Here is a 69,362-nt window from a genome sequence, read left to right on the forward strand (position 1 = left end):
AATTCATTGAGTTATACCTCAAGTTAATCCGAATAAGGATTAAATTATCCTAAGCAGTAAAAACTGTCACCCACTTGTTCCTAGTTTTACAAAAACAGTTCTAGAGAGCTTTTGAATATCTACTTGCAACAACCAAAGTTACTTATTAGCTTGCTAACTTGACCTGGTTTTATGCTCTCTCCCCCTTTTTCATGCCCAGCATCTGAACCCTCTTTTTTTTTAACCCTCTTTTTACATGACAAATTTTTCACTAGAAAACAAATGGACATCACCCAGAGATCCCAGACTTGGAAGTGAATGTGATGATCGGAAGCTCTGGGTTATCCTTACATGGGGAAGTCAGCGAGCACTTTTTTTATTTTAAAAGCGATAGCTGTATTATGTTACATAGGAGGTTCTATATACATATTTAAATCAAAGTATAGAAGGTGAAGAAAATGGTGACTTATGGGTTAGGCAGAAGAGAGGGCTATACTGGAAACCTTCTTTGCTGCTGCTTTGCAAATGAATAAAATTCTACGAATGACGAATTCTCTACCTAATTAGCATGAGTGGAAGGTCAAGCCCACCTATCACTACAGACTCCAGGAAATACAAAGGTTAGTACCTCTGATGTCTCAAATGTCCGCACAGCCTGAGTGTCACCAGACCTAGGCACTTGCCTCAGACTTGGAATCAAAAGAAATCAGTGTAGAGATAGATTAATTAAGAAACTTTGGGAATGTTAAGGAATTCTCATAGGCACTGCAGCATAATTCTGGCAATCATTTCTGTCTATAAATCCCTGAACATGATCTTACTGCTTCTTGCCAATCCTTGGACCCACCTAATGTCCTTTCAATAAACTCCTTTTTCCAACTCAGTTGGCTAGCATTGGCTCACAGGCTTCCCAATCAAGAACCCAGGTTGCTACAATTTGTAAAGAGTAATGTGCTATTTATGGATGTGATCCGTTCTGCAGTGAAACTGTCTGGGTGCAGGTTTTGTCAACCAACTGGAAAAATACTGATTTTCCAAGCTAACGTTCTAAAGGCATTGGCAATTTAACCGGTCTTGTCAAGTATGGTAAGACACACAGAACGGATGCACAAATCCAAATGATATTTCGATTCCTTGAGCACAAAATCCAAATGAAATTTAAGAATACAAAGGTGTATCTGAACATAGTATTTCAAAATCTGGATCTCCCCTCTCCTAGCTGAAATCTCTCTAAATATAAAACACATTTATCTTTCCAAGCCTAGAAGTAAGCTGAAACATCAAACCACAGAATCAGGTGGGAAGGGTGCGAAAGCAGTAAAGGCTGATCAGGAGTGTGAGAAGACATGAAACAACTAGAGTTAACATTGCTATTTGTTATGTCTGAAGGTTGCTCAAGAGTAAATCTTAAGGGTTCTCATCAGCAGGGAAAACAAAAAACCCTATGATTGGGGCACCTGGGTGGCTCAGTGGGTTAAAGCCTCTGCCTTCAGCTCAGGTCATGATTCCAGGGTCCTGGGATCAAGCCCCAGCATGGGGCTCTCTGCCTGCCTCTCTGCCTTGTAATGTGTCTGTCAAATAAATAATCTTTTTTAAAAAACCACCCATGATTCTGTATCTCTACGAGTTGATGAATGTTAACTGTGATAATCATTTCACAATATATGTAAATCAAATCATGCTGTATACCCAAAACTTACACAGTGCTGAATGTCAATTATAACCCAGGAACACTGGGGTAAATGAAACATTCGTTCTAGGAGAGTATTTCCTAACACCTGTAATTAAAAACATTTTGGTCACTTTTCATTTATTTCTAATTTTACTGGGGTATGGCGAAAGAAATTTGGCTTGTAAAACCTCTATAAATTCTTCTATGGCCAAGAACAGCTTTAGTTTTGTGAATTTTACAGACAAAAAGTTTTATGTAAGGGACACGGATATATGTGTATATATACACATACATATGCCATATATAGGTCATTAAAATCAAACTACTGATTCTCCTTTTTAACCTTAAATTTTAGGTTCAGAAGTTTAATTATGTATTTTTGGCATGTGACCTAAACTTATTATTGATACAGGAATTTTTGGTGGATTATCTTTAAATTAAAAGAATATTTTTCCTATAAGGGAAATTACTGAGCAAATAATATAAATTCACATTTTTGTTTATCAGTTGACTCTGTCTTTTATCAATATACTTGGCAATCCTTAATCCCCACTCGAAAACTGATATAATACTCACAACTTAGTGCACACAAATGACTCACATATTCAAGCTGGCCAGAAACACACACACATGCACACTTACACACATATTTCAAAAATCTTGCAGTTTAAAAAATTTCACTTTCAATGAAATATTTTCAATGTTTACCGAAGAGATTACTTTGCAATGAATCACTTCCCAAACTTGAAATATTCAGAGCCCTCATCCTTCACCCAGTTGGCTTTATACTCATTTGTACAATCATGGCTTCTTGCTCAAAGTAAGATTCAACATGCCTGATGAGAATCATCCTAGCTTGTACTGGTTTTATCTCTAATTTGGGGGGAAAGGAACCTCTTCAGGTCTGGTTGCTAAATTTGGACTTTTTACCATTTTATGTCTTCCCCAGAAGGGAACACATGCAGAACCCCTGCTGTTCCTCTACCCGCGCATTCATCAACCGACTAAAGAGCTCTCAGGCTGTGTGTGGAGCCAGCTGTCAGCCTCCAACAACTGTTCCTGAGAAATTTAATCACTGCCATGTGTGTTGTACTCTGGTTTAAACCTCAAAGAGGTGGCTCTGCTTAGGGTCATCTCATGGGGACAGAATTTTACAGAGGGCGACCACTATTGGAGGTCACTTTCAATTTCTCATTCTTCCTCCAGAGAATTCATCTCAGTTTTCTGGTCTCCCATTTCAACTCTCAGCTTACTTTTTACTAAACCTCTAGGATCAGAGGTTTCAGGCCCATGATAATCCATAGGATTAAAATATATGATTTAGGCGATGCGAACCACATCTTAGAAACCAACAAAGAGCTACAAAATCTTACCTAAAATCATTCTTGCAAGCTCAATTTAGGCGAGGAGCACTTAGCATGACAGTGCTCTCTCACTCAGAAGACTCAGACATCAGGAAATATATCCCAGAGGAAAAAAACCCCACAAGACTACATGGGGGAAACCCTTAAAAAGAGAGCTCCTTTATACCGCTTTGGAAATATAAAAATAAGCCCTTTACACAACCTGCAAATTCTCAATCCCTCATATAGAACCCCTTCTGATCTAAATTTCCAGTTCCCCCTTGCCAGGGGAATATTTTCAATGAGGAAAATCCCTGGGTATCCAAGTCCTAAGGAGTGACCTGCTCAAGCTAATCCAAATGGAAATCTCAGAACAACGAGAAATCTCTATCTAGCTACCTAGTCTTTCCTAAATGGTCAAAGATGGAAATCTTTGGTTTACTTTTTGTTTCTGACTCCTCATATTACTTACTACAGTAAAACAGCACACACACCAAAAGAGAAGAAAAACCAGGCATAAAGCTAAAAATCAAAATGATACACCTGGAAACCCTTTCGATTCTGATCCATACACAAGTACCACAATGGTTCTGGAAGTTACTGTTCTATACTCTTGGCCTGCATTTTTTCCCACTTCATTATCATAGCCATTTTCCTAATATTTATGAAATCTTCACATATAATAGAAAGTGCTGAATAAAACAGATTACAAAGTAGCTACTGGGGAAATCATGTCATAAAATGGTACTGAAATACTATTTTCCAGCCTAGGTTCCAATACCTATACCAATTTCCCAATCTTCTCAACAACAAGCTCACCAGTGTTTGCATTCTCATTTACTCTTTATTGTTAAAGAGTTCTACCTCACTCACAATCACCCCAAGTATGTTGCCCATTTAATGATAATTTCCTCAGATCAGAGTGCTTTCTTCCAGGAAAAGTGCCAATATTTATTACTTATGTGGCGATGTGTCTTAAAGGCCAAGTTTGATCTTTTTAATATAAAATGTTAAGTAAAATATGTGATTGTTTTTCTTTCTTCACCAAACTTCCAGATCTACAATAACAGAAGGCTGATATTTGAAAGGAAGAAAAGAGAAAAAAAAAAAAAAAAAAAAGAAAGAAAGAAAGAAAGAAGGAAGGAGAAAGAAGAAAAAGGAAAAAAAAAAAAAGAATGCGCTGGCTGAAAGGCTTCCAAACTAGTTACATTCGTAGGGTTTCTCCTCAGTATGAGTTGCCTGATGCCTAATAAGTTTAGAACTATTAATGAAAGCTTTCCCACACTGATTACATGTAAAGGGCTTTTCTCCAGTATGAGTTCTTTGATGTACAATAAGTCGAGCACTCAAGCTGAATGTTTTCCCACACTGATTACATTCATAGGGTTTCTCTCCAGTATGAGTTCTTTGATGTTGAGTAAGGCATGAACTCTGCCTGAAGGACTTCCCACACTGATTGCACTCGTAGGGCTTTTCTCCAGTGTGAGTTCTCTGATGTACAACAAGAACATAACTCTGGCTAAAGGACTTCCCACACTGGTTACATTCATAGGGCTTTTCTCCAGTATGAGTTCTCTGATGCATAACCAGGTGAGAACTGCGGTTGAAAGATTTCCCACACTCATTACATTCATAGGGTTTCTCGCCAGTATGAGTTCTTTGATGGGCAACAAGCTGAGAGCTCCAGCTGAAGGATTTTCCACACTGATTACATTCAAAGGGTTTTTCTCCTGTGTGAGTTCTCTGATGGGCAACGAGTTTGTAACTTTGACTAAAGGACTTCCCACACTGATTGCACTCATAGGGTTTCTCTCCCGTATGAATTCTTTGATGTGCAATAAGCTTATAGCTCTGGATAAATGATTTCCCACACTGGCTGCATTCATAGGGCTTCTCTCCCGTGTGAGTTCTTTGATGGGCAATAAGTTTGTAGCTCTGCCTGAATGACTTCCCACACTGATTGCATTCATAAGGCTTCTCTCCAGTATGAGTTCTCTGGTGCACCACAAGAACATAGCTCTGGCTAAAAGCTTTCCCACACTGATTACATCTGTAAGGTTTCTCTCCAGTATGAGTTCTCTGGTGAGAAACAAGGTGAGAGCTCCGGCTGAAGGACTTCCCACACTCGTTACATTCATAAGGTTTCTCCCCTGTATGAGTTCTCTGATGTGCAACAAGATGAGAGCTCCAGCTGAAGGATTTCCCACAGTGATTACATTCAAAGGGTTTCTCTTCAGAATGGTTTCTCAGGTTTTGAGCAAGGGATGAACTCTGGGAGGTTTTACCACAGTTATACGGACTCTCTTCAACAGCTATTCTATGTTGTTCATTATGGGTTATACTGTGGTTCAAAACTTGCCCACATTCCTTAAAATCTAAGGACCTTCCTCTTGCGTGTATTTTCTGATGTATATTTAGAGGTACATCATGGCTAAAAGATTGAATACTATCCCTAAATCCATAGGATTTATCTCCTGTTTGAGTTCTTGTAAACTGAATAAGGTGAATGTTCTGGTCAGGGTTTCCACATTCATTACTGTCACAGTGTTTCTCACTGTCATTAATCTTCTCATGAGTGTTTACAATAGAATTATAATTCAATTTTTTAACATGTGAGGCATGTTTATGAAAATGGCTTCTTATGGGTATCATCTGAGGTGAAAGAAAACTGGAATTCAGACCACTCTTCTCTTCAAGTTCGCTTTTATAGACCTTCTCATAAGTAATCGCTTTCCTGGAAGTAAATGCTATTTCCTTCAAAGGTCTCTCTTGTCTTTCCTGTTGCTTTTCCAAATGGTCCTTACAATCCTGAACTTCTTCGCACGAAGACAACCAAGGATCATCTCTTGTCAACCTTTCCAACTTCACTCCATGGGATGGTTCTTCATCAAAAATGTTCTGCTTTGAGGTTGATTCCCTTCTTCCAAGTACCATTGCCAAGTCTAGAAGAAAGCAAAATAAAACATCCTAGCCAAGAATGTTAGAGTTGGAATACTGGGGAAAAAGCTGACAAACAAATATATAAAATATATATGGATTTGTTTTCAGCTATGGACCTATAACCTGGATTAAGAAAACAGAAGGCTGGGATGAAGCAAGAGGCAGAGAAGTACCAGAGCCCAACAGTATAATATTAAAATGCAGTTTTTCTGAATAAAAAGACTTTAGATGCCAAATATCTCTACATTCCAAAATAAGATCACCTGTGCAGAATCTACAGAATAACAAAACAATTTTGCAAGTCTTAGCAAAGAAACCAGCCTCCTTTCTACCCTCTTTAGTGCTACATGCGTGCTCAGTGAAATAGAAAACAGTATCTACGTTTCTAGGAATTTCTGGAGGCACAGGTCAGTAAGACAATGGCAAACTACTTTGTGAACCAAGAGAAAGAATGAGGGCACTGGTATCCCAGGTTCCCTAAATGCCTTAGCGGCGATTAAGCCCAATGGATTCCTATGGTTCCAAGTGAGAGAGAATGGAGATTAGCTCAGAAGCAGAAGCCTGTGTGGCTACTAGGTCAAGCACAGAGAGTACACCTGGAAAAAGTGGCAATGTATGCAGTCCATAGGAGTGGGAGATGGAGAAATATGTAGCATGCCCTATGGGGATTCTTGAAATTAACCTTCAATACCTGTAATGATTCCTAAGTGTCTGTTTCTCACCTGGATATGTATGTTGGGAAATGTTTATACTCATCCCCTTGCTCCCACAAGGAGATGGCATCTAGTTTGAAAAGCTGATAGGGACCAATATAGAACTTAGGGTGTCTGGGCTGAGGACAAAAGAAAATCACGGCAGAATTTGGTCCCAGTCTTTGGTTTTTAGGAACTATGAGGACTGAACAAGCTCAAACCAAAGAAGCTGTACCTTTGCTACCCTACAAATTAAAATTAAATCTTCGGGGCACCTGGGTGGCTCACTGGGTTAAGCCTCTGCCTTCAGCTCAGGTCATGATCTCAGGGTCCTGGGATCGAACCTCGCATTGGGCTCTCTGCTCAGCAGGGAGCCTGCTTCTCCCTCTCTGCCTCTCTTTCAAATAAATAAATAAAATCTTTAAAAAAAATTAAATTAAATTAAATCTTCATTGGGGAATAAAAAGCACACACGTAATCTACGTGTGGTCAAAATTGTTCTGACCTCTGAACTGCATAACTCATAATCCACTGGAATCATTTCAATATAAAAACTCATTAATTCTTACCCCAAGAGACCAGGTCCCTGTGGTTCTCTAGGATCATATCTCTGTCCAGGATCCTCTGAGCAGGGTTCAAAGTGCTTTCTTCCTTCTGAGTGAAATCCACAGTCACAATTTTGAAGTTCACTCCTTCCTAAAACAGGACACACATTTCTGCTCAGCTGGGCATCATTTTCTTCCAATGTTCACAAAGAAGGAAAAGTTTGACAAACGAAGAAGGAAAAGTTGACAGCCTGGAAATTGTCCTGACTGTCCAAAGGATTCCAGTCAAGGTGTACAGGTAGCTTTTATGTAAGCCTCTGTGGGTTTTGGATGCTGGACCTGTTTATACCTAGTGATCCTGAACTGTGGTTCATGAATAGGACCAAGTCCCCGAATCCCACGGAACTCCACACAAAATGCGGCTGTGCATTCTATCATTAAGACTCACCACACATTCTGTTCATTTGTATAATGGTCATCTTTGTCACTAGGCTACAATCCATGAGGGCAGGGACAAGGTAGTGACCGTTTGTAACTGTAACTCAGGTGCCTAGCACAGTGTTGGTGTATAGTAGTTATGGAATATATACACTTGGCAAATGATTTCAAGGAGTAAATCCGGACTATCAACAGACTTCATAATACATCCAAATAATCTGATTTTTGGTCCAAATTCTGATGTAAGTCCTCTCTCTTACCTGAATCTCACTGGCTTATCACATACCCATCTGAAAAGTCCTGAAGTGGATACTGTTTTTTTCTCGACCTTTATCTCCACTTACTCTTATCCTTCTTCTCATCTGCCCCAAACTACCCACCCCTCAAAATTCCTTCCCCCTTCAACTGGGTCCTTGGGCCTTCTGCTTCTAAATAACGAAATCCTACAGCTTCAACACCATCACCAAATAGTCCCTGTATATTCCCGTGTTAATGGAAACCTACATTTCCCCCAATGGCCCCCTCCTTTGCAGGCACCATGGGCTCACAGTCACTAAGCATCAGAGTGGGAGGGTGTGTGTCCTTCCAGTGACACTGAAACTCATGCTACTTACCTTACTTCTTGACCTTTGTCCTACCAACCCTTAAACACTAAAACCCCCCTCCACTGGAAACACAGAATACCTCGGATTTGTTTTCTACTTCAAGAACTTGTATTGTCTCGTCTTGCACAGTCTCTAGCATCCATTTGTAGAGTTCTCTGACGGTAACGTAAAACTAACTGACTATTTAATTTCTTTAAAGATTTATTTATTTATCTCAGAGCGGAGGGGCAGAGGGAGAGGGAGACAAAATTTTAAGCAGACTCTGCTGAGTGCAAAATCCAACGCAGTGGCTGATCTCACGACCCTGAGATTGGGACCTAAGCCTAAGCCAAGAGTCAGATTCTTAGCTGACTGGCCCAACCAAGTGCCCCAAAACTAACTGACTTTAATGAGGCACTTTCTGTGTGCTTTCAGGCTGTGAGCTAAGCATGTTGCATGAACTATCATTTATTGAATTCTCACAAGGTCCCTGAGAGAAAATCCTCATAGCAGCACCATTTTTTTCAGATGAAAAGCTGGAAGAACAGAGAAATTAACACGTATGTCCGAAGTCAGGGGCTGGGAGGCAACGTCTACTTTGCCTAACGTGTGTTCTCAGTCACCGACGCCTAGTGCTGCCCAACTTCCAGCCCCTAGAATTGCTCCTCAGCACCCCGCTCTCAGGGTGAGACCCCAGATCTTGAAATCTCCATGAAGTACTCCACCTCCCAAGTCACGCAGACAGAACTCTCTCATTACAACACCCGATCGCTGTCCCTCACTCTTCTCATTCTTTGACAGTGTGGGGCCACCACTCAACTCAAGTATCTACAGTTAACCATCCACTAGTCTACATGCTTTTCCTTCCCATTTAATGACCCTTTTATCTTTTCCATCTTGACTATTCCGACTAGAGTAACTGGGTCATTCATTTTCATCTTTCTATTTGATCTATTCAAAAATCCTCTTTCAAACCGTACCTTGCCCTACGGGGCTTTCATGGAATGTTCCTGGCTACAAGAATGAATCTGAATGTCTGTCTATAGTCTACAAAATGTAGGTTCCAGAATGCTGCTGGGAAAGAAGACTCTTGAGAGGAGCACGACAGAGTACTATGGGTGGTAACTACCTCGGGATGGTCCATTCAGACTGACCGGCAATGCTGTTAACCTCCTGGATCTGCCTCGCTCTCATAATCCAATGGTACTGCTTTCAGCCTTCTCCACTTCCTCGCAGCTCTCACTCTCTTCAATCTTTAGCATGAGAATGGACCAATTTTTTGTAAAAGTTGTCCACTTGTACCCGTTTCCTCCCTTTCTGCTCACCCCCCAGCTCACTTCAACCAGGTCCCTGCCGCTAACTGGCCATGCACATTTCTCAGTGGAGGCTCACTCACCTGGGATGGAAGGGCCAGTGATCCGGCATCTTCTCTCTCGACCTTAACGATAATCTCTTGAGCAAGAGGAGAGTCCTGAGAAAGCAAAACAGATGAGAAAGAGGAAAATAACCAGGAAGCTAAGTCGTGGCTCAAAACTCCCACAGTGAGTAGGCCAGGATGTGAAAAACTACCTGTTTCAACATATCCCACCTACAAGACTTCTGCTCCCTCCCGATGGTACACTCATGCTAGTTCCCACTGGGCAGGAAGCCTGATGCGGGGCTCGATCTGAGGACCCTGCTGGTCACACAGACCCACCCTGGTACCACTTGGATGTGGAGCCCGATGTGGGGCTCGACCCTAGCACCCTGAGAACATGACCTGAGCTAAAGTCAACAGTCAGACCCTTAACAGACTGAGCCACCGTAGGTCCCAAGTATCTAAACATTTTTGTCTCTTTCATCAACGCAGAGATTAATGGTAACAATGTTTAGTTAAACCTGTTTAAGTCCACGAAGTTCACCAGAGACAGTCCAAGTGCTAAATGCCTGATCCAAACTCTGTCCCTTCCTGTTCCGCCGCTCAAAGTCTCATCATTTAGGCCACCTCTCCCAGAAAGCGTTCCCAGACAGCACAGTGTCTCATCTCGTCTTCCCTTAGGATTTCATAGCTGTTTTTATCGGAGCTTTACTGGAACAGTAAAATCACTCTCCTTCTTTTATTGCTTCCATTTCTACACCTCTCCTCTGGGTCATGAGATTGGTGCCGTAAAGAACTGTATATTTTTCACCTTTGTATTCTCAGTACTGAGTAGGAGCGTAATGTGCGTCATCTGAAATTGACGGGTTAGACATACGTGCAGGGCTTGGGGTACAGGAGAGGAATTTAAAGGTTTCATTTTTTCACTACTATTTATTTACTTTACAACTTTACTGGGGTACGCTTGACAAAAATTATCTGGGTGAGTGATGTGATGTTTTTTAACTGTGTGGACACTATGAAATGGGTACCAGTCGGGGTTTTGGTCGCAGCCCCCCAAGGCAGGCAGGGCCTTCCCCGGCCCAGCTACTTCCCGTGTGTAAGTCACTGACACCTCTCAGCTGATGTCCATCAGGCTGCTCACTGGGCTCATGGCCCGCATTTAGCACCAAGACTTGGGCTCCCCTGATTTCTCTTCCTGCTGGGGTTTTAACTGATATCCATCACGCCCAAACAAAGTACTTGTGCATCTTCTGACAATGATTAAAATTTACTAGAGGACATTCAGAGTGGAGAAGTGCACTAGGCAGCCTCCAAGACGGCCCCCAATGGCCCCCACCCTCCAGGAATTCACACCCTATGTAGTCCTTGCCCACACAGTACCAGTGGGTCTGTGTGACCAACAGATTACAGAAAAAGTGATGCTGGGACGCCTGGGGGGCTCAGTCTGTTAAGTGTCTGCCTTCGGCTCAGGTCATGATCTCAGGGTCCTTAGTTCAAGCCCCGCATCAGGCTCAGCAGGGAGCTTGCTTCTCCCTCTGCTCCTCCCCATCCCCACCCCTGCTCATGCGCTCTCTCCCTCATATAAATTAAATCTTAAAAAAAAAAGAAAAAGAAAAAGAAAAAGTGTTGCTGTGCCACTTCTGAGATCAGATGATAAAAGACACTGTGGCCTTCATCTTGGCTGTTTGCCATGAAGCGCTCTCTCTTCTCCCTCCTCTCTCTCAGGTCCTTCGCACGGGGAGAAAGCAGCTGCCGTGCTGTGCGCACCCCTGGGGAGAGGTCTGTGTGGTGTGGAACCGAGACCTCTCATGAACAGCCACGGGAATGAGCAGAAAAGGGGGTTCTCCTACCCATGAGCCTTCTGAAGAGAGCGGCTCAGGCCGACAATTTACCACAACCCTGTCAGAGATGCTGATCACCAGGAACATCCAGAGAAGCCGCTCCCGAGCTCCCAACCCCAAGAAACCACATGCGATCATAAATGCTGGTTGTTCTAAGCTGCTGAGTTTCGGGGTATGGAGCCAAAGATGATGAACACAAGAAGGAAGATGTTTCTGCTTTTCCTACGTAGCCTTGGAATATACAAGAAGTGAATGGATAAAGAACGTGGTCCAGATACACAATGGAATATTCCGGAGCCATCAGAAAGGATGGATACCCACCATTTGCATTGACATGGATGGGACTGGAGGGGATTGTGCTGAGTGAAGTAAGTCAAGCAGAGAAAGTCAATTATCATATAGTTTCACTTACTTGTGGAGCATAAGGGATAGCATGGAGGACATTAGGAGAAGGAAAGGAAAAGTGAAGGGGGGGAGGTCAGAGGGGGAGATGAACCATGAGAGACTGTGGACTCCGGGAATCAAACTGATGGTTTTGGGGGAGCAGGGTGGGGGGATGGGTGAGGCTGGTGGTGGGTATTAAGGAGGGCACGGATTGCAGGGAGCACTGGGTGTGGTGCATAAACAATGAATCATGGAACACTACATCAAAAACTAATGATGGGGCGCCTAGGTGGCTCAGCTGTTAAGCATCTGCCTTTGGCTCAGGTCATGATCCTGGGGTCCTGGGAGCAAGTCCCGCATCGGGCTCCCTGCTCAGCCTGCTTCTCCCTCTCCCACTTTCCCTTCTTATGTTCCCTCTCTTGCTGTGTCTCTCTCTGCCAAGTAAATAAATAAAATCTTAAAAAAAACAAACTAGTGATGAACTATATGGTGACTAACATCACATAATTAAAAAAAAAAAAAGCTGCACATTTCTGTCTGGGAGCACTAGGTCATCTTTCTCCCCAGCACCTCACATGGGGCCTTACACTGGCTAGGCCATCAATGAATACGTGACAAAAGTCAAAATTATAATGAACAGATCGCTAGTTCAGTTGTGTAACAGAGAAAAAATGGCAAATGGACCATGAAGGTTCCCAGAAAATACCTAAAGTCACTAGCTTAAAGCAGAATGCCAATGGTCACAATCAAAGCATGCTTTACTTACAGTTTTGACAAAGTGTGAACGTACTTATGTAAATTTAAATGCATAACTCCCTCTCAAACTCTTGCACACGTGTCCAGCCGACCCTTGAACACCACCAATTTGAATTGCACGGGTCCACTAATATATGGATATTTTTCCCCAATAAATACAGTACAGTAGTGTAAATGTATTTTTTCTTCTTTATGATTTTCCTAGTAACATTTGCTTTCTAGCTTACTTTATCATAAGAAAACAGCAGAAAACACGTGTAAGATACAAAATGTGTGGGGCGCCTGGGTGGCTCAGTCAGTTGGGCATCTGCCTTTGGCTCAGGTCGTGATCCTGGGGTCCTGGGACTGAGCCCCGTGGCGGGCTCTCTGCTCAGCGGGGGAGTCTGCTTCCCCCTCTCCCATTCCCCCACTCATGCTCTCTCCCTCTCTCTCAAATAAATAAAAAAATTTTTAAAACATACAAAATAGGCATTGTTGATGGCTTATGTTATCAGTAAGACTTCCGGTCAAAAGAATGCTCTTAGCAGTTAAGTTTTGGGGGAGTCAAAAGTTACACGTGTGGGGGGAGGGGGGTTGGGAGAAGGGGGCTGGGGTTATGGACATTGGGGAGGGTATGTGCTATGGTGAGTGCTGTGAAGTGTGTAAACCTGGCGATTCACAGACCTGTACCCCTGGGGATAAAAATATATCATCTGCTTATAAAAAATTAAATAAATAAGTAAATAAATAAAATTAAAAGAAAAAAAAGTTACACGTGGATTTTCAATCATACAGGGGGTCGGTTTCCCTAACCCCTGCCTTGTTCAAGGGTCAACTATACAGGGAATCATACACAAAACACTTGCAGTAGTGCTATTTGTGACAGCAAAACATGGAACCCTAAATATCTACTGAGTGTAAGCCCACAGATTCCATGGCCAGAGGTGGAAATATGGGCACCAGGCGCGCATACTGGTATGAGAATGTCACTGCACCCAGGCCCTGACAGTGGACAGAAATAGGATCATACATGTGTATGTCTACACACACAACACACAGCTCTACATATTTCTACACCTACATCTACTGAAAACCACGAGCCACATCGATACCTACAACCGACCACTAAAGTTCATTCCATTGTTCCTTGCCCCATCTGATTGTGAGAACCCTGGCTCCCAGGAGTCTCATGATGTCTACTCAGCTGACCATCGCCCCTGTGGGTCACTCCTCTCTCATCCCCACTGCCACTCCCTCTCCCACACAGATGCTCCTCAGCCCCCCTGGGCTTGGCCAAGAGGCCCTCCTCACCCTCCTCGGGCTCTGACTCTCCAGGCAGGTGGTCTCTTCTCACAGACTCGCTCTCATGCCGTCGGGACTTGGACTCCAGGTGGACGCCCTTGACCTCCGGCCTGGGCTGGGGCTGTCATAGCCCATCCTGGGCTACCCTCCTGCGTTGATAACCTCAACGTGCTTCGGTTGTGATGCACACCAGGAGGGGCCCCCGACCCCGACACAGTGCACATCTCACACCCCATGGGCCGCCCTTTGCACAGACTCACTGCACTTGGGCTGTCCCCTGTGGACGCCCTTCTCACCTGCTCTGGCCCTGTCACCCCAGAGCTGATCCCCCTCCCCCAGACGTCTCTCACCTCACCCCACCTGCGCTCTGACACCCGCTGCCACCTGCCTCACCGTGTTTGGTCACTGATGCCCCCACACAGGGACACCCTCCTCAGCCTACAGGAGGGAGCGCTCCCTCGCCTGCAGACCCCCACACAGCCGAGCCCCACCTAACGGCTTCAGGGTTGAACTATTTAGGAAGGAAGAGGTGAAATGCTAACTGAACATTTTTAAGAAGTTAAACGTCTTCAAAGAATATTTGTTGCAGGAAAGTGCTTTAATTGTTGATTTCTTAATCTTAAAATGTGCTGTACAGAAACAGAAAACGATAGATAAGTAAATGAAAACAAAGTCACTAGGGATGGAACTTGCACACAAGCTTTGTTAACCTCCTTATTTATATTCTTCTAACACATTTTCTTTCACTTTTTAAAAAGATTTTATTTATTTATTTGACATAGAGAGAGAGATCACAAGTAGGCAGGGAAACAGGCGGAAAGAGAGGAGGAGGCAGGCTCCCTGCCAAGCAGAGAGCCCGATGCGGGGCTCAATCCCAGGACCCCAAGATCACGACCCGAGCTGAAGGCAGAGGCTTAACCCACTGAGCCACCCAGGTGCCCCCTAACACATTTTCTATACACACACAAACTACATCCCTTTTAGAAAGAAAAAAAAAAAGATGACTGATCCCAGGGTCTAGCATCGAGTCCCACATTGGGCTCCTTGCTCAGCAGGGAGCCTGCTTCTCCCTCTCCCTCCACCGCTCCCCCTGCTTGTGCTCTCTCTGTCTCTCATTCTGACAAATAAATAAATAAAATCTTAAAAAAAAATTTTTTTTAAAGATGATCATTCCTGTCGGCACCTGGGTGGTGCAGTCAGTTAAGCATCTGACTCTTGGCTTCAGCCTGAGTCACACTTTCATGGTCATAAGATCAAGCCCCACATCAGGCTCCACACTTAGCACAGAGTCTGCTTGGGATTCTCTCTCTCCCTCTACCTCTCCCCCTGCTCACATGTGCTCTCTCTCTCCCTCTCTCTAAATAATCTTTCAAAAAAAAAAAAGGTGATTATTCTTAAACATCATTTACTGAACACAGATCCTACCTATCTTCGTACATCGGGAAATAAGCATTATCGCACCCATCAACGGTCAGAGCATCGCCCATTTCATGGTTTTCCCATGACTCTTTGACCCTCCTCCTGCAAGGCCCATTCTTGAACATTTTTTCCTGTTGCTCATTCCCAAGCGAAACTGGAAGCAGCTGGCCACAGGGCAATCAGAACTCGAAGGGCCTTTGATACAGGGTGCCAAATTCCTCCCCGGAAGAATTATCTGGGTTAAAATGGTGAGGAAATGCAGGGAGCCTCCGAAAATGTAGAGTGTATCAAGTCAGGGGAGACCAAAAGCCCCCAAAACACTGCAAAGAGAGCCAGGTCCGCTCCCAAGCCCAGAGTCGCCAGCTCTAAGCTCTGGGTGTCCTCAAGGAAGGGAAGTTCCACTCACCTGCGCACAGGTCTTCAGGGGCTCTGGGGGCTTCTCATCCTGCTCTTCCATGCTCTTCCAGGCACAGGCAGAGGCCTGAGGGTCCTGAGCTGTAAGGGCAGAAGCCCTGAGAAGAGCATCCTGGCGCCGGTCCACCATGGTGCCCCCCCAGCACCACCCCCCACCCAGGATTAGTCTCTGCTTCCAGGATGCATTCCCCATGGCAAGCGTGCATCTAGAGCTTTCTGCCTGAAAAGCTCTGCATGCACCTAGAGTCCCCCCGTCCCCGTCCCAGGCCAAGACTCTGCACCTGCAACCTAGTACCCCCACTACCATCACAGGGCTCTGGACCCCCTAACTGTAAGTCACGCCCAAACACAGCCTCTGCCCACCACCGAGGTCTGCAGCACATGTCAGTCCCTCCCTGCACCACCGGGTTCTGAGATCCTCACCGAGGACCATCTAGCATGCACTCCTCCCCCGGCCATGACCTGAATCTGCAACCCTAAACCAGCTCCCCTTCCTCGGGCAAGGAGCAGGGCTTCTGGGATGGACCACGCAGAATCACCCTCCCTGATTGAATACATGAAGCTGGTGACACAGCCCCACCCATCCCAGGATCCGACCCCTCCATTCACCTCGCCTGATGCTCTCGCAACCTGTCATGAATGGCCTCCCACTTCCAGCTCAAACAACCAAGCATATGCACGGAGCTGGGTCACACATAGGGGGGGCCTGGTGCCTCCATCATTCTGGGCTCCACTGGCCCCTACCAGAACAGCACCAGCAGGATCTCCAGTCCCAAACCCGCCTGAGCCTCCAACATGTAGCTCAGATCTAGTCCCTCCACCAACCTGGGTACCCTCAGGCATGAATCAGCAACAGAGCCGACATGGGCCTGGAAGCTTCCTGACACACCCCAGCATGTGCCACCCCTTCCTCGGCCCTAGATTTCTGGGTCTGAGACTAGAACAGCCCCTGGCAAATCCCAGCCCACACACCACATTACCAACCCCACTCCATCTCTCCCTCTTATCCACATCCCCTTATTCCCACCAGATTCTCACTCCAACAGTATAGCATGGGTTCACAATGCGGCTGTGTCCTGAACTTGCATACACACCATTTCCTCCACCAACACCCAAAGACCACTACTTGAGCCATACCTGCCCAGATTCCTGCCCAAATGTCCTTCTGGGCACCTGCGGCTTAGGGAGATCCTGTCTTCCCACCACCTTGGGTACCACCAGCATGTGATTAGAGCACCCTCTGCACAAAGACCCCAGCACCCTCTAATTCCCACCTACAGCCTCCTGTTCCCCGTCCAAATACCTGTGTGTGTGTGGACAGGAAGCAGCCCTAATACTCTGCAGCCCCAAATCTCTGGGAGTGGAGGTGCTCTCTCCACTCGCCTGAGCATCTCAGGCAGTACTAGGGGTCCTAGGACCACTCATGTCCCCCCATTCTGCCCCCTCCAGGTCCAAATCTGCGGCCCAGACTCTGTTCCCCTATCAACCCGGGCATTCTCATGCCTGCAAGCAGAGTAGCCCCTGAGCAAAGGCCCTGGGAATGCCTACTTCATGATCATGCTCCCAGCACCCTGCTTCCTTACCAAACAGCTGTTCATGTCAGGCAGCTGCTGCAGCTCCGTCCTTCCCGGACGCCAATTCTGCACCTCCAACCCAAAGTCTCCACCAAACTTGAATGCCCTACGGCTCTGCGTTACCCTACCTGGGTCCCAGGATTACCAGTCCACATCTCTGCTTCCCATTCGAATACTCCCCAGCACGTGCAGGGAGCGCTCTGACTAGAACGCGCCCCCTTGGCCCCGGTCCCTCCTTCAAACTAGGAGTCTGAAGCCCCTCAGCGATTCTCAGAAGGTTCGCTCAAGTAGCTCTGCCTCTTCTGGAACAAGAATCTGCAACTCAAACCTGGTCTCTTCACTACCCAGGGGGCCCGCTGGGTCCCCAAACCAATCACCCAGAATCTCAACTCCCACCTCATGCTTCCTACTCAAGCGTGTGCTCAAAATACAGGGAGAGCGGCAGAGCCCCTCTCCTCCAAATCTGCTATTGAGTACTCCATCCTCCCGGGCTTCAGTCCTCAGATCCTGCACTAAACCGGCCTGGCACTGGAGGAAGGGAAGGCGGGGTTCTCAGGATCTCCCCACATCCCCGCACATGGCCTGTCTTCACCAACCTAGGCATTCTCAGGCCTGGGACAAGGGCACTACCCGATCAAGAACTCGCGCATGCCCTCGGTCCCGAATCTGTAGCTGCACCCAAGTATCTCCACCTACTTCGTGGACCCGAGGTTAAAGCGCCGCCCGCGACAGTCCCACGTCGCCCACCCACACTCCCAACCCATGTTCCCGCCCACACCTTGCGCATGCGCGCACGGGACACCCAGCGCCACCCCGCCCCTCACCGACCTGGGCGTCCACCGGCTCGCGGCCCAAGCCGGGCCTGCCCCAGCTTCGGTGTCCCGCACGGCTCTGCGGCAGAACGAGGTCGGGTTAAGCAACCCCCCTGCGCCGATTCTGCACACGACAGACTCGGCTTAAGTTAGTTCGGCCCCCTCCCCTAGTCGGCATCCACAGAGCGGCTCGGCTGACGTCCGAGCCCAGGTGCGCGGCGACTGCAGCCGCCCGCACTCGGGACAATGGCTGCGTTTCTGGCCGAACCCGGAAGTGCGTTTGGGCTTGGCGATCCCGACTACAATTCCCAGAAGCCTCAGCGGCGCCCGCGGCGATTACGCGGGAGTCCAGCTCCTCCAGGAGGTGAGCGTGGGAATTACCGCCCGACGCGCCGGGTTGGGGTAGCTGCCTGGGCCGAGACAGTTTTTGCGGGGCTCCCAGAGGAGGAACTGGACCGGGAGGCCCAGGCCTAGGCTCCGATGTGGGGGCGGTGGCTGACTTGGAAAGAGCTAGCCTGGCACCGGCTGGACGCCCAGGCAGGAGCAGCCGTGAAAACGGGATCCGATAAACGGCGGGGTCCCCTCCCGGGCTCCCGCTGCTTTGTCAGACGCTTGCGAGCAGTCTCCTTTTTGGTCCTCAAGTCCAAAGACAGTGGCTACAAGCCCGTTACACAGTCCAGGGAGCTCCTGCCAAGTCCTTCAAGAATCTGACATGCTGGTATGTTTTTGTAGTTCATAACAGTGAAATAGCAAGAATCCTTTTTTTTTTTTTTTAAGATTTTATTTATTTATTTGACGGAGATCACAAGTAGGCAGAGAGCCAGGCAGAGAGAGAGAGGAGGAAGCAGGCTCCCTGCTGAGCAGAGAGCCCAATGCGGGGCTCTATCCCAGGACCCTGGGAACATGACCTGAGTTGAAGGCAGAGGCTTTAACCCACTGAGCCACCCAGGCGCCCCTCCTTTTGATTTTTAAACTGAGTTCTTTCTCTGCCTCTAAGACTTTAGGGATATGTTCACCATCCCTCTCCTTCACTTTTTGCCTTATCTCCTGACCATTTTTTCCTCTCTCGGTTCCAGCCACGTTGGCCTTTCCACCTTCCCCAGGAACTCCATGAAGCGCCCACCTCAGGACCTTTGCATGTGCTATTCATGCTGGCTGGCAGGCTCTTTCTTTTAGGATTCGCCTGGATTCTGCCATCTGGTCTTTAGGCAGATGTCACTTTCTTATGAGGCATTCCCCCATCAACTGCTGTAAACTCACTAACAAACCTTTCACTCCCCACTACTCCCTGCCTCCCTCCTCATCTTTATTCTCTAGAGAACTTTTCACTAACATATGTTGTAGGTATTTATTTGGTTTGTTGTTTATCTGCTTTCACCCCCAGATGCCACCATAAGGGAAAGGATTTGTATCTACTTTGATCAGTGCTGTATCCCCAGCATCCTAAGGTAGGGGGCACATAATAGATGCTCGATAAAGGTTTGTTTTGTTTTAAATAAATAAAGGTCCCTGGCCCTTTGTTAAACACATTAACATCTCATTAACTGGCACAATCACCCTCTGAGAAAACAGTGGTGTTTATTTCCAACCCACCAGGGAGGAGCTGGCCACTGGTGCCACTGTATGAAAATATGGCATTTAAATTTTTTTTATTGCTATCAAAGTACTCCTCTAGTTTTCTTCACATAACTTCTAACTTTTAACAAATTATTGCTATTTGAAATGTAATCTCCACCCCCCCAAATTCCTTATGACTGGTTATAGTGGATAATTTTTTTTTAAAGATTTCATTTATTTGGGAGACGGGGAGACAGACAGAGAGAACATGAGCAGGGTTGAGGGGCAGAGGGAGAAACAGATTCTCTGCTGAGCAGGGAGCCTGAAGCAGGGCTCAATCCTGGGACTTAAGGATCATGATCTGAACCAAAGGCAGAAGCTTAACTGACTGAGCCACCGAGGCACCCCTGTGGTTGATTAAAAAAAAAAATTATTTGGGGGGTGCCTTGCTGGCTCAGTTGGTACAGCATGCGACTCTTGATCTCGGGTTTGTGGGTTCGACCCCAAGATCATGACCTGAGCTGAAGGCAGATGCTTAACAGACTGAGCCACCGTCCCTGAAATATTAAGAATTCTTATAGTATTTCCTTTGATACTCTTGACTTTTCTAGTGAGACGTCATCTACAGATAATTATTTGATCTCTTCCTTGCCAGTATTTTTAACCAGATATTTCTTTGCATTTGGATTATGTTGGCTATCGTTTTCACAACAATATCAATACAAGTAACATTCTTGATTGTGTTCTCTTTTTAATGGGCATGCCTCTAACGTTTGAGGGTTAAATAGGTTGTTTTTTAAATGAAAGTAGGTAACTTATTGGTTTTTTTTTAAACTTTTTGTTACATAAATTTCCAGCACAAAAGTAGGGAGACTAGTTAAAGGCCACCCCCTTTGGCCTGTCATGCAAATTAATTTTCCACTGGATCTTTTCTCATCTCTAGTCCCACCTGTGCTTTCCACTGTCCTCCTCCCCCAGTGATTTTGAAGCAAATCCTACACACTGTTTCATTTCATCTGTAAGGGTTTCAGTATATGTTTGAAAGACAGAGACTGACTTTGAAAACAAAACTTCAGTACAAAATAGATACCCATCATGGGGCACCCGGGTGGCTCATTTGGTTGAGCATATGACTCCTGATTTTGGCTCAGGTCTTGATCTCAGGGTCATGGGATCCAGCCTCACGTCAGGCTCCACGCCCAGTGGAGATTCTCTCTCTCCCTCTGCCCCTCCCCACTCACTAGCACGCTGTCTCTCAAAAACAAAACAAAACAGATGCCATAACCACTGGGCACAGAGAATGCAAAATTAATGTGATTGGCAGATATGATTATAAACCTCAAGACCCAAGAGAATGAACTAAAAGAAATGAACATCAAGGAGAGGCTAGAAAGGCACCGAATATGAAACAGATAATGGTAAACATTTATGTACCACTCTGGGCCAGGTACCACTGTAAGGTCCTTATAAATATTTCTCATTTAGTCCTCCCAGGAATTCATACAAGGTTGGATTGTTACTTCCATTTTACAAGAGATGACACTGAGGCCCGAAGTGTTAAGTAACTTAGCCAGGATTGTATTGTGAGGACAGAGTGGGGACTGAGTCCGAGAAGTCTGACCCTAGAGTTCATGCTCTCAGTTCCTACATTATATTGCCCCTTGCCCACCTATCAATATCCTTCTTCTACATAAGCAATACTAAGTTTGCAAACAAGACAGGGAAGTTTGTATTTATTCATCATAGAAGCAAAAAAAAAAAAAAAAAAAAAAGGAAACATAAGAAACCTTCACAACTCCAATGACAGACGTAAAAGACAATCACCATATTACAAGCTGTGCTGTAAAGATGTCAAATCTTGCAGAATGATCTACAGATTCAGTATGTAAATATGACAAAATCATGATGGGATGCTTTGACCATGAACTCATCTTCTTTTTTCTCTATATTTTTTCCCACTTTTTAAAATTTAAGATCTTCAGACATTAAGGCATTAGTAATATATAATTTAAAACTAACTTTGTCATTTGTTTGCTCTTTTTTTCTTCTTGTTTCAAAATGAACAAGATGGTTTAAGTTTTACTTCCAGGAGCACTCGAATCCTGACCTAACCTGAATGTTATAGGGACTTCAGAACAGCTACTACTGAGGAACAGGAACTCATTCTAGGGAGATGCCCATCGAACCCAGAGGTCTCTGTATCAGCTGTTTGGGGATTGGGTAAGACCCGAGTTTCATATTGCGGTTCTGTTGGCCAGGATTTGGGTGAGGGCTCAACACCTCTTGAGAAACAAGGAGATCATGAATCCATCTGCTCTAAATGCTGGAAGATAAAAGCAAGAGTCACTAGAGGGAGAGTATAACCTGTCCCTGGAATACAGGGGGTGGCAGGTTCTTGGCAGTAGGAGGGGAAAAAAAGACAGTCCTTTTCCTTTGCTTAATCCTCTTCTCAAACTATAAACATTGGAGGGACCCAGGGCTTAGTTATCTGCCCCTACTGTTCTCTGTCTTTATCCACTTTTTTGCAATCTGTAGAGGAAAGGGTTAACTCAACAGGCCTGGGGTATCAGACCCAAGAAGGGCCTATTTCCATGACTAGCTCTTGGTCGGCTTCTAGGAACTGAACCCTTTCAATGTTCTGTCTGATAAAGGGTTTGCAGGCCTGAGGCCTTGAGCCACACTGTACCAGCTTGTCCATAGTTTATACAAACAACGTCATCTCTGGTGAACACCAACGTTCCTTCTGTAGGGCCTGGAGTTTCAGTGACAGGTCAGTCCTATGGTACATGCCCATGTGACTGACCTCCTATAAAAACCCCCAACACTTAGGTTCAGCGTGAGCTGCCCGGGTTGGCAACCCCTCCAGGTGTTGTCACACATCATGGCTGGGGGCCTTCCCTGGGGATTCCACTGAGAAAGGAAGCTTGGGTGTGGTGTCCTCCAGACTCCACCCCATGTACCTTTCCCTTTGCTGATTCTACTCTCTCTCTCTTTTTGCTGTAATAAACCATAACCATGAGTATAACAACTTCTAGGTACTGTGAATCCTTCTAGCAAATCCTCGAGTCTGAGGCTGGTCTTGGAGAGCCCAGACACGAGATCTCCTACAGCCCCATCACTTTAAACCCCACTGACAAGTCTCAGATGTGTATCTCTCCCACCGCACTCTCTCTAGACTTCTTAGGAACAACTGCCTGTTTTATCCTCCAGCTAATCTATTTTTGACATGCCTAAAGCAAATTCTTGACTTTCCTTGTCTATTCCAAATGTGCCCCTTCCTCAGTGTTGCCTCAGAAAGTGGCTTGCCAGTCATCCAAGTGCTCCTGGGGAGTCGTCCTTGACTCCTCATTGTTTTCACCAAATCGGACTCTCACCACCTCCACCCCCAGATCCCTTGGGATTCTAAAATCAGTCTTTTGTGTCATTCTGGTTTTTTCTTGTCATCATCTCTTAGTCTCTCCTTGTTTCTCATCTGCTGCCATGATTTTAAAAGGCTGCTCCCTGTGTACATCCCTGCTCTCCTCTGGCCGGCTCACACCCACCCCCCGCACCTGGCTGCCATGTCCACCACCAGTGTTTGCCCGTCCTCGAGGCTTCCCCAGCTTCTGGGTCTTGAACCTTGGCCCGCTAATTCAGGATCACTCTCTCCCTGTTTTTATTGCTTTTAAAGAAACACGAACCAAAAGCCCAAGATTGGGTGGGAGCTGGGTCCAGCGCTTGAAAAACACATTAAGACAGAACGTCACGAGGTCTGCAAAGAGAATGGCTGGGATAGAAGAGACACCCGGTAAATTTCATTGAACATGTGATTGAGCGTGATTCCTTGAGGATTTCTGGAGAAAGGATATCTGCTTCCGTGAGACTCAGGGGATGATCTGGCAGTAAATGCTGTGTTCTGGGCTCACAAGCACCTGTTACACAAAGAGAAAAGGTGAGTTCCGTTTTCTGGGTAGGCCCTCCTGGTCTCCTTGCTCTATTTAGTCCAAGGCCCAGGTGCTCTGGCACCGTCCTCCATCCTTGGACATTCTGAAGATCGTCCCTATCTCACTGCACTTCAGTCATGTGTGCACCTCTCTGTTCCTACAACGGCCCTCATGCGTCCTTACCACTGAGGACACACTCTGAGGTGTCCCCCATAATCCTCACCTCCTGGTATTCATGCCCTAAGGTCATCGCCTTCCCTTGAGGGCAAGACCCGTGACTCGCACCTAACCAGTAGAATATGGCAAGATGGCAGGATGTGCCTGATGGCAGGTACTGATTCTGTTACGTAAGATTGCAGCTTCTGTCTTGGCTTTGAAAAAGCAAGATGCGATGGTGTGAGCTGCCTATGGAGAGGGCTGCATGGCAAAGGACTGAGGGCAGCCTCCAGCTGACAGCCAGTAAGAAACTGACGCCCTTGCTACAGAGCCTGCAAGGAACTGAAGGCTGCCAAGAACCACGTGAACTGGGAAGTGAATGCTTCCCCAGTCAAGCCTCAGATGAGACCGGAGCCTGGGCCAGCATCTCCATTACAGCCTTGCAGAAGGCCCATCTAAGCAGTGCTTGGACTCTGGACAGACACTCTGAGACAATAACATATGCAGCATTAGCTGCTCCATTTGTGATCATTTGTTTTGCAGCCACGGATTGTAATAGACCCACCTCAGAGCCTTTTCACTTAATGCCCCTCGACTTGGAATATTCCACTCCAGATCCTTTGCATGGTTTGCTCCCTCTCGTCCCTGAAGAATGTTGCGGACATCGAGTTTGCTGACCCAGCACTCCTCCCTGTATCTTATCCCTTGTCTATTCCTATTGACAAGACTAGGAAGCCTAACGCCTCACCCTCTCAGCCTTCTTGGCCACAAGGAATACGGTGTGATAGAATTCTAGCCAAGGAGACAGAAGAGGAACTTCCCCGAGTGAGACTTCTAGGAAGAGCTTTGGCTTCACTGAGGGAAGGGAACAAATGTAGCTCTCCTCCTCAGACCCCGACGAAGAGAGGGACCTAAAAGGCTAATGGTACCAGTTCCTAGCAGGCCGAGGAGCTGACAAGCCTAAACACAATCCCGACAGTGGTCTGAGTCCCCTCTGGAGAACCTGGGAATTTGAAATAGTAATAGAGGATGTTCTTATATGAAATCTGAAGTCATAGAGGAAGAGTGACCAGGAAGCATGCATAGGGATTCACTCGGGACTGAGAACAACCGAGCAAACTCATTGCTCAGCAAATAGCAATCACATATGAACGCAAAGCTTCCCGATAACATTCCTGTCCTTGGATGCCACACGTAACTTCTGATACTGAGTTGTCTGAGATTCCCCAATGTTCTCTCAATTACTTTCAGAGGGTTTGTCTTTTTACTAAAGTCCCTAACTATGGGAACGCCTGGAGGGCTTAGCTGGTAGAGCATGCAAGTCTGGATCTTGGGGTCGAGTTCAAGCCTCACATTGGGTGTGCAGCCTACTTAAAAAAAAAAAAAAAGAAAAGAATGTTTAACCCCCCTGACTATAAGACATTCACATCTTTTGAGGATGGTGGACCTGTCAGTTAGACTAAAGCCAGGCCCCCTCCAGTATACCCTCCACAGTAACTGGTCTGCCCTCTGGACGGAGAAGGAACACATTAATCACTCTACTGCAAGGCAGGACTTCAGACACTAAATTGTTGGAGTACTGTATCCCTAAAGTTTCCCTTTTCCAAATCTGTCCTCGCCTCCCTCTTTTGCCTCATAAAAGTCTGATTGGTCACTGACTCCTTCAGAGGATATTCTCTAAAGACCATCCCTGGACGTGGAGTAATCTGGCTAGTCCTGCACATGGGTGTTTCACTTGAGTCCCTCTGAAATAACCACGAATCCTGAGAGCCAGGAAGCCATCTCCTGACTTATGGTAGCTTCCAGGGGGAAGCTCTTTTTCCCATTTACCTGAATGAGCGAATAGCTTTCTTCCCTTTGGGTGATAAAACTGATGATGCTTTTTTTTTTTTTTTTAATTTGGCTACCAGGAAAGTCAAAGACAAATGAGAAATACAGGGACCAGATACTATGTAGGCCCAGCATATTTATTTTCTTATCCATGCCTTGGCTTCCTGCTATTATTAAAAATATTTTCCTAATTGTGGTTCCTATTTGTAATTTAGCACCATTATATAGTGTAGTGTAGAAGCTTGCTGTGAATTGCCTCAAATCCCCCATGGGAGAAATATAGGGACATAAATATGAAAAAATAAAACATTATAAAAGGAAATAAATCAAAAGGGATAGATGGTCGTCAAGGCACTGAAAGGGATGGGAATGGAGAGAAATGAAATGGATGGAAACTTAAAAGTCAGGGAGTGGAATGGAATTAATAGCATGGGTCCAAAAATGTAAATGAAGGAAATGGAATAAATAGAAAAATCGGGGGCTCCTGGGTGGCTCAGTCAGTGAAGCGTCTGCCTTCGACTCAGGTCATGATCCCGGGGTCCTGGGATCGAGCCCCATGTGGGGCTCCCTGCTCGGCGGGGAGTCTGCTTCTCCCTCGCCCTTTGCCTGATGCTCCCCCTCTTCCTCTCATGCTCTCTCTCTTTTTTTTTCTCTCTCTCTCAAATAAATATTTTAAAACATAATAAATGGAAAAATCATAGTGGAAAGGAGTGAAAAGGAAAAGAATGGAGTGAAATAAGTGGCTGTGGAAAGGAGAGGATGACATGGAACATGGGATTAGAGCCGAATGGACAAGAGTGGCAAGAGAAGGCGTCTGAGGAGAGGGAAAGGGTGGAAAGGCAAGTGACAAAAAAGGTAATACGACAAAGGGCAACTGGGAGTTCAGAATGGCCGTCCAGGAACGAAGCTGGGGTGCTGCGGGATCGGGCATGAGGAGACGGAGTAGAATGCAGCTCCTGCAAGGAGGTGGAAGGGAAGGAGACGGCCTGAAAACTGGAAGCTAAAGGGGATAGAAAGTAGCATGGGCTGCTGGAAGGGAGCGGGACGGGCTAGAAGGACAGGAGCGTGGAATGATGGCCGATGGAGGGGAGTGGAGAAGGGACAGAAGAGGAAAGAGTGGATGGGAACGGGAAACGGTGGATAGGACGAGCAGAAGATGGAGGCCCGGGGGGAAGGGCATGGAGGGAGAAGAAGGAAAGAAGTGGAGAAGAAAGGAGGAGAGTGGGGAGGTACTGTGTGCAGGGAGAAGAAAGGGAATGATCTGGAATGAAATGAAAGCCGGCTACGTGGGGCTGTGTAAATAGGGATAACTGAGCAGAAAGGGGTAGGATGGTGGGAGCCAGAATGCACAGGATGGACTAAATATATGAGTGGGGAAGAACAGGGGGGAGAAGGAAAAGAGTAGACATGAGACAGAGGGCTGCGATGGAAGCAGAGTGGACAGGAATGGGAGAGAAGGTCACGGACTTTGGAAGGGATGAACCAAGTGGAGTTTGAGGGAAAAAATAAAAATGAAGAAAATGCAACAGAAATCCGTGGGAAAGAATGGAAGGGACACAAGGAAGAGATGGAAAGGAATGGAATGGGATGACATAAGAAGAAAAGAAGGAATTTTATGGAAAGGAACAAAAGAAATAGAGCGCAGAGGGATGGAGGGGAACGGACATAAACAGCATGACAAGCAAATGGTTGGAATAATGGGGGAAGGAAATGGAGTTAAGTTGGCTGCCTGAGTGGCTCAGTCAGTTGAGCACCCAACTCTTGGTTTTGGCTCAGGTCATGATCTCAGGGTTATGAGATGGAGCCCCCATCATGCCCTGTGCTAGGCAGTGGGGAGGGGGCAGGGGTGTCTGCTGGAGAGTCTCTCCCCCAGCATCTCCCCCTCCTCCTTGCGCTCTCGTGCTCGCTCTCTCCCCCATCCCCCAAAAAAGAAAAGAAAAAAAAGGGAGTAAAGGTAAAATGGATAGAAAGGAAATGAGTGGTGTAGGAGTGCCCACAGTACTGACCCCATCTTATTCATGTCTGTGAGATGACCTTGCTTGGGGCGACCTGCCACCTGCCGGTTAAGGTGCGCCCCCATCGAATATGGGAGGGTGTGTTCTGGTCTTCCCCAAAGCTGTTTAGGTAACTGGTAGAAATGACCTAGTTTCTTCCCCGCCCGCACCCCTTCTGGCGCACAGGTGGCGGCAGGAGGTCTGTTAGGCGTTAGACCCTGTGACTTCACTCTATGAAATCTGCAGACTAAGATCCGGACTCCGTGGAGAATTACTGCTCTGCTGCCTGACCATCCCTCTGATCCCGTCAGGAAGTTACTCTGAAGGAAACTCCACGTAAACAGTATGGAGGCAGCTGCTTTGTCTTCCGGTCTGAGTGCCTTTTCAATTTGGGGGACACACTCCTGCCCCTCCTCCACCTTCTAACAGGTGGGGTGGAAATAAATGTGATAGAAACGCAGAACGGAGTAAATCAAGTGGACTGGAAAGGAACGGAATGAAATGAAGCAGAACGTGGTAGGATAGAATGAATGGGATGGAACCGAAAAATAATAAAGGGGAAATTCTCTTGAGAGTTTATCCTACAGACTTTTCAGCAAGGAGGAAGAGGCAGGATGGTGACCGCTGTCCACCTGTCCGAAGATCCAGGGTGGCATAAAATTACCTCATAGTTTGACTCAATGTTTCCTTTTGGTAGAGTGGGGACCGATGGATCCACAGAAACTTTGGGCAGGGGTTTTCTGGGGCTGTGAGAATAGTTCCTGGGGGGTGCTGATGGTAGATCCTTCTGCAGGGGAATGAAGAGATCAGTTAGGGACCACAGGCACAGACTGCCTTAAAATCACAGTGGCTAGAAAGTGTCAGCGTGCATTCTTCAGTGACCCCAGAGAGGAATAGTTTTCACCAAGTCCTTACAAAGAATCAGAAGTGGATGTAAGTTTATGACCCAGGGCCCTGCCCCTGATCTAGATCTAGATCTGTCTTTTCACCTGGCTCCCTTTGCAACCTCTACTCCCAAACTTCTTCGCACCCCAGCGCCTGCTAGCTAGTGCCACCTTGTCTGCAATCCAATTCAGAGCCCTGGAGGGAAAAGGAATCCAGTAGGAGCCAGAGACCTAGAATCTGGCCCAGCTGCGTCCGAGGCCTCGGGCCACTTTCTCTCCATCCCTGGCCTTGCGGTGCACAGTGAAGATTCTACAGGGTGGTTTCTCAGACTTGTCAAACACAAATTCTCAGATCGTATTTCTGCGGCAGCTTTTTAAAATCAAACTCAGCAGAGCCCACATTACCTCATAAAACTGCTCTGGGGGTTCTGGGGGTAGTACCTGGGGGAAAAGAAAGTAGTGAAGAGGTCAAGGGCTTGGGATGGGGACCAGTCCCAGAAATTCTCAGAAACAGCTTTGGCCTCAGAGGCAGGTATATCCTTCCTGATTCTCAGAGGAGCTCAGGCTAGGCATTGTCATAAGGAAGGGCAAGAAGACAAGAAGAGATGGGAAGCCAGGGAAGACCTTGGGATCCCCAGAGAAGGCAGGGGAGGAGATGCAGAAAGACTTAAGCCAGCCCTAGGTATCAGGAGAACACACCTCACTCCCCAACCCAAGAGGTGGGACTGGAACAGCCCTGCTGGCCTGGGGAAGGATCAGATGGTCAGGGGAGCAGGGAGGGTCCCTCTGGAGCACTGCTCACCTTTTTTACTCCAACCTGTCCTTCAGGTTCAGGTAAATTGGCATACATGGGCCTCGGCCAGTCTAGAGAAAGGGAATGCCAGCCTGGGGCTGGAGATGGGAAGAGATGTGAGGGAAGGGGTTGTTTCTCCAGGGCACTCCTATCCCCAGAAAGGTAGTGGCAGAAACCTTCCTTCCGTCCTTCCCAGGACTCCCCAGCACAGCTCCAGTGAACTTGACCAGGAAATCTAATTCTGGGTTAGATAAGGCTCTTTGATGAGGTGGCCGAGGATGGAAATCTAAGACCTAGCCCTAGTGGGCCTCTGGAGCATGGGTTTATCCTTTCTCCTTCCTGGGCGTGGATCTCCTCTCTGTGAAACTGAGCTGGATTGGACAGTCTCTTCGATTTCAGGGGGGAGGGCATCCTTCCGGAATCCCAGCCCAGAGATGTCAAAGATGTTTCATTTTGCTTTTAGTCAGCCCCCATGCATCAGTAGAGGGCGCGTGAAGCACCGTGCTGAGGTGGGTTATAAGGCTGACTCTGGGTTCAGCAGGGATGAATGTTGTGACTGATTCTCTCTGCCTACAGCAATCAACTGGGAAAGTTTTCTGAAAGTGAAGAAGGAGAGAATATCCTATTTTTTTGCTATGGCTGTTGGAACAGGGGAGAACTCCTCAGGGTTCTTGGCTCCAATCTCATCCGTGATCACTAGTGGCAAAGCTGGGAGCAGAGGCCCAGACTCCTGGTACCAGCCCCTTCCCCAGACCCCGCTGCTGCCCTGGGCATCAATGATGAAGTCACTTACTGGAACAGGACACTGCACAGGGCCCCTCTGCAGAGGTGGGTGTTGCTCCCTCCTGGATGGGGTCCTCCGCTTTTTTGCTTGAGAACCTAAAACCCCAAATCCCTCATTCTTTTGCCTCCAGTCCTTGCCATCTTCACAGGCCCTACCCATATCCCACATCCGTCCTTGAGCAATGTCCCAACCCCCCTGAGTTCCCCAGTTGCTACAGACACAGCTCAGCACCATGGTCAGCAACACTGCGGCCAGCAGGCCGAGTTCCCTAACCCATTCATTCCCAGCATTACCGTCTGGCGTTTCTGTTGCAGAGGAAATAGCCCAGCCCTGTGGATAGGGTAATGAGAGTCAGGATCCCAAGGGTAATGCCAGCAATGACTCTTGCAGACAGGGAAGACCTGGGACCTGGGCAAGGAGCAAGAATCAGGACCCTGGTCTGACACACCCTTTTGCCTGCCCTTGTCTTCATTCCCAAGCTGTGGCTTTGTCTCTACTGTCACTTGATAAACAGGTGTTTTCCAGTCGCTGGGAGGCAGCATTTTGTGGTATTAATAGCATCATTTCTGGAGACAAATGGCCTATTCACATCTCAGCTGTGTGACCTTGACCATGCTACTTAACCTCTCTGTGCTTCACCTGTCTCCTCTGCAGAACAGGGATAATAGTGTCAGTGTTTGGTAAAAAGACTCAACAGAAGAGTATTCATGTTCAAAATATGGAATGTTCAACATGCCCCAGATAGGACAATATTTAGACCCATGAGAAGTGATCAGTAAATGTTGGTGGGATGACAATACTGCTTGGGATAATGGGTCAAATACAGCTTTCAGAGGAAAGGGTTTTGAAAACCAGAAAGCTGGCTTTCCCCCCTCTTCCCCCTCCTTTTTCATACCTGAGTCACCTTTGACTCTCTGGGGCCCTGGGACCACGGGCAAGTGACATCCCCTTCTGAGTCCCGTTTCCTCATCTGCAAAGTGATGAGGCACAGTAATGATGCGAAGATGAAATGAGGTCGTGACTGTGGATGCCGGGCACACCACAGGTGATTGATTAATAAATGGCAGCTGTAATCATTAACGTGGGCCTGTGTTTGCCCATCCAGCTTCTGCCCAAAAGCCTTCCCCAAGGGGTGACATCCAGCCACAGGGATTAGGAAGGCAGCCGTGAGGATCGGGGGGAGAGGAAGGGGCTCTCTGCTTTGGCAGGGCAGGAGGGGGCCTCCAGGGGACATCGGGGGTCTTAGTTTCACTCTCTAAGCCTTTCTTTCTGTGTCAAACAAGCATAGCCATTCATAAACCTCTAGGCTTCTAGGGGATTAAGGGAGCTCCCATGTAGGAGTAAGAGCGCCGCACCTGACACAGTCAGTACTCGGTAAGAGGCTGTGACATGACCTGACGATGGTGAGAGACGCTGTCATCCACCAGGCTCTAGGCTCCAAGAGTCCTTCCTACGTGACCTCGTTCAAATCCTGCAACAGCCCCGTGACCATCAACCATACTCACTGCTTCCTCCTCGGAGCCTCAGTTGCTCCGTTCATCAAAGGGTCTTCACAAGCCCAGAGTGTTGTTTTGAAGATTCAGTAAGGTAGTTTGGGGAAGGTGCACAGGGTCCTCCTCTCGGTGAAAACTGAGAACCTGACTCCTGAGGCGGCCAGCCTGGCTTCAAACCCTAGGATGGGTCTCAGGCTCTCCTACACAATGGAGGTGCCAGCAGGCCTACCTCAGAGCTGGCTGGCAGGGGGCACCCACGAAGGACTTGCTGATACTGTATATGGAAAGCCTTGTTTCAATCATGTGGCTTAGGCTCAATAAAGAATAATTTTACTTGTTTAACAAACACAATATGCCAGGCACTGCCATAAAAACCTTACCAATGTTGGTTAATTTTGAACGACCCTCTGATATAAGCATAGTTGTTATGTTTATTTTACCCACAAGGAATCAGAGGTTCAGAGAGGTTAAGCAGCATGCCCAAGGTCACACTGCCAATAAGCATTAGAGCTGGGATACAAAACTCTGACACTGTGTTGCCCTCTCAAGAACTCAAGATAAAAATACAGGTACTCGCTTCTAGTCACACCCAGCTGTGACTAATACAATTAATTAATACAATTCCTATAATTAGGGGCATGGGGGGCGCTCAGTTGGTTAAGCATCTGCCTTCGGCTGGGATCGAGCCCCACGTCAGGCTCCCTGCTCAGCGGGGAGTCAGCTTCTCCCTCTCCCTTTGCCCCACCCCCTGCTTGCTCATTCTCTCTCTCTCTCTCTCTCTCTCTCCAACAAATAGAATCTTTAAAATATATATTATTTTGGGGGCGCCTGAGTGGCTCAGTCGGTTGAGCCTCTGCCTTCGGCTCAGGTCATGGTCTCAGGGTCCTGGGATCGAGCCCCACATTGGGCTCTCTGCTCGGTGGGGAGCCTGCTTCTCCTCTCTCTCTGCCTGCTCTATGCCTACTTGTGATCTCTCTCTCTGTCAAATAAATAAAGTCTTTTTAAAAAATAAAATATATATAATTCCTATAATATAATTCCTACCAGTTCACTCTTTCACTCATTGGCTATCTCCCTGACTCATTGTCCTTCTAAACAACTCTGGAAGATAACGCATCACAACCCCCATTTCCAGGTAAGAAAACCGAGGCTCAGTGCGGCCTGGAGGGTTTTCCAGGGCCCACAGCTGGGAAGGAGAGGTTCTGGCTCCCGAGCATTAAAGGCTGGGATTTGGCAGCTCCAGATTGGGAACCTGGCCCATGCAGTACACCTGTTGTTGCACTAGAAGATGGCATGGGGGGGAGGGGAGCATGGACGCACTCACCTGCCACTCTGACCAGGACGGAGGCAGAGCGGGCCAGGTGGGTCACCGGGTTGGAGGCCGTGCAGTTGTAGACGCCCTCATATTCCCAGGTCAGGGCCTCGATGATTAGCTGCTCCCCCACATACACAGCGGTGGAGTGCTCAAGGGTCCAGTGAAACTTAGCGCCCGGCTGGGACTCTGCCTGACACTGCAGGGTCAGGCTGGAGTTGAGCTCTGCCTGGATAGTGCCGACTGCCCCAGACGCCGCCCTGCTGGTGATGTCCACTCGATCTGGGCCATCTGTGTGCAGAGCCAAACATCACCCACTGGGGAGTTTTCCCGTTCTGCCCACTCGGCTTCCGCGCTGGAAGCTAGACCCCTGCCCTCGCCCCCGCTTCTTGATTCTAACAATTCTAGGCTGGAGCCTGGAGAACGAAGTCTCTTCTAACTGCCATTGAAAGGAGTCTCAGCAAGATGTTCCCTTTCCCTCCTTAGCCGCCAAGCAGGCAGCCTGTGGTCCACAACATGGAAGGGAGAAACCCAATGCAAAACATCAAAATAAAAAACAAACCCCCCGCTCTTGCGAAAGCGAGCTCTCACCAAGGAGCCTCGCAACACATCCAGGCTTCCCGGATTGTTGCTGTACCCCGTGAGCATAGCCCCACACTTGCAAAAACTTTATCATTCTGGTGGACTTTCTTACTGACGAGCAAATGGCCCTGTTGCAATATTTAAATTTCCATCCTTCTATTCTCCAAAGTAGAGATTCCTGCAGAGTTCCTTCCCGAAGCCGGAAGGAGATCATTGGCACTTGGCTCTCCTCCCATGCACATGAAGGAAACAAATGAAATGGCCGTTGAGTTTCTCATGCAAACTAAGAGTTGAGTCTTTGTCTTACTTAAGTTAACGTGAACTACTGGAAAGAAGGATGTGAAGAGTTTCTAGCTGGGACACTCCGGAAAAGGAGGATAATCCTGTCCTCATCCCCTCCTAGGTATACTTGGATATTCTCCCCATCCGAACCCCATGGCCATCAGGATCCCTCAGGGTCTTCCCATCCTGGTGACAAATCCTCCACACAGCAGCCAGAGGGATCCCTAAGTACAAACTTGACACTGTCCCTTCCCTGCTTAGAACCCTCCATGGCTCCCCAGTGCCCTCAGGACAAAGGCCATGGCTGACCAGCTCATTCACAATCCAGACCCCTCTGGCCCTACCTCTCCCCTCTCCACACCTCTCCCCTCTCAATTCAGAAATAAGATCCTTCTCGGATGTTCCATCTTTATCATATTTCCTCTTAACTTCAGAGCCTTCACAGATTCTCTTCCTTCTCTGGAATGCTCTTCCAGGAGTCTGCTCCACATAGCGACTTACTCGTCCTCTGGATCTCATGGTGGACACCACCTCTCACCATGAGCCTTCCCACATGCCCCAGACCGGTGGGGCCTCCTTGGGTTCCCCAAATCCTGTCGTCCCATGGCAGTCCTCTTGACACTATTTTTCTTGGCCTGATTATCAACCTCCCCACCCAAGGTAGGCTGGGAGCTCCAACAGTCACGGCTGTTACTCAGCAAGCACCCCACATTTGCTCAGCAGAGAGGGAGAACAGAAGAGCAGTTTGGGGCTTCATGACTGAAGTGGGAAGGGGGAAGGGAGCAGCAGTGTATGTAAGCCCCACCTCCACGTGCCCCGGGTACCTAACACGTATACATGCGGAGTATATACATGTAACACGTATACATGCAGACCCTACTTTCTCTCCCTGCAGGTGCCTCTTCTCCGCGTCAGCTCGTGGCCACTATACCGTTTGAGTAGCTCAGGCAAAAAACCTTGCAGTCAGTGCCTTTCTCTTTCACTTGTGTCAACAGCAGCAAATCCTGAGTTCTAGATTCAAAATGCATCCATGGTCCCATGGTCCGACCCCTTCTCATTCCCCTGACGGACGACTGTGGCCACCCTGAGAAGGCGCCTTGCAGACTTCTGACAGCCCGAGTTTCAATAGCCAAGTGCCCAGCCCCTGAAATCCACTGCCGGCCCTCCCACGGGCTGCACCTGACCTGTACGAGCGTGTTGGGGAAACCGAGGAAGGCCCCTTCCTGGGAGATACGGGGCTCCCTGACAGCCTTGATGATGTCAAGACTTAATGACCTCAGACTGCATGGTGTTCTCCATGCTTCCATCCAACCTTCTCTCCCTTCCCGTCCCCTGTTGCTCAGGGTGGACCAAGACCCCCTCCCTACGTTTCTGTATGGGAACATTCCTCCTACTAAAATCCTTGCATGGGTCACCCCTTTAATCCTACCTTGGGGTCTGTCTCTCCAAGGACCCAAACAAACACAACATCTTCTCAACCTCCTCCCTCTCCACTGCTTCCACCCTATAGACAAGGGCCCAGGATACCCTGTGAAAACCTAAGTCTGAACCTCTCCTCCCTCCGCTCACAGCCTCTTGTTGCTTCCAGGCCCTCGCCATGGCTCACGGGGCCCTGCAGGGTCTGCCCCCTCTCCTGTTCTGTCCTCCCCCTAATTCTCCTGTCCGGTTGCCTTGGCCTCCTTGGGTTCCTTCCCCCACTGCGCACTGCCCATCTCGCATGCTGCTCCCTCCCGGGCGCTGTTTTCCCTTAGCTGCCGGCAGGGTTCTGCGTGAGCACCACCTCCTCAGGGATGCCTCCCCTGACTGCCCCACCTGACTAAGACTGCAACACCCTCCCCTCCCAGCTTCCCCTGGCTCTCTTGCTGCCTTGTGGTTCTGCTCACCTGCCTCTCCCTCGCTTAGCTGTTCAGGGCGTGTCTTCCCACTAGAATGTAAGCCCACAAGGACAGGTGCCCCGCCTGTGCCCAGACATAGCTGGCACAGAGCAGGGATTCAATAATTGTGGAAGGAATGGCTAGAAGGAACAACCAAAAGGGAGAGAGGGAGGGAGCGAGGAGGACGAGGTCCAGCCTGGGTGACTCACAGCCGATGGTGAGCGTGAGGGGCTCGCTTCGCGCCTGGCTGCCCCGGCTCCACACCTCGCACTCATAGGGGCCCATGTCGTCTCGCTGGAGGCCGTGGATGACCAGGCTCCGGTTGCCGGCCGACAGCATCAGGTGCTCGCTTGGCCGGAGGGCCTGGCCCCTCAGGAACCACAGGACTGCAGTCACCTTGCGGGAGGTCTGGCAGGTCAGTGTCACAGAGCTGGCATTTTCCACGGGAGTCAGGCTTGAGGACACAATGTGAGGCTTGGGCAGCATTTCTGGAAACACAGAGAGACACAGAGTGGGGGTCAGGGACCCTTCCAGGCACACGCCATAGGGCTTTCCAGGGATGTGTGTGTATGTGTTGTGGGTGGGGTGTGTGTGTATGTGTGTGTTCTTTGCCTATGACTGCATTATACGGGAGGTACGAGTGTGTGCTGTGTGACAACGATGTAAGTATGTTATGGGTTTTGTGTGTATGGTGTGTGGTATATGGACATGTCGTGTGTAAGTTTGTGTCTGTTGTATGTGTGTATTGTGTATGTATGTTTTGTGACTATGAGGTATTGTATATTCACTCTGTGAGTGTGTTGTGTGTGTATATATTTTCTGCATGGGAATGTATGTTGTGTGTGGTATTGTGTGTGTTAACGCATGTGAATTGTATGGTGTTCTATATGCTTTGTGTATGACTATGTTGTGTGTGTCGTATGCATAGACCGGAGTGTGTGTAATGTGTGTCAGTTGTGTACATGTGCTGAGGGCACTGAATGTACAGTATGTGGTGTATTTCCTGCGTTGTATGTGAAGACACTGAGTGACTGTAATGTGTGTGTGTATATTCTATATTGTGTGTATACATGATTCGCATGGGAGCGTGTTGTGTTTGCGGTATTGTTGGTTGTATACGTGTTCCGTGTGAGGTATGGACGTCTGTGTTTTATGTGAGTATATCCTGTGCGTAGCAGATGGGTTGTGTGTATGTGCGAGTTTATTGCTTGTATGTGTTGGGGGTTGGTATGTACAGTGTGAGCATGTGACGCAGGTCTATGCTGTGATATGTACTGTGTGTTACATGTATCTGTTGCATGCATGTTGGGTTTTTTTGTTTGTTTGTTTTTAAAGATTTTATTTATTTATTTGACAGACAGAGATCACAAGTAGGCAGAGAGGCAGGCAGAAGCGGGGGGGGGGTGCGGTGGAGAAGCAGGCTCCCTGCTGAGCAGAGAGCCCGATGTGGAACTCGATCCCAGGATCCTGGGATCATGACCTGAGCCGAAGGCAGTGGTTTAACCCACTGGGCCACCCGGGCGCCCCTGTTGCGTGCATGTTGTATGTGCTTTGCATGTATGTTGTATGTTGGTAGTGTTGTGTGTACTGTGTGTGAATTACATGTGTCTTGTGTGTGTTGTGCATGTATGTGAGTGTGCTGTGCATATGTGGTCATTATTTGTGTGCTGAGATGTATGAATACTGCGTGTTTGTTATGTATAATCAGCCCCCGCAGTGACTTTCAGAGAATTGAAGAATGGACACAACCCACAGACAGCCAACAGGGTCTTGTGGAAGATGGGCCAAGCCCAGAGCCAGGTCTTTCCCCATGGTTAGAGCCCCGTTCTGCCACCAGCCACGCAGGAAATCCCCACTCTTCTGGGTCCTCCCCAACCTCTGGGATATTGGTGTAGCTCTGCTTCTCAGAGGAGCAAAGGAGAGGAACAGGAAAAAGAGACTCACCAAGGACTCGGACTTGAAGAGCACCCAGGCGGAGCAGGTGGGTGGCACTGTTGGACACCAGGCACCTGTACATGCCTTCATGTTCCATGGACACAGCCTGGATGGTGACCGTTCTCTTGGTGGAAGATAGGGTGGAATTATTGTGGAAAAACCAGGAATAGTCAGGAGGTGGGTGAGACTGTGTTTCCACAGAGAAGGTCACAGTGGAGCCCTCTGTCACCTCAACCACTCCCCCGCTGGATACACCAGAATCCACCTTGATCTCGAATGGGTCAGGACCATCTGGAAGGACAAGAACAATCGTAGCAGGAGTGATCTCATCAGCAATGGGTCTCTTAGACCTCAGGAATCAATAAATATTACTATTTCTCTTCTCTCCACCCAAGCTCTGGGTCAGTTACAAAGGAGGTGCCAGAGTCTAATGGAAATGAAATGTCAGCCTGATCCCTGGGTGAAGCAGGATTGTAGGACACATCTAAAGCGTGCCAGCAAATGCTCTTTCCTTGTCCCTACCCAGGCAAGACTTTGTAGCAAACATCTGAAGGGTAAGGAACTTAGTTTTAGATCTCTTAACCTGGATATTCACAGTAGAGTCCAAGCAGAGACATCAGTTAGTTACACGTCTGGAGTTCAAGGGTAGACAAGTCCACATTTGATAGTATCTGGAGCTGTGAGACTGAATGAAATTACCAAGATAGGGGGTGTCCGTGAGGGCTGGGGAGAATGGAAAGGGACTCACAGTTCACAGTCAGGAGGACAGGATCACTGCTCTGGGCCTGGTGGAAACCCCGAGTTGGCATTTGTAAGGCACGGAGTCCTCCCGCTGCACGGGCTGGATGGTGAGGGTCTTGCCATCTGTGGACAGCAGCATGCGCTCATGGAACACAACGGGGAGATCGTTGGAGAACCAGTGGACGGTAAAGTTGGCGTCCCTGGTGTCGCAGTAGAGGGTCACCTCTTCTCTCTGTTCTATGGCAACAGCCTGGCTGATCAAAATGGTGGGCCTGGACAGCAGTTCTGCACAGGGAGAAAGAGAGAGGAGGCAGAGGCAGAGACACAGACAGAGGAGGACCAGACAAAACGTAGCCACAGAGGGACCCAGAGAGACTGGACTGGAATTGCCAAAAGACGAATGAGGTCAAGGCCTAGACTCAGATGCTAGATCTACTGCTCATTTTAAGTGTGATCACGGGTGACTTACTTCCCCTCTCTGAACCTCATTAAAGGGGATTGTACGAATAAAGCAGAAGGATCTGGGATATGACAATGGGTCCATTAGTAGCAGCTGTAAGGAGAACCACGCTTGTAACTGGGATGCCAGCCAGATCCCACTGCCCACTTCTTAGCCAACCTTTCCCACCCACAACCATGCCAGGCACAGTCCACCCCTCCACCCCTGCCCCGAGTACAACGGATCTGACCAGGTATTGCCAGACCATCTGGTTGGCTGGGCCAATCAGATTTGTCCTGTTGGGATTTGGGGCACGGAATACTGATGGGTGCTTTAGGTATGAAGACAGGGATCAGAATGATAGCCTTGTTTTCTCTGCCCACATCTCTGAATCTGCCATTGAGTCTGGGGTGCCCAGGGTGTCCAGGACATAGATGGAACAAGGTCCTTCTCACCTTGGGTGATGGTCAGTGGGTTGGCATTGGTGGTGAACTGGGCTGCAGCTGGCAGACTCCACATGGTCAAAAGCGAGGCTGGTGGGGAAGAGAGAAGAGACATTCAGAGAAGGTGTATTGAGAGTGTCCAGTTATGGTCTTCGTAGAGGAAGGTCTAGGTCATGGACATGGCATTTCACCCCTAGAGGCCTGACTCCTAGCCACTACTGACTGACCATGTGACTTGTGGCATGTTTTTAATCTTCTTGAGTCTCAATTTGTGCAGCTGCAGGATGGACATAACGTCACCTGCAGCCCGGGGTTGTGTGTTGTGGTAATGAACACTGGCATGCTGTAATGGGGCCCCCCGAGGGTCACTGTGCTCCAATGACGCTCACTGTGCAGGAAATCCATGATCCGTCTCTTCATTCCGCAAGAGCGAAAGAGATGCTCAGAGAGGTGGAGTCACTTTCTGAGACCATTACAGTTAAGTGGCAAACTTGAACCTGGTCTGCCAGCACCTAAAGGCTATTCTACCACTGCATCATTCTTCCCATCAGCCCAGGGATGGGCACAGAGCTTATCCAGGATAAACAGGAACTTCTATTATCAGGTGGGGACGGCGGGGGGGGGGGGGGGGGGGGGGGGGGGGGGCAGGGATTAACCTTCTGTACCTCCGCAGACTTGCCCTCAGGGAGAGATATCCCTCCCTCCGGGAGGAAAAGGGAACCAGACAGCAAGAGTTGGTTTTCCAGTTGGCCAATCTACATTCACGCTTGAAGAGTGGGGACCCCCCCACACAACCCCCTCCCGACTGCCTGCCGTGCTCCTGTGCAGCTGACCTTGACCTTGACCCCCACCCCTCCCCTCAGCCCAATTCACGGAGGCCAGTAGCCAGGTTTCTCTCTCCAGCCCTCCCTGGACCCCAGGCTGGCCTGAGGCCTGCCCCATTCCCTGCTCAGTCAGTGGTTAAGGGCATGGGCCCTTAAGATATATGGAAAAAACTACTGGGTCTATGATCATGGGCAAGAGGCTCTCTCTTTGTGAGCCCCAATTTCTTCAACAGCAAAATGGGGAGAATAGAACTTAGTGCATCAGGTTGTTGGGAGGTTTGATGAGCTATCAGATGGACACGCTTGAAACAGTTCAGAGTAAGTGCTCAGTCACTATTATTACAATCATTTCCATGTTTGTATTTTCTGCCTGTAATATTGCTAGAGGTTAAGTCTACAGGCTCAAAGCCTGCCTGCCTGTGAATCCCAGCTTTGTCTTTTTTTTTTTTTTTTTGGCAAGTCATGTCCCCTCTGTGAGTCTGTTTCCCCATCTGTAAAATGGAGTAATAATAGTTTCCGCTTCGTATAACTATTGTAAGGATAAAAGAAATATTATGAGTGAAAGCATGAACAGTGGGTCTTCTCACCCATCTGAGACACACCTCCCTCTGCAGACAGCCAGCCCCTTCCCCCCCAGCTTCCTCCCCACAGGGTCCTGCCTTCTGCCTTCTGTGCACAGGAGGAACCGAACTCCCGGCCCCTCAGGGGACTCCGGAGCCCCCGAAGCCCGCCAGGTCAGCCAGGGGGAAGGGCCCATCTCAGGGCCACACAGGAAAGCAGGGCTGAGTTCTGCACACCACATACTGCAAAATCATTTCTTTGCCTCCAACATGCTTTACTTATCCCTTATCAAAATAGTCTAGTTTCTTCCTTTTGCCTCCAAGAGTCTAAGCATCAGTGTCACATCCACTCCCGTCCTGACTAAGGTATGACCTGGCCACTCGGGGCCGGTGTATCCTCCCTCTGCCCGTCTTCTCCTGTCTGAGGGTCATGTTCCAGCTCTTTCCCTACCTCTCTCTCTGGGTCTGTCTCTACAACTCCCCTGAATCTATTTCTCTGTGTATTTGTACACTGGTCTTGCTGTCTCTGTCTGTCCTCTGTCTCCTTCTCTCCTATACGTCCCTCCCTGTTCTTCCCTCTGCTACAGTTTCTCCTGTCATATTCACATTCTGCCTCTCTGTCCCCCTAGTTCTCTCTAGGTCTCTGGTTCTGTGGTTCTGACTCCATCTCTCCCTGTCTGTATGTCATTATCTCTGGTCTCTTTCTACCTTTGCCAATCTCTTTTGTAATTATCTATATTTATGTGTGTGTGTGTGTGTGTGTGTGTGTGTGCGCACACACATACACACACACACACACACAAACACACCATCCCCAGGCCCCTCTGAAGGGAGCAGTACACTCACCTGCAAGCAGGATTCCCACCCAGTGGTGGCCCCGTAAGTCAGCGAGCCCCATGGGTCCCGGCACCTGGCCCGTGTGCCCTGGCTTGCACACGCAGGCGCTGTCTTCACTCCACCTGCACGCCTCCAGCATCCTCTGCTTCCCCTCTGCCCTGCGGCAACCTCACTGTGATGACAGTGGCTCCCGGGACAGACAGGGGTGGTGGCCGCGGGGAGGAACTTTGGACCCACCCCCCCCACCCCAGGGCTCTCTTTCCTTCCCCTGTCCACACAGAGAACATGAACCCCAGAAATCCTGGGTTTCCACCAAGGTGGAAAAGGAGAAAGAAATCCCTGACTTTTGGCCCTGAGTCCCCTTGAGAACAATGTCACCCTCCTCCTAAGCCCCCGTCCCCATCTCTTTGCCAGGATGCAGGAGCAATCCAGGGAGAGGGGGTGCCAGGGAGGGACAATTGGAGAACATTAGAGTTAAGGAGACCAGGAACCGAGATAATGATAATCAATAGTAATAATAACAAACTAATAATGGTGGCTCCTGTTGACAGCTTAATAAAATCAGGCTCGGTGCCAAGGTCACCATGAGCAGCCTGGAAATATTAAGCAAGCTGAAATGATACTGGTCATAAAGAAAAAGCAAGACGTGCAGAGCGAGCTGGGCTGGGAGAACCCCAGGGGGTGCCTGACCCCACCTGGGGAGAAGGGGCACGGAGGGCTTCCTGGAGGAGCAGACATCTGAGCTGAGACCTGCGGATGCAGTAAAGATTCAATATAGGAGAGTTGCTTTTCTTTCTTTTTTTTTTTTTTTAATTCTCTATGGGCAAGACAAGCTGTTGGTCTTTGGTCTTGGTCTTGGTCCTTGTTCTTGGTCTAGGAACACCTAGACCAAGAAGATCGAATGGAATCAACCAGTTAGAGAACGATTATTAACAACCATCAACCCATGTATCCATTCACTCTGTCACTCATTAACAAATATTCCCTGGGGTCCTCTTCTGTGCTGATCCCTGTGCTGAGTAGTTGGGACACAGTAGTGACCAAGACATCCCTAGCCCTGCCAGCACGAGCTCACAGAACTGTCCCCAGTCAGTGCCAAGCCAGCAGGCACAGGGCTGGGCTGGAGGAGCCCAGAGGAAGCGCCTGGCCCAGCTGGAGGTCTGGGAGGACTTCCTGGAGGAGAGGACATCGAGCCGGAGACCTGGAAGATGCAGGAGTGGGTCAGGCGAGAGCCCAGTGGGCAGAGGAGGCAGCATGCAGGAGACTGCAGAGTCTGAGGCCCAGAAGGAAGTTCAGGCGCCAGAATAGAGGAAGTGAGAGGTGGGTGGTTCCAGGTAAAGCTGAGAAGACTCTAAAATGATTACCGAGGGCAAGAGAGGCACCTTGGCATCAGGAGGAGGAGAGCTCCGTCCCCCAGCTGCCCCAGCTTGCTGCCCGCCTGGGTCTCCTTCATGTCACAGGCAGTCACCAAGTGTCCGCTCCAGGGACGCATGCAGCCGAGCAAACTGGCTCTGGAGCCAAACCGCAGGGATGCGGATCCTGGTCCCTCCACCCGCCAGCCACGTGGCCCTGGGCATGTCACTCCGCCCCCTTGTGACTGCTCTCCTCGGCTCTAACACGGGGTGAGGATGGCTTTGGCTCTTCCGAGGGTCTGTGGCTATGACTGGGAGGCGGTGGCGGAGTTCACGCCCCAGCTGAGACTGGGCAGGAACGTGAAAGCCCGTGAGCTTCCTGGTCCCATCTGCAGAACCGGACAAACAAGACATCGGTGAGAATGAGCTGATTTGATGCTGGGAAAGTGCCCAGCACAGAGTAAGCATTCAGAACGTTCAGTACAGTATGTGTGACTCTCCACTAGGTGTTGTGACTGTGGTGATATCAGCTCCGGGGAGGAAGTGTGCGCTCACTCAGTCACTCAACACACATGTCCTGAGCACCTCCTGTGTCTGCTCTAGGTGCTCCGGATGAAATGGACAGAAAACCCAGTTACAGGGCAGAGAGAGACAATAAACAATGAGCATGATAAACAGGTAAGTTATGTGGAATACCAAGAAGTGATACAGGCTACGGAAAAATGAAGTCAGGTGCCTGGGTGACTCAGGAGGTGGAGTGTCTGCCTTCCACCCAGGTCACAATCCCAGGGTCCAGGGATCCAGCCCTGGGTGGGGCTCCCTGCTCAGCAGGGAGCCTGCTTCTCCCTCTGCCTCTGCCCCTCCTCCCCCTACTCATATGCGCTCTCTCTCTCTCTCTCATAAATAAAATCTTTATTTAAAAAAGACAAATGAAAAGTCATGTAGGTTAGAGGGTCTCAACTCCATCTTGTAGTTAAGAACACCAAAGCTCAGGGAAGGGGGATGACTCGCCTGCGGTCACAGGGCCTGTTGGGCCATAGATTCTGGTCTCCCTGGCTCTTAACCTCCATCTGTCCTGCCTTCCAAGGTCCTAATGTGGCTTCTGGCTAATAACCCCAGCCTCATTTCCTCTGTATACCCAGATGGATCAACGCCTGTTACCACATCAGCCCACCACACTCCCACAGTCCGTGGCTCCCTGTGCCAGGAGCACCTTGCATCCAAGGCCTCCATCTATCCATCCTGCCCTTCCCGGGATTTCTGGTCTTCTGACTGTCCACCCACTCCTCAGCTGGGGCTTCCCTCCTGATTCCTCTGCTCAGTCCCGCTCCCATCCCAAGGTTCTCACCTCTCCCTCACCTCCGCTCCACCCAAGAGGAGAGAGCCACCACTGGAGTGGACTTCCCAAATCAGCCCCTTCACACAGGAGAGGGGTTTTCTCTTCCAAATTCCCCTCCCCACCCTCCCCCAGGCAGGGTCTGTGTACTCCTGCCCCAACAAGAAAGAGGAACTTCCTGGGCTCCTCCCTGTCGTACAACACTCACTTTGTTTCTGACAGGTGAAAATAAACCCAGGGCCTTCCTGCCCCCACACTGTCACCTGCCAGCCTCCTGCTCAAGGCTCAAGGCTGTGTTTTCCAGGTGTGGCCTCGACCGCCCTCCCAACCCATACTGCCTCCCTGTCACTGCCCCCCCCCCGCCCAGTTCACGCAGCAAAGATTTATCTGGCCCGGCTATGTGCCACGTACTGTTTTAAGTGCTTAGAGCACACCAGTAAAGGAAACAAATCACCTTTTATGCAAGGATGGGCAGAGGCAGAGGGAACAGACAATGGGCAGGACATGTGATTAAATAACCGAATCACGTACGTTAGAAAGTGCTGCTGATATGAGGGCTCAGGGCAAGGGGTCAGCGTGCTGGACAGACATACCGGACAGAGGACAGCCCTGGGAGACTCACCGGGCCTCAAGCAACAGCTCGAAGGAAGTAACAAGATGAATCAAGCCTGTGTCTGGAGGCTCCTGGGAATTTATTCACTTAGGAAAAAACGGAGGCAGGGTCCCAAAGAGCCATATCCTGCTTCCTGTATCTAAATACTGTGTGGGCCACTGGTCGGGGGGAGGGGGGGCTGGGGGCCTCAGTCAGCGAAGGGTCTGCCTCGGCTCAGGTCATGATCTCAGGGTCCTGAGATCGAGCCCCATGTGCACCTTGCTCAGCGGGTAGTCTGCTTCTTCCTCTGCCCTTCCCCCTGCTTGTGCTCACTATCAGATAAATAAATAACTGTATGAGTTCCCTATTGCTGCCGTAACAACTCACCATAACAACTCACCACAAACTCGGCTGTTTAAAACAACATAAATTCATTATGTCACAGTTCTGCAGGTCAGAAGTCCAGGCTGGTTCTGCAAGTTTTACCGCTGACATCAAGGTGTCCCCCTGGCTGGGCCCCTTGTGAATGGGAAGAATCCACTCGCGAGGTCACTCAGGGTATTGGCAGAACCCAGTTTCTTGGAGCTAAGACTGAGGTCCCCGTTCCCTTGCTGGTGACCCAGCTACGGGCCACCCTTGGCTCCTGAGGTCTCCCACCAGTCCTAGCACGAAGGCTCTGCATTGGAGGGCCGCACAGGACAAATCTCTCTCATGCCTGGAATCTCTCTGGCTTCTCTTCCTGCCATGTCTCTCTACTGCTCCCAGCTGGAACAAGTTCTCTGGTTTGAAGGACTGTGTTGTTTGACTGGGCTCGGCTGGATAAGCCAGGCTTCCTGCCTATCTTGTATGTAACCGTAATTACATCTGCAAAGTTCCTCTTGCTATGTAAAGCAACATATCTACAGATTTGTAACATATTCACAGATCGGGGTGTGTGCTTCTAGTCTGCTTATCACTGTGATATGGTGCGAGGGCCGGATATCTAGAGCTGAGGCAGCCATCTTGAGGCTATGAGATAGAATTCTGGGGAGGATATTCAATAAACTCAGGGTGGAGGAATGGACAGAAGGATTTCACTGAACCATGAAATAAGCCTGGGGCACCTTGCAAAGTAGCAATTATGGGTTTTGCAGCTGAATGCCTCCCACATGGTACCCTGTTCCGTCACCACTGGAAACGTTTATTTGAATTGCTTACCTTGGGATTAGAACCCTGATCTTTTAGAAACTTAAGAGTTTATGGGGCTTGTGCCCTTTGTCTTAAAGGATAGTAAAACTTGTAAAACTCACTTTGAGAATGAATCTACTTAACATTATTACTCCACTTAAAAAGAGATTTCTGTCTAGTTCCCTTCTGAATAGATAAACTGAATCTCAGAGGGGAAAGTGAAGTTTTTCTCAAGGGTCATAGAGCTGAGTCCTCTTGGAGCCCCTGGGAAACTCAATTTTGTATCATTGACTTATTGGACTCATGGTGCAGGAAACACAGAAGTATAAATGAGAAGGGAAAGGATCTCTTATACAAGGGCCCAGGTGATACAATCCAACATCTCAAAGACAAGATGGAGAAAATCCGTAACTGAGAACCTCTACACACATACACACACTCACACACACATCAACCTGCACCAGTAGGACCACTATACCATACTTGTTGCCATGACTGTAAATTTCTAGGACAACAGAGAAAACAGACAAAAGATTAGCCCATAGACACTTAGATATTTTATTGAGCTCACGATGCCCACAGGCATCATAGGAATGGACATATCACTTCTCAGCCACAGTTCAAAGGAGGAAACTTTCCCAGAAGTGTCTCTAGCTGAGATATATTCTCCCCTGGCCACCAGGATAACTCACCAGCACCCTCCCAGTCTTACCCCCTTCTTCACCATAACAATCTGTACCCCACCACACCGAGTCTGAGTCATGACCTCTAGAACCTGGGGCACCACCAATTAGATAGCAAAATGCTTCAGATCTTCCTTATAGCCTGTTGCCTACAGGATGCTTTAAGTTCACCTTACATACATCACCTGATCATACATCAACAATTTTGTAAGTTACCTGGCTCCTATCCAGCAACAGGGAAGAAGAGTTCTCAGTCTTCCATAATAAAGCCAGCCATGAAAACTCCATCTGGGGGAGGCGGTGGGCACAGAGAAGCATGGGTGAGGGAGAGGGAGAGCTCTGTCGTGGGAAATCAAGAGTCTCCCAGGAATGGTGGGATGTTAGAGACAAACGCATGATGTGAGGACATTGGCCAAAGGTGCCAAGGACCATGTTCATACTGTATGTCCTTTGAGAAAGGGGACCGAAGCCTGGAATTTCTATTTGGACCGTGAATTTTTAAATGCAATTCCAGTCCAGAACTGAGCCACACAAGCCATGGTTTCTATGGGGCAACCCACGGTATGGAAGGGGGTTATCTTCATCCTAACAAGTCTTAATTGGTGGAATAAAGGTTATGAAGGTAGTCTATTAACCCACATGGTAAGTCCTACACATCATGAAAACCTCTAATGCTTTTTTTAAAAACCAAAGTGATGGGGGAATGATTGCAATCCTCTATTTAACTATGCAAATAACCCCAAATCTGCTGAAATAGCTGACCTCTACAATTCAGTTTCTCCTCTGGGCTCGGGAAGGATTTGGCATCTCCGGGCAGGGTCTTGAAGCCTGTTACAATGTGGACGACATCTCCACCTCCCTGAAAAATAAGAAGCCTTAAAGGAAATTATTGGCCAGAAGTAAGAAACATTACACAACACTTTGATGAAGTCCCAAAAGTTTATTTTTGCTTTTGTTTTCCTTGCTTCAGGAGACATGTCTAGAAAGAAGTCACTACCTGTGTCATCTTTCACATTTAATTAGCAATAATCGCGCCTCGGATAAACCTCATTGGCTACGATACTGCCACTGCGCAAAGCTTCATCTTTCACATTTAGACGTATATCTGGAATTGAAAATTTTGTGTGCAGTGAGGTAGAGATGCAAATCGTTTTTTTCATAGAGACTAATTAATCAGTATCATTTATTAATAAAATCCTTGCCCTCACTGCAGAAAGAGAGGGAAAGAAGGAAAGGAAAAGGAAAAGGAAAAGGAGAAAGAAAAAGGGAAACAAAATGAAACCTTGGTCAGCCCTACACACAGAAGGAGCTTTCTGACTCCCACAATTCAGAAATGCTTCAGCCTCCTTCAGGTGTGGGACAGACACCCAATTCCTCAGTCAGGGTCAGCAGCCCCCTCTCCCTCCAATTTCTTTCCTTCTCTCCAAAATTCAAACATCTGGACAACCTCCTGGATGCCCTCCCTACCGTAACTCACCTCCAACACCCCATCAGTCACCAAATCCTGTGGGTTCCACATTTTAATTAACTCTGTTCTCTGGCCCTTTCTCTCTATCCCACTGCCTCACCTTGACAACATGGCCTGTGAAACTCACCTGAGGAACTGTACCAGCCTCTAGTCTCTGGACTCCGCATCTCCAATCTGCCCATCACAATCCTGGCTACCTTCCCCAATCCTAGCTAGGAATTAGGGCCCCTCCCTTCTAAAGAGAGAGACTCCAAAACCAGCTGACCCTAAAAGAAGTCTGAGATGCCCCAACTCTTTCCCAATAAACCCACAGGGTGAACAGGAAACTCCTGATCTAGAAACAAGAGAAACCTCTTTCTAGTAAGTTCTTTTTATTTTTTATTTTTTTAAAGATTTTAATTATTTATTTGACAGACAGAGATCACAAGCAGGCAGAGAGACAGGCAAAGGGAGAGGGAGAAGCAGGCTCCCCACCGAGTGGAGAGCCCGATGTCAGGCTCGATCCTAGGACTCTGGGATCATGACCTGAGCCGAAGGCAGAGGCTTTAACCCACTGAGCCACCCAGGTGCCCCTCTTTCTGGTAAGTTCTAATCCTCCCTGGTATATGTCTGTCAACCGCACGCCACAAAGAAGACAGAGGCCTAGAACCTGACATGATTTCTTCTAGATTTTATGTAATTATAGACTTTTTTTTTTTACATTTTTTACTGAAGTATAGTTGATACACAATGTTATAGTTGATACACAATGTAAACGTATCTTTAAGAGATCAAAGTGGTATGACAGAGGTGAGTATTTCTGGAAATTTGAAAACACTGAATAAACATAAAATTGGAAGTAAAGCAGAATAGCCTTGAGTCTTAGGACCGGAATGGCCCTTTCAAAACTTGGTATTTAGTACATTTTGTCACATGAATAGAGAAAGAAAGACCAGACAAAGCCCATAGGAGGGGCCTATACGCTCTGTCACAGGACACTGGCCAAGTTGGCTACCCCATATCCCTAAAGCAAATACATGTGGTCATTAAAAGCTACACTGTAGATTGATGTGTGTTGTTCTAAATCAGTATTCACGAAATTCGGTTAAACTAAAAAAGCTGGTTGCAAAACGGTATGCATAGTACATTCCCCTTGTGTAAGAGAAGATGCACACATGGTCTTTATTAATTTATAATAAAAAGGCACATTATAGAATGCATCTGTAAGAGGATATACCAAAATATTAGCAGTGGTCATCTCTGGAATTATAGGGGCTTTTTCTTTTCCTTTTAAAAAATATCTTCATGGTCTAGTTTTTTGACACTAAACATACAGTGTGTGTTCAATAAAGAGTCTAACTGTAGGATTTAATGTGGCTCTATATTAACATAGAAGGATATAAAAGATTAGAAGATTTAAGTTTAAAAACAGGTAAAAGAATGGTACTATTTGTGTTTAAGATATATATATTTATTTTTTTTAATTTTTATTTTTTCAGCATAAAGGATATATATATTTAAAGTAGTTACTAAATGAGGGAATTAGAGAAGCCACATCATTGTCTCTGAGAAGCTTAACTGTAGAAGTTTTTTTTTCTCCTTCCTGCTTATCTGTATACTTTACTTTTTCTATAATTATTGTGAAAGTTATTTAAAATATGAAGAGGTAGCATACAATATTTTTAAAAGGCAACCCCTACAAGTAAGAGTCTGTTTGCCGGTTTAACAATATAAAAACTTATTTTGCATAACATGGGTTAGAAAAATCTTGTTGAATGTATAGAGAAGTGGTACAGCCAAGAAAAGAATCCTAAAAAGAGGGGCGCCTGGGTGGCTTAGTGGGTTGGGCCTCTGCCTTTGGCTCAAGTCATGATCTCAGGGTCCTGGGATCGAGCCCCGCATCAGGCTCTCTGCTCAGCGGGGAGCCTGCTTCCCCCTCTCCCTCTGCCTGCCTCTCTGCCTACTTGTGATCTCTCTCTCTCTGTCAAGTAAATAAAATCTTAAAAAAAAAAAAAAAAAAAGAATCCTAAAAAAAAAAAATGCAATAAATTCTCCACCAATAAAGTCCTGGGACGGGGAATGATTTTTCTCTTGATTTCTTTCTCTATTTTTAATTTTGGGGATTTCACTTTTAACCAGTAACCGTCAAACCTAGCATCATACTTGTCTTAGTCCATATGAGCTGCTATAAGAAAACACAGACTATAGGTAGCTTCCAAGCAACAGAAATTGGTATCTCATGGTACCGGAGGGTGCCAGCATGGCCAGGTTCTAGAGAGGGCCCTCTTCCTGGTTCTCACTGTGTCCTCACATGGTGGAAGGGGTTAGGGATCTCTCTGGAGCCTCTTTCATAAAAAGCACTTATCCCATTCATGAGGCTCTATCCTGATGACCTCATCACCTCCCAAAGGCCCCCCCCTCCCAACACCATCACTATGGGGGTTAGGATTTCAACATCGGAATTTGCAGGGGACACAAACACTCAGACCATAGCAATACCTGAGACAGTGATGTTGGCATCCACACTGCTGTGTAAGCTGGAAATGGAGTTTGAGGCCTTGTGGGTATAGACCTATGAGTGTGCCCTGGAGAGACTGGGGATAAAGAGGGTCTAGCCATCAGGCCTGGAGATCCCACTGATGTTCCACATGTACTGACTAAGGGGGCTGGGAGTCAGCCAAGCAGACTAGGGTGAAGTTGGAACCAATCACAAAATCTGGGTCTGGTGAGGCCATGGTGGGAGTGTCAGGGCCATCTGGACCACGAGAAAAACATCCTGATTGGGAAGACTATGGAGAGTAAGGACCACTATCCCCCACCAAGAGATTGTACATTTGGTTCAGGGCTGGAAGCTCTACATGTTGAGGGGGACACACAGTGCACAACCTGAGGGTTTCTCCAATGAATGAATGAATGCATGAATGCATGAATGAATGAATGAACCAGCTCTTGCAGCAGCCCCACCACCACTGTTGTGTCTGTGTCCCTCACTACCCCTGTGGAACTTCAGCTCCAAGAGGACAGGGATGCTTGTCTGCTACGTCCGCTGTACTGTCTATAGAGTAACCTTCAGCATCCAGTGGAGCTCATGTTTTTCAGGAGGAGGGACAGAGAGGGGGAAAAAGCTGGGTTCAAGTTCCCGTCTTTACTCCCAACACTATGAGCTCTTGGTTGCGCCCTTCCTCTTTCTTAACCTTGGTTTTATTTTTTGTAGAATGAATATCTTTTTTTTTAAAGATTTTATTTATTTATTTGACAGAGATCACAGGTAGGCAGAGAGGCAGGCAGAGAGAGGAAGGGAAGCAGGCTCCCTGCTGAGCAGAGAGCCTGATGTGGGGCTCGATCCCAGGACCCTGGGATCATGACCTGAGCCGAAGGCAGAGGCTTTAACCCGCTGAGCCACCCAGGCGCCCCTGTAGAATGAATATCTTAAAGTCCTCTCAGTTCTTCAAATATTAGTGTTCTAAGGTCTGGAATTGCTGGGAGATTGAAGTCCTGTGGTCTCCATCTGACCTTGGACCTCAGGTAGGATGAGTCTGCAAGTCCTTAATTGGGTACGTAACACAGGCTCAGTAAGTGCCTATTAAATAAATACATGGTGGGAGTGCCTGGGTAGCTCAGTCGTTTGAGTGTTGGACTCTTGACTTTGGCTCAGGTCATGATCTCTAGGTCATGAGATTGAGCTCCACGTCAGGCTCGGAGCTGAACACGGAGCCGACTTGAGGTTCTCTCTCTCCCTCTCCCTCTGCCTCCCCAAACCTTAAAAAATAAAAATAAAAATAAAAAACCATGGTGAATGAACTTGCGAGAGCACAGTACATACATGTCAGGCAGTGCTCTGAGTTCTTAAGTGAACTAACTCTAATCCTCACAAGGACCCACGGAAGTAATACTATTGTGATTCCCACTTTTCAGATGAGGAAACTGAGGCACAGTAACATGGAGTAATTTGCCCAAGGTCACCAAAAAAGAGCAGAACCCAGATTTGAATCTAGTCAGTCTGGAGAGGCCCTGCTCTACACAGCCCCCGTTCTTGGCTATAGATAGCAGCTGAGCCAGTGGATGGTTGGGAGGGAGATACAGGTGATCTCAGAGGTGGGTCTGTAATGGGGCGGGGGAAGCCATACTCGCAGGCCACACCCACCACAAAGGCTCCACTGAGCCTGGACCCCAGGAGGGTCCTGGTCTCCCAGTGGTAGGTGCTAGAGGTTCTTGGACGTGACTGTGGGAATGGTGAGGGCCCTGCCATCCACAGAGATCGCTCGTCCATCCCCTTCCAGAATCAGCTCGACATTCAAAACCACCGGATCATCATACCCTTGGGGAGATACATTTCAAAGTCAAGGAGTCCGTGTGCTCCACTGGGGCCAGGTTCTGGGCTGCCACCTGGGGCTGGTGTTGCTTCTCTGGGGAGGAGAAAAGAGAAACGGAGGGTGACAGGGCAAGAGGGGACCTGGACCCCCAGGAAATATCAGTGGCAGGAAATGCTGCTCTGCGACCTGGGAAACACCCATTGATGGCTTTGTGGGTTCCAAAGTGAACACACCTGGCACCAGCCCCAAGTCTGATGGGAACACACACACACACACACAACACGCACACAGAATCACACACTCACATACACTACAAGGACTCACCCACTGCATTGAAGACTGGATCCCAGATCCTCTCCCCAGAAAACACACACATCCACACGTTTGCATCTAATTTCACGTGCTCATGGGCTATTCTGAGGACCAACTGCACAGCCCAGGTGAAGACCCTTTCCCCTAGGTTATGAATTAGTAAAAATCTTCTTTAAAGATAGTTTGGCAGTACAGATCAAAAGCTTTAAAATATGTATACCTTTGACCTTGTGGTTCCACTTTTTATTATTATTCCTAATGAAATTATCATAACCATGGGCAAATAATTAGCTATACAGATATCTGGGTCAACACTGTTTCTAAAAGGGCAAACTGGGGAGAGTCTTAATTTACAATGAAGACTATGTATTTTTTTTTTTTTTTAAATTTTTTTATTAAGACTATGTATTTTTAAAAGATTTTGTTTATTTTGGGGGAGGGGCAAAAGGAGAGGGAGAAGCAGACTCCCCGCTGAGCAGGGACACAAAGCTTGATCTCATGACCTGAGTCACAATCAAGAGTCAGAAGCTCTACCCACTGAGCCATCCAGGTGCCCCAAGAATATATTTTTTATTAACATGTAATGTATTATTTGTTTCAAGGGTATAGGTCTGTGATTCATCAGTCTTACACAATTCATAGCACATACCCTCCCCCATGTCCATCCCCCAGCCATCCCATCCCTCTCACCCCCCCTCCCTTCCAGCAACCCTCAGTTTGTTTCCTGAGATCAAGAGTCTCTTATGGTGTGTCTCCCTCTCTGGTTTCAAGACTGTATTTTTTAAACGAGCCAACTATATCATACCAACAAGAAACTCATTTCAAATACAATAAAATGTCCTCTTGAAAATAAAAGAATGGGAAAAGATCCACCACGCACATGTTATTCAAAAGAAAGCCACAATGACTATATTACCATCAGATAAAATGGACTTTAGATAAATTTACCAGGGACAGAGAGGGACCTTTCATACTGATAAAAGAGCAAGAAGACACAGCAAACTTAAATGTGTACACACCAAACAACAAAGCTGAAAACTAGTGGAGAAAAACTGAGAACTGAATTGAGCAATTGATATACCCACAATTGTGGTTTGAGGGTTCGTCACTACTCTCAACAGCTGGAATAACAACCAGACAGGAAATCAGCAAGGACAGGGCAGGACGCACCACCTCCACAGACCAGCAACACCTAACTGATGCTTACGGAACACTCCACCCGACAACAGCAACATGCACTCTCTTTTCAAACATTCCTGGAACACATATCAAGATTAACCGTATCCTGGGCCATAAAACAAACAAATTTCGCAAAGTGGAAATCATACAGTATAGTATGTTCTCTGACCACAGTGCACTCAAACTGGAAACAACTAACAAAGATAGCCCCAAACTCTCTAGGCAGTTGGAAACTGAACAGCACGCTTATAAGGTCATCAGGCCCCACTGACAACAGAGGGATAATAAAGGACTATGACAGACAGCTCCACAAACATAAATTTAGCCATTTAGAGGAAATGAACCAGTTCCTCAAAGTTCACAACCTACCATCGCTAACCCAATATGAAACAGATTATTCAAAGAGCCCTATAACAATTAAGGAAAATGACTGTGTAATTTTAAACTCCAGGGGTACCTGGGTGGCTCAGTGGGTTAAGCCTCTGCCTTCCGCTCAGGTATGATCCCAGGGTCCTGAGATGGAGCCCTGCATCCAGCTCTCTGCTCAGCAGGGAGCCTGCTCCCCCCGCCCCCGCCTGCCTCTCTGCCTACTTGTGATCCCTGTCAAATAAATAAATGAATAAATCTTAAAAAACAAAACAAAACAAAAACAAAGTACTCCTCCAACCAACAAGTGAGTTCAGTAAGGTCTCAAGACACAAGATCGACACACAAATTCAACTGCATTCCTATATGCTAACAAGAAAAAAACATGGAAACAAATTTTAAATGCAAATTAATTTACACATTTTCTTTACTCATTCATCCATCAGTGGACACTTGGGTTGTTTCCATATCTTTGGTAGTATACTTAATGCAGCAATGAACATGGCGAGGGGTGCAGATATCTTTTCAAGTTAGTGTTTTTGTTTTCTTGCATAAAGACCCAGAAGTGGAGCAGGATGTATACAACATGAGTCTGAAATACCCTATGCCGGCAAGGAAGGACGTGCTTTTAAAAAGTGGGTGTGTCCCAGGAAAATTAAAGAAAGTCTCACTAGCCAAATTTGGAATAATTTAAGCACCAAAATATTAGGTACAGTGATGAGTTATAAACCATTAAAAAAGAAATTCATGAGTGCATACTGATATATATAGACAGACAATAGATGATAGATAGACAGGGAGGGAGGGAGGGAGAAAATAAATGAGATGAGAGGAAAGAGAGCTGGGGGAGAAATCTTAGTTACGGAAGAAGCACAAGGGCTGACTGGTCAAAGCTGAGAGTGTTAGACTCGGAAAATCATCACGGGCAACCTCTCTTTTGCAAAGACCTCCAGGGCAAGAACCATCAATGGATGCTAAACCTCAGAGGGGGTTTTGGTGAGGAGTAGGTCATGGCCTTAAAGGGTCTTCCCAAAGAATGCTTATTTATGGGGCGCCTGGGTGGCTCAGTGGGTTAAGCCTCTGCCTTCGGCTCAGGTCATGATCTCAGGGTCCTGGGATTGAGGCCCACATCGGGCTCTCTGCTCAGTGGGGAGCCTGCTTCCCCCCCCTTCTCTCTGCCTGTTTCTCTGCCTATTTGTGATCTCTGTCAAATAATTAAATAAAATCTTTTTTTAAAAATGCTCATTTATGCAAAAATAATGAATACTGTTATGCTGAAAAAAATAAAAAAATTAATAAAAAAAAATGCTCATTTATTACAAGGGAAGAAGGACAAAAAACAGTAATTATACAGAGGAGTAATTGGGTAAAATTGTATCACCAGTGGTGGATAGATGGACATGGAACCCTCGCCCCAACCAAAAGCAACGCCCCAAGAAGGACACAACATCACACACGCAGATTCTGGCTGAGAATGCCTAATCTCATCCTAATCACAAGGAAATGTCAGACAAATATAGAATGAGAAATGTTGTATTTCGTAAAGGGGGAGGTATATTCTTAAAAATAAATAAATAAATAAATAAAAAGTCAATGCTATTAAAGATAGAGAGAGGCTGTGGGGAAATTCCAGATTCTGGGAGGCTGAAAAGAGGTAAGGGAGGCAAACCACACAGGTGCTATTGGCAACTATGGTAAGAATGAGAATAATAATTTTTAAGTATTTAAGTAATATTAATATTAATAATATATTAATATTATATATTATAATAATATATTAATGCTGTTTTTATTAACAGCTATTCATCATGTGGGACTCTGCTATGCATTCCAAGTAGTTTAGCACCACCGCGCCTGCATTCAAAGGAGCATCCCCACACGTTGCCAAATATCCGCTAGGGGGCAGTATTAGCTCTGCTTGGGAACAATTCCCGCTTCTTCTAGAAGACCATTGTAAAGACTATGAGTGTGTTTTTTTGTTTTGTTTTGTTTTTTTAAGAGAGACAGCAAGAGAGGGAACACAAGCAGGGGGAGTGAGAGAGGGAGAAGCAGTCTTCCCACCAGCAGGGAGCCCGATGTGGAGCTTGATCCTTGAACCCCAGGATCATGACCTGAGCCGAAGGCAGATTTTTTTTTTTTTTTTTTTTTAGATTTTATTTATTTATTTGACAGAGAGAGATCACAAGTAGACGGAGAGGAAGGCAGAGAGAGAGAGAGAGAGAGAGGGAAGCAGGCTTCTCGCTGAGCAGAGAGACTCGATCCCAGGACCCTGAGATCATGACCTGAGCCGAAGGCAGCGGCTTAACCCACTGAGCCACCCAGGCGCCCCCCGAAGGCAGATTTTTAACTGACTGAGCCACCCAGGTGCCCCTGTGGTTGAGAATTTTTAAATGATGGCAGCTAGCACTGGCGAGAATGAGCATATATGGGAGTAGGCTTTCTGGGCAGGACGTGTCAAATGACAGGAAAATGTGCCTTCTCTTTGCCCTCACAATTCCTCTTGGATTTATCCTAAGATGATCATTGTAGATATATGAAAACATTTGCCTCTGGGCAAATCACGGGCATATTGTGGAAAGTTTTGAAAAGGGGTGGGGGCAGCCTAAATAGAATTTTCTTGAAATACACTGTGGTAAATCCACTCAATGGGACATTTTACAAGTCTGAGAAGTAAAATTAGAGCAGAATATTTATCCACACTAAAATATGTTCACAAGCATGGTAAAATAAAACAGACATGGTACATTCCTCCATGTCATGAAGCATTCTTCATTAACTTTGTCTTATGGCTGCAGAGTATTCTACTATATAGATGCATTGTACTGGGGCGCCTGGGTTGCTCGGTCATTAAGTGTCTGCCTTCAGCTCCGGTCATGATCCCCGGCTCCTGGGATCGAGTCCCTCATCAGGCTCCCTGCTCAGCGGAGAGCCTGCTTCTCCCTCTCCCCCATGCTCATGCTCTCTCCCTCTCTCTCAAATAAATCAATCTTTAAAAAAATAAAATAAACCAGAACCCTATGTTAGACTTCTAAATGTTCCTGTTACCTCCGGTTATTTTTATATTAAGAAAAAACTATACCACGGTTAATAATACTACATTGTATATTTGAAAATTCTTACGTTGAGTAGACCTTAAAAATTTGTAACATGAAAGAATGAATTTGTAACTATGTCAGGAATGAAAGCTGACTAAACTTACTGAGGTAATCATTTTGCAGTATATACATAGATCAAATCATTGTATCGTACACCTAACACTAATACAATGCTATATGTCAGTTATATCTCCATTAAAAAAAAAAAGCTACAATGTCCACCTTTGTAACTCTATCTTTGCACGCATCTTTGATCAGAAGACACCAGTGGGCTGAATTTCAAAGCTTTTGATATACAAGCCAAATTGTCCACTAACAAGGTTACAACTCAGTGTCTGAGACGACCTCACACTCAACCACGTGGGTATTATCTGTGAAAACACCACCACCAAGAGACAGTGACAAGCCAACAATACAAGAAAAGCAAAAAGAGAAGATAAAATAAATAAATAAATAAAAACACTACCAACAACAACTTTCACAGTTTCTAAGGGGGGCCCATTTCTCCACAATTTTTTTGAGTCAGGTTGATGCACAATGTGACAGTAGTTTCAGGCATATAGCCTAGTGATCCAACTTCTAGGTTATCCTACCCCTCCCTGCATCTTAGCCTTCACGGACTGAACCCGGAAGCCCAAGGACAAGAGGACAGGACAGCCACAAAGAGCTCTGGGAGGACCCTGCCCTCTAACAGCCCTCAGTATTGGATGGCGACACATCTACCCGATCCAATCCTTTTGCTTTGCAAGTCCGTGCACTGCTCCTCACTGCAGCCCAGAGAATATCTAGAATATCTATGCACTCATTCAACTGGTGAAAGGGCACGTATCAGGAATCTACCATAGGTCAGGCATCGTTCCAGGTACTGTGGACACAGCAGCAGACAAAACAGACAAGGCTCTGCTCCCATGGCTGACCTTCCAATGGAGTCACATTCACACTGTCCAGGATGTGCATTCTAAGTGAAGAATGGCCAGGGCTAGGGCAGGCTGAAAAGCAGCTGCCTCAATTTCCCCTGATGTCCTGTAGTGACCTTCCCCAACCCCTTCAAGCTCTCACTCTGAATATACCTTCTGAGGGTGATAAAGGGAAGGAGGGGTGGGGTCAGCAGGGGTCTTTGGACCAGCCAGTGGGCTCTCTCCTCATGTCCCCCACATCTGGAGCCCCTGGGTCCTCCAGCCCAGCACTGTGCCTCTCCTGCAGGACAGAGCACAGGAAGGTGCAGGGGTTTATCTAGAGGCATTTCAACAACTTCCAAGCTTCTCCTTCCCTTCCATCCCACACCCTATCCCAAGCCCAGCTCCAGTGCACTCCCTGTCAGCAAAAATGACTGCCCTTCTCAGGTGAGAAAACACAGCCACCCCAACCTGGAGGGGAAGACAGAGGGAGAGGATTTTCATCTGCCCTGCAGAAGGGGGTACAGAATAAGGGGCACAGTTGTTCACTGCCTCCCCATGACAAAGGAACAAAATCCCAAGTCTTTGATCCAGTGCTGGGGACTCCACAATATGACGCACAACAGCCTTTCCACCATTAATGTCTATCCCCCCTCCCTCCCTGCCATATACACACACACACACACACACACACACACACACACACACGAATAGGGAAGTCCATTCCTTTGTTCCACATTCAACCTTACCATCTCCATGCCCCAGACCTAGGGCAAGGGAAGGGCACTGGAGGGGGTACTCACTGACTCCCCATGGAGTTGGTTATGTTTTCAGCCTGGTATTCAAAGTCTCTGCAAACAGGCATCTGCTTCCCTTCTTACCACTAGCTCACACGTCTAGAAAGGAATTTTTTAATTCAATTTAGTTAACATATAGTGTATTATCAACATCAGGGATAGAATTAAGTGACTCGTCAATTGCATATAACACACAGTGCTCATTACATCACATGCCCTCCTTAATGCCAGCCACCCAGTAAACCCATCCCCCCACCCACCTTCCCTCCAGCAACCCTCAGTTTGTTCTCTAGAGCTAAGAGTCTTTTATGGTTTGCCTCTCTGTTTTTATCTTATTTTTCCTTCCTCTCCTCATGGTCATCTGTTTTGTTTCTTAAATTTCACATATGAGTGAAATCATATGGTATTTGTCTTTCTCTGACTGACTTATTTTGCTTAGCATAATACCCTCTAGTTCCACTCACATCACCGCAAATGGCAAGATTTCATTCTTTTTGATGGCTGAGTAATATTCCATTGTAGGTACATAGCTACATCTTCTTTATTCATCCATCTGTCAATGGACGTCTGGGCTCTTTCTAAGATATTTTCCATATATTTCCATATTTGTGGACATGGCTGCTATAAACATTGTGGTACATGTCCCCCTTCAAGTAACTGTTTTTGCATCTTTCAGATAAATCCCTAGTAGTGCAATTGCTGGGTCATAGGGTAGATCTACTTTTAACTTTTTGAAGAACCACCCTACTGTTCTCCAGAGTGCCTGCACCAGCTTCCATTCCCAACAGTGTAGGAGGGTTCCCCTTTCTCTGTATCCTCGCCAACATTTGTTGTTTCCTGACTTGTTAATTTTAGCCTTCTGACTGGGATGAGGTGGTACTCACTATGGTTTTGATTTGTATTTCCCTGATGCCAAGTCATGCTGAGCATTTTTTTCATGTGTCTGTTAGCCATTTATAGGTCTTCTTTGAAAAAATGTCTGCTCATGTCTTCTGCCCATTCCTTGACTGTGTTTTTTTGTTTTTGGGGGTGGTGTTGAGATTCATTAAGTCCTTTAAAGATTTTGGATACTAGCCCTTTAGCTGATATGTTATTTGCTGATCTGACGGGTTATTTGAATATCTTCTCCCATTCTGAAGGCTGTCTTTAGTTTTGTTGTTTTTTTTTCCTTTGCTGTGCAGAAGCTTTTTATCCTGATCAAGTCCCAATAGTTCATTTTTGCTTTTGTTTCCCTTGCCCCTGGAGACGGGTCTAGCAAGAAGTTGCTGTGGCCAAGGTCAAAGAGGGTGCTGCCTGTGTTCTCTAGGATTTTGATGGATTCCTGCCTCACTTTTAGATCTTTCATCCATTTTGAATTTATTTTTGTGTGTGGGTCCAGTTTCATTCTCCTGCATGTGGCTGTCCAATTTTCCCAGCACCATTTTTGAAGAGAATGTCTTATTTCCATTGTATCTTCTTTCCTGCTTGTCAAAGACTAGTTAACCATAGAGGTGAGGATCCCTTTCTGGGCTCTCTACTCTGTTCCACTGATCTCTGAATCTTTTTTTGTGCTAGTACCAAGCTGTCTTGGTGATTACAGCTTTGCAATAGAGCTTGAAGTCCAGAATTGTGATGCCTCCAGTTTTCTTTTTCAACATTACTTTGGCTATTCAGGTCTTTTCTGGTTCCATACAAATGTTAGAATTGTTTGTTCCAGCTCTGTGAAAAATGCTGATGGTATTATGACAGGGATTGCTCTGAATGTGTAGATTGCTTTGGGTAGCATAGACATTTTAACAGTATTTGTTTTTCCAATCCATGAGCATGGAATGTTTTCCCATTTCTTTGAGTCTTCCTCAATTTCTTTCATAAGTGTCCTATAGTTTTCAGAGTAAAGATCTTTTACCTCTTTGGCCAGATTTATCCCCAGGTATCTTGTGATTTTTGGTCCAATAAATTAGGACCTACTTTTTTTTTTTTTAAAGATTTTATTTATTTGTTTGACAGAGAGAAATCACAAGTAGGCAGAGAGGCAGGCAGAGAGAGAGGAGGAAGCAGGCTCCCTGCTGAGCAGAAAGCCCGATGTGGGGCTTGAACCCAGGACCTGGGATCATGACCTGAGCCGAAGGTAGCGGCTTAACCCACTGAGCCACCCAGGCGCCCCAGGACCTACTTTTAAAGTAGGCACTAATATCCCCATTGTACAGATGAAGAAAACTAATAGAAAAAGAGGTTAAGTCACTTTTCAAGATCACAAAACTGCTGAGGAGAAGAACCAGAATTTGTTCTAAAGGAGTTGGGATCCAGAGCCTACAGTCTTAATCCCCATTTGAAAGTCAAATTCATTTTCTCTTCCTCCCACCTCCTGATACTTCCCCACGTACAGACTTCACTTCCGCCTGCAGGCGCTACTTCTCCTCCTCTGCTGGGTCCTGCCTTTGTGTCTGGCATATATGACCTCTCCACTAGGTCCTTGCTCTCCTCCCCTCAACCTGCTCAGTTCCCTTCCATTGGCTGCTGAGCTGCTTCCTCCTCCAGAAAGCTTTCCCAGAGTGCCCCCAGACAGTTAGGTGACCTTCTTCTGGGCTTCTGTGTTTCCATGACCAAACTATATGCCTGAACAGCAGGGACAGCCCTTGGGCCAGTCCTGGATGCCTAGTCCTCAACACACGGCTCAGCGCAGGGGAAGTCTCAGGAAGTACAGCCACGTGGGAATCCCAAATGTCACTCAGACAGCCCTTTGCAAGTCTGAGGAAGCATGAGCTGGTGTCACATGACTGAGGCATGCACATAGGAAAGAGAAGAGGCCTGCACAGGGATGCAGTGGGAAGGGGTAGGAGGAGGACAAGAGAAAGATGTGGTGGCACCTGGGCCCTGACTCTCAGCTGCTTCTTGAGCATCGGTGGTGATGGGGCCGCAGGTGGGACCTCATGACCTCTTTCCACACAGTGTTCTCTGAAGCCACCTGCACAACTGTGGTGCCCAGACAACCACACAGAACAAGAGCAGGCCCTGACTCCACTTCTGTGGTGAATCTGGCTTGCTCCAAGCAGCAGGGCCTCAAGAGGTGGCATCTGGGCCCCTCGAGGGCTTTGGCCAAGTTGCTGTGAGTGCAGAGGCAGCTCCCAGTGGGGCACAGTGGTCCCAAGGCACAGCAGCTCTGGAGATGAAAAGAAGCAGGAGAAGGTGACAGCCCAGTGGGCATAGGGAGGAGCTGGAGTCAGAAGTGGGTGACCCCATAGACACTGCTGCGACTTCCAAACACATACAAGAGTAACTTTGTGAGAAATTATGGAATTATGCATGTGGGCCACAGAACTAGGGGGCTGTGGGAGTGGATGCAAAGGTGATCCTGTATCCGTCCACAAAGAAGTGCTTGGTGACACTTGAGAGGTGGAAGGAAGGAGGGAAGGAAGTGAAAAAGGAAGGGAGAGAGGGAAGGAGAAGGAAGTAAGTTTGCAGGACCTCTGGGCCTTCTAAGTCACGTTCCTTATACAGGCACAACTGGACACACTTTAGCATGAGGGTTAAAAAGCCCGATTTAGGCGTCAGACGGGTTGGGCCCCAAATCCCAGCAATTTCAGGAATTAGTTCTCAGCCTGTCCCCTCATCTGTGACAATCAGGGAAGGGAGTAGAAAGGGAAGGGAGTCCTTACTGGACTGTGTGGACTCACAGGGCTGTGTGTGTCTGGTATGCAGTCAGTACTAGATATGTACTCCTGACTTAATCTAATTAATTGTTGTTAATATACAGTCTTCCTTAAGGTGGGAGAAGCAGCTTGGATACAGAGGGCATGAAAGCTGAACAATGAGCTAACCCCGCCCCCATCCCCATGCCAGCGGCAAGAGGCAAGGTAGGTAGTGGCTTGGGGATGAGCATGGCGCCAAGTCACCGAGCTCTGAGACTAACCCTGAGCTGGTGGCGCTCTATGAAGAAAGATGGAACCTCACTCCTGCCCCAGGTTGGGCCCAGCTAAGAGGCCATCTGCAGATTTTGCCTGGCCAGCATTCAATCTCCCAGACAGGGTTCCTCTGGGATGTACCCCTCCTCCACTCTCAATCTGCAAGTTCCGGTTCCTGGTGCAGGGAGCCTCCAGCCAGCTCCCACGGGCAGGGGGCAGACACAGGACTTGTGACTGTCCAATGAGAGCACAGTATCTCACAGTGATTGGCTCAGGGGTGAGCACATGACGCAAAGTGGGCCAATGAGAGTGAGCCTTGGGATTTCCGACAGGACCTTTCGGGGATGCGTGCTCTTTCTCCCAGGGTTGCTGGCTGGGTGGAATGTGTGAGCTGCAGGGGCGAAAGCCCCGCAGAAGCAAGTTAAGCCCAGAATTCCTTGGTTTCCACCTAGCACCTCTGAGATCTCTAGTAAATTCTACCGTTTTCATCTGTGAAATGGGGATAATCACAGTACCTACATTCCTCACAGGTTGTAGGTGAGGATTAAGACAGTTAATACATGAACAGCAGCTATTATTACAACTTAGACTTCCCCCATTCCCTCCCTAAGATGCCTCCAAGGCAGGCACAAGGCAGTAGAGACTCACAGTTCACGTTAAGGGGGAGGGGGCTGCTGAGGCTGGAGGTGTCAGAACGGCTGGCCTCACTCTGGTAGAGCCCAGTGCCATTCCAAGTAATGTTCCAGAAGGTCAGGACCCTGTCGTCTGGGGACAGGTCCCCTCCGCCCCCCAACGGCAAGGACATCACTGTCTTTGAGCCACCTGCTGGCTGCAAATCTCTTTGGAGGGACACATGTCCGGGGAAGGAGGCCATGCTCTCCACGGGGACGACCTTGTCAACCAGGACACTGAGCTGAGGCTTGGATTCTGTTGGGGACACAGAGTAAGGGGGTAATGGTGTGAAATAATGAGGCTCCTCTACAATGTCATATTCAGTGATCTCTTTAATCCTGAATCTCCTCTGTGGAGACATCTTGCCTCTTTCCTGAAACCCTCCCCTCCCTGGGCTTGGAAACCCACACCCACCTATGCAGTATCCTTAGTATGAGCTAGTCTAGATCCACTCGGTCCAGTATAGTAGCCCCAAGCCTACTGAGGACAGGAAGCAAGGCTGATCCAAATTAAGACGTGCTAGGAGTATAAAATAACGGACTTCTCAAACGTAGAAAAAAAAGAAGGTAACCTATCTCAATAAGTTTGCTATTAATTGCATGTAGAAATACTTTGAATATACTGGATTAATAAAATTATTTAAATTAATTCACCTCTTATGTTTTATTTTTTAGTGTGGCTACTAGAAATTTTAAAATCCTGTATATCTTGAGTTATATTTCTATCAGACAATGCTGCTCTAGTAGCTATATATGCAGAATCTAGTATCAGACTGAGTTCGAATCGACTCTTTCACTAGCTGATGAGTTACCATAACTAAATCCCCCTTCCGTGTCTTTCTAATAAAATGATAATTGCACCATCACCTCACAAAAGTTTTTAAAAGATAATATACTCAAATATTGTAATGACAGCTACAGCTTCCCGACTGTCCTGCTAATCTTCTTCTGCCTTCATCCAACCTTCTGCTAACATGGCAGCAACATGATCTCTTTGGAAGACAAAGATTGGACCATGTCTTTCTCTTGGTTAAGAGAAAGAGCCATCTTTGGCTCCTGGCTGCCCTGAGAAGAAAGTCTCTGAATGATCTGTTCCTTGCGAACCCTTCTAGCCATGCCCTGCTGTCTTCTCCTTATTTACTATGCCTGGCATTCTTTCTGTCCCTGCAACACCCCAAAATTAACCTTGCCACAGGGCCTTTGCACATGCCAGTCTCTTTCCCTCCCATTTACTCTTCAATAACCCAGCTCCTGCTCATCCTGTTGGTCTCAGTTTAAATGTCACCTGTGACAATCTTCAATCATCTCTCTCCCATTTTAGACTTTAAGCTTCAGAAAGGCAGGGAGGACACTGTTCTTTGCTTATCTCTGTATCTCTGGTGCCTAGACCAGCATTTGGAACATTTTGAGTACTTAATAAGTGAGTGAATAAATGAATGGGGTCTGATTGATCAGGAGGTGATATTAATCACCTTTGGGGTAGAGCTAAAACCTTTAGGGGCAGAAACTCAAAGTCCAGAGATCAAGGGCATTTTCCTAAGATGAAGGATGAAATTCTTGAGCCTAAGCTCAAAGGCTTAGGAGGAAGGCCTGTGGTCCCAGTCCTTAACTTTCTCTGTGACCGTGAAAATCCCCTCCCACCACATTCCTTCTATCTCTGTAGAATGACCTGGGGTGGAAGTGAATGGTCTCCTAAGGCTCCCCAAGATCCAGTTAGTTAAGAGAGTTCCCTCCAGACTCTCCCGCTCACCAGGGAGGATAATCAGTGTGTCTGTAGCACTGTGGTTGCCTATGGCAGGGTTAATGACCTCACAGGTGTAGACTCCAGCTGTGCCCAGGTGGATGGTAGCCAAGAAGAGCTGCTGTACAGCGGGCCCCAGGTTCCCATCGATCATCAGTGAGTACTGGGCCAGAAGGCTGCATGCAGTGGAGCAGGAGAGGGTGAGGTTGAAACCAGATATGAAGCTGACATCAGTGGTAGTTACTGTGGGTATGTCTGGACAGTTTGTAGCAGCCAGATAAATTCCCAGAGAGAGCCTCAACCAGGGACCTGGGGTCTCTGCCAGGCCCTGCCTTCCCCCTCAACCTGGTCCCTTCCTTGGGCTCTCACCTGCTGTGTGATCCCAAGAAACTCATCTCACCTCTCTGGGTCAGCAGGCTCAGCACTTGTCTTTCCAGTCTTTGAGGGAAGGGGCTTTGTCTCTGTCAGTGCCCAGCACATATTTGATGTTTTGCCATTACGCTGAATGGAGATTACGTGGAGCAGACAAATAAACCAATATTAAACAGCACCATCTCTGTGATGAGAGATGCCTCTGAGAGAAGCAGACGTATATCTGAGAATAAATAGATTTATCCATCTTTTCAGAAAATGTTTTTTGAGCACTTGCCATAAGCCAGGCACTGTCTTCGGTTTGGGGACACACTAGAGACCAAGGCAGGCCTGGCCCTGCCTTCACAGCACCCCCACTCCAGTTAGGGAGACAGACCCATCCCTGATAGCAATGATCTAGGGTAGGCCGAGTGGGAATGGGGGAGCTCAGAAGGGTGGCGGCGCCTGACCCAGCCTGAGGGAGGGTCAGGGAAGGATTCCTAGAGAAAAGGATGCCTGAGCTGGAACTTGAATAGTGAGGAGGAGTTAGACAAAGGATGAGAGCAGCAGGGAATTGGGACTGCCAGAAAGAGGGATGTACAAAAGCCTGGGGATCAACCAGATCATGGTGTGCAAGGGAAATGGCTAGTAGGACATAGGGAGTGGTGAGAAACAAGGCTCTGAGGGTCAGCCCAAGCTAAGGAGGCTGGACTTCTTCTCAGGGACACTAGAAAGCCATGGAAGGGATTTGAGGAGGACAGGGCTGGGGTCCAGTTTATGCTTCAGAAAGACATAGGCATCTACAGCTGTTGGTCCCTCCGTGTGACCCTGGGTCCAGCACCCCACAGCTCAACCTGCCAACAAGGTGGGTATTTGGGGAGTGACCCTGAAGGAGGCAAGAGGTATGAGAAGGGCACTCACAGATAACATGAGGGGCAGGGACTCACTGAGGCTGGTGAAGGCAGGGTTCTTGGCCTTGCACCAGTAAGGACCCCTATTGCTCCAGGACACCTGGCAGATGGTCAGTGCCCACTGGCCCAGGGATAGCTCCAGCTGCTCACTGCCCACCAAGGCTCCTGGCCGATGTCACCATTGGAAGGTTGCCTTGCTGCTGGCGGACTGGCAGCTCAGGGTAACAGAGTCCTGCAACTCAGAGGAGCCAAGGTGCAGGCTATGATGGTGGGTGGGCCAGCTTCTCTGTGAAGCGGGGATGGACACAGAAGGGGACTTGAATCCTGGCAAAGCCACTGCCTGGTTCAGCCACACTGACCTGTCCCCCAGGCCTCAGTTTTCTTCCAAACTGGGCCAGCAACAATGCCAGGCTCGTAGGGGTGTTGTGAGGATGACATAAGCTCATCTATGTGATACCCTTAGCCCAGAATCCAGCAGAAAGTGACTGCCCACTAATGTACCTGTGGGCTCTGCCCTTGGCTACAGCCTGGGGAGGGGGGAGGGGAAGGGGATGCTCTGACTCCAGTGATCACCCAGCGCACGCTGTCTGTACACTGGATGAGTTGTTTTCTCAGACACATAGGTACTGCTTTTCTTCCAATACAGTTGGCCCTTGAACAATGTGCAAGTCAGGGGCATCAACCCTCCCCACACACAGTAAAAAATCCACCTGTAACTTCTGACCCCCCAAAACTTAATAACCTACTGTGGATTGAAGCCTTACCAATAGCAAGAAGTTGATTAACACATATTTTGTATGTTATATGTATACTATACTGTATTCTTACAATAAGGTAAGCTAGACGAAAGAAAACGTTAAGAAAGTCATAAGAAAGACTGGGGTGCCTGGGGGCTCAGTCAGTTAGTTGTCCAACTCTTGAGCTTGGCTCAGGTCTTGATCTCAGGGTTGTGGGTTCAAGCACTGTGTTGGGCATGGAGCCTACTTTTTAAAAAAAGAAGAAGAAAATCGTAAGGAAGAGAAAATACATCTATAGTGCTGTACCATATGGAAAAAAAAAATCCGTGTGTAAGTGGACTTGTATGGCCCAAACCCATATTGTGCAAGGGTCAATTTTATATGCAGAGTCAATGATGCAAAAAATACCAAATGTTATACAAAGTATTAGTCAATGGGCAATGCTGATTATTCATTTATCATGTATTTAACAAGCACTGGGCATCTGCTCTGGGTCACATCCTGTGCTGAGTATTGTTAGGGTTACATTAATGACCAACAAATCTCCAGCCCTGCCCTCCTGGGGCTCAAGGTACAGAGGGGAAGACAGACCCATTCCCAGACAGGTACGAGCCAGAGTGAGTAGGGCCGGAATGGAGGAGCCCAAGGTGCTGGGGGAACACAGAGGAGGCAGCTGACCCTTTCCTGGAGGGGATGCACTAGCAAAAAGAGAACTGATCCCACCCTCTATAAACTCATATCAAGGGGAAGAGACATTGAATAATTATGAGACTGAGATCAGGACAGGCTTCCTGGAAGAGGGAACTGGCGAAGGGAAACAAAAGGATGAGGAGCCAGCAAGAGGACCCAGGCCATCTATCCCTCCTTTCACTCATTTATTCATCTCATACACATCCCTTGAGCCCCTATCCAATGTCCAGCCCAGTGTAGGGAGCCTGAAGACCCAGCAATGACCAAGACAGCCCTGGCCCTGCCTCAGGGGGCTTACAGTCCTCAGATAGGGATGACGCAGGCCTGCCATCGCTGCTCAACTCCTCCCTCTGCCCCATCCTGCTTCCTCCACCTTCCTTCCATAGCCATCAACTTCTGACAAACATCCCACCTCTGTATTAGTTTCCCGGGGCTGCCATAACAAAGTACCACAGACCGGGTGGCTTAAAACCATAGAAATGCATTCACTCACAGTTCTGGAGGCCAGAAGTCTGAAATCAAGGTGTCAGCAGGGCCACACTCCCCTGGAAACCCTTAGGGGAATTCTTCCTCACCTCTTCAAGCCTCTGAGTCCTACCAGCAACCTTTGGCCTTCCTTGGCTTGTAGATACATCGCTCCAATCCTCTGTCTTCACTTGGCCGCCATCTTAGAAGGACACCGGTCATGCTGGATCAGAGGCCCACTCTCTTACTCCAGTATGACCTCATCTTAACTAATGATATCTTCAGTGACCCCGTTTCCAAATAAGGCCACATTCTGAGCGACTGGGGGCTAGGACGTCAACATATCTTTTTGTGAGGGGACACAATTCAACTCATAACACCTTCAAACTCCATCTCAGGCTCTACTTCTGGAAAACTCAACCTGCAACAACATCTACAGGGGAAAAGGACGTCCAGGCAGAGGGAACCGTCTGCACAAAGACCCGGAGGAGGGAAGGAGCACAGGCTATGTGTAGAAACAGATGAAGCCCTCATGGCTGGCGAATGGTGAGAAAAGTGAGTGTGTTTAACACATGGTTTCTGAGGCAGCTGATGATGGTGTGGCGGGTGGAATGGTGGCCCCCCAAAAAGATCTGCCCACCCGCAAACTGCGAATGTGACGCTATCTGGAAAAGGTCTTCGCACATATTAAATTAAATCTCAAGATTATCCTGGATTATCCAGGTGGGCCCTAAACCCAGCGACAAGTATCCTTGTAAGACAGAAGAGAGACGCGGACACACAGAGGAGAGGCCATGTGACATTTGAGGCAGAGACCAGCATGACAGTCATGAGCCAAAGAGCACCCGAGGCACTAGCAGCTGGAAGGGGCGAGGAGCCGTCCTCCCCTAGAGCCTTCAGAGAGAGCAGGTCCCGCCCACACCTTGATTTCAATTTCTGCTTCTGGGACTGGGAGAGAATGAGCTTCTGCTGCTCAAAGCCACCAAGTTTGTAGTAACTTGTCAACACAGCCCTAGGAAACTAACACAGGCAGTAACAGAAAAGTGAGTGGGGAACCAGATAGTGTTAACAGGCTACTCAGGAGGAGAGGTAGTGAGTTTCTG

At 47.6% G+C, this 69,362-nt stretch overlaps 2 protein-coding genes and 1 pseudogene across 3 annotated transcripts; all 3 read right to left on the bottom strand.

Moving 5' to 3' along the window:
* Positions 1 to 3,818: 3,818 nt before the first annotated feature.
* On the bottom strand, positions 3,819 to 18,289 carry ZNF180 (zinc finger protein 180). 2 transcript variants are annotated; one of them, XM_047710576.1, is made up of 5 exons: positions 18,051 to 18,289; positions 15,641 to 15,724; positions 9,590 to 9,664; positions 7,196 to 7,322; positions 3,819 to 5,936 (listed from the first exon to the last, which is right to left on the bottom strand). In XM_047710576.1, exons 2-5 carry the CDS (start codon positions 15,689 to 15,691, stop codon positions 4,195 to 4,197), a joined length of 1,995 nt encoding a protein of 664 aa, XP_047566532.1. In that variant the 5' UTR covers positions 15,692 to 15,724; positions 18,051 to 18,289; the 3' UTR covers positions 3,819 to 4,194. The 2 variants fall into 2 exon arrangements, with proteins under 2 accessions (XP_047566532.1, XP_047566531.1); XM_047710575.1 differs by having other exon boundaries at positions 15,641 to 15,729.
* Positions 18,290 to 23,094: 4,805 nt separating this feature from the next.
* Positions 23,095 to 41,454, bottom strand: CEACAM20 (CEA cell adhesion molecule 20). Its single transcript, XM_047710578.1, is given in 13 exon segments — positions 23,095 to 23,502; positions 28,159 to 28,281; positions 28,784 to 28,819; positions 29,181 to 29,269; positions 29,965 to 30,050; positions 30,249 to 30,363; positions 32,773 to 33,051; positions 35,708 to 35,986; positions 37,443 to 37,724; positions 38,182 to 38,235; positions 38,238 to 38,459; positions 39,069 to 39,146; positions 41,287 to 41,454. Coding segments are annotated over 13 exon segments (1,821 nt in total). The 5' UTR covers positions 41,417 to 41,454; the 3' UTR covers positions 23,095 to 23,454.
* Positions 41,455 to 47,323: 5,869 nt separating this feature from the next.
* On the bottom strand, positions 47,324 to 47,487 carry LOC125090101 (uncharacterized; annotated as a pseudogene).
* Positions 47,488 to 69,362: the final 21,875 nt, after the last annotated feature.

The sequence above is a fragment of the Lutra lutra genome, chromosome 17, assembly GCF_902655055.1.
Source record: "Lutra lutra chromosome 17, mLutLut1.2, whole genome shotgun sequence".
Taxonomy (NCBI): Eukaryota; Metazoa; Chordata; class Mammalia; order Carnivora; family Mustelidae; genus Lutra; species Lutra lutra.

Excerpts from the sequence above, each read along its gene's own strand:
- ZNF180 (XM_047710576.1), bottom strand. The coding sequence starts at position 15,691 with ATGGAAGAGCAGGATGAGAAGCCCCCAGAGCCCCTGAAGACCTGTGCG. Across the intron at positions 9,665-15,640 it reads CCCTGAAGACCTGTGCGCAG|GACTCTCCTCTTGCTCAAGA; the intron begins GTGAGTGGAACT and ends TTGCTTTCTCAG. Across the intron at positions 7,323-9,589 it reads CACTGGCCCTTCCATCCCAG|GAAGGAGTGAACTTCAAAAT; the intron begins GTGAGTGAGCCT and ends GTCCTGTTTTAG.